Source organism: Pristis pectinata, chromosome 33 (assembly GCF_009764475.1).
Source record: "Pristis pectinata isolate sPriPec2 chromosome 33, sPriPec2.1.pri, whole genome shotgun sequence".
Taxonomy (NCBI): domain Eukaryota; kingdom Metazoa; phylum Chordata; class Chondrichthyes; order Rhinopristiformes; family Pristidae; genus Pristis; species Pristis pectinata.
In genome coordinates this window covers 11684204-11737156 of record NC_067437.1, presented here as the reverse complement: position 1 = coordinate 11737156, position 52953 = coordinate 11684204, and the positions used below count along the sequence as shown (strand labels likewise).

The 52953-nt window shown below is 46.5% G+C and overlaps 1 protein-coding gene across 1 annotated transcript; it reads right to left on the bottom strand.

Moving 5' to 3' along the window:
- Positions 1-4070: 4070 nt before the first annotated feature.
- LOC127585658 (neuronal pentraxin-2-like) lies at positions 4071-41299 on the bottom strand. The gene is made up of 5 exons (XM_052043292.1): positions 40528-41299; positions 14614-14836; positions 8811-9055; positions 7436-7615; positions 4071-6538 (listed from the first exon to the last, which is right to left on the bottom strand). The coding sequence occupies exons 1-5, from the start codon at positions 41128-41130 to the stop codon at positions 6305-6307; spliced, it is 1485 nt and encodes a 494-aa protein (XP_051899252.1). The 5' UTR covers positions 41131-41299; the 3' UTR covers positions 4071-6304.
- Between the last annotated feature and the right edge of the window lie 11654 nt (positions 41300-52953).

Sequence of the window (52953 nt, the reverse complement as noted above, 5' to 3'; positions counted from 1 at the left end):
AGCTTCTTCCCCTCCGCCATCAGATTTCTGAACAGTCCATGAACCCATGAACACTACCTCGTTATTCTTTTTTTTGCACTAGTAATTTTATGTCTTTGCATGGTACTGCTGCCACAAAAGAATAAATTTCACATCATCTAAGTCAGTGATAATAATTCTGATTCTGGTATGTGTCTAAGCCAATGGTAGCATCTTCCAACCCGTTGACTGAGTTACTGCAGAGGACTGGAGTTGTACACAGCAACACCAACCACTCCCTGGTTCTCAGGTTGGCACAGTTGCCCGCTGAGCTGGAGTAAACAGAATAGTTCCCATTCAAATTAAAGGGAGAAATCAGGTACTGGGGAAAAGATATTTAAGATAAGATATCTTTATTAGTCATATGTACATCGAAACACACAGTGAAATGCATCTTTTGTGCGTAGCGTGTTCTGGGGTCAGCCCCAAAGTGTCGCCACGCTACCGGCACCAACATAGCATGCCCACAACTTCCTAACCTGTACGTCTTTAGAATGTGGGGGGAAACCGGAGCACCCGGAGGAAACCCATGCAGACACGGGGAGAACGTACAAACTCCTTACAGAGAGCAGCCAGAATTGAACCCAAGTTTCTGGCGCTGTAATAGCGTTACACTAACAGCTACACTACAGTATGGAGATAGGCCCTTCGGCCCACTGTGTCCGTGCTAACCATCAGGCACCCATTTATACTAATCCTACACTGTTCCCATCTTATTCTCCCATTTTACCATCAACTCCCCCCAGATTCTACCACACACCTACACACTAAGAGCAATTTACAGCAGCCAATTAATCTACCAACCTGCACGTCTTTGGAACATGGCAGGAAACCGGAGCACCCGGAGGAAACCTCGGTGATCACAGGGAGAAAGTGCAAACTCCACAGAGATAGCACCGGAGATCAGAATCAAGCACAACTCCCTGGAGCTGAGGCAGCAGCTCTACTGGTTGTATAGTAATTAAAAATTTTTTTTTTAAATTATGTAACAGTTAAAAGCAATATTTTGAAACACAAAACACTTTAAATCAATATTCAAACACTACTCAAAATTTAAATATAAAAATTAGGAACATTGAAATAATTCAAAATAATTGAAACATTAAAGCAAAGTCATTCAATTGAAAAATGTGAATTACTTCATACTTTCCCTTCCCCCTCACAGCCGCTCCTCTCCATTCAAATGAATGGGCTGGTCTAACCAAGCACACGTTCTGTGGGCAGGTTCCCCCTGGTTAATTGCAGCAATTTGTTTCCTGCCCCTAGACTCCATCAGGAATTCAGTGTTAGGGCATGGAGAGGATATGTACCAAAGAGCTTTCTAACAAGTTCACGTGAATATTTACAGAGGGCCGAGGCAATATTGGCAGTGTTTTCTATCGAGTGCCATGTTATTAGATAATGGTAAGTAGGGGGAGGGTGCTTTGTGGGATTGACCCACATCCCTGGTACAAACGTACCTCCAACTTTACCTGTACCGGTTGAAGGGAAAAGAGGTGGTAACATTAGGAATAAGGGATTGCAGAGGTACAACCACTCCTTCCCATTGAGCTGATCAGAGCCAAGAGATATTGTTTCATCCAACTCCGAGAAACATTACGATTGACTTTCTAGCTTGGACCCTCTCTCTTCCCGATTGCTTTTAATTTTTGTGGGGTGCGGAGAAGGTCCTTATTATTGCCGACTTTTAACTCCCTATGGAGGTAGTGGTGAGCTACCTCTTGAACCATTGTTCTCCATGTAGTGAAGCTCCTCCCACAATGCTGCTAGGTTGAGATTTCCAGAATTTGGAGCCAGAGGTGCTGGAGGAGTGGTGATACATCTCCATGTTAGTAACGTCTGCAACTTGGAAAGGAACCTGGAAGAGGTAGTTCACCCATGCACTTGCTGCCTTTCTTCCTGATGTAAGAGATTGCAGGTAGCTCCTGTCATAGTAGTCTAAGTGACGAACTACAGCGCAGTTTGTAAATGATCCCTAACCAATGTTGAAATCAAGCTTTCAAGACCAATTTTGTGGCTCTTTCTAAAGCTCGGGTCAGACTGCATTTCTATAGCACCTTTCGCCATGTTAGGACATTCCAAAATACTTCCCAGCCAAATGTAATACATTTGAAATGCTCTCACTGTTGCGGTTTAGGAAATGCAGCAGTCAAAGTGTAGAGCAAGCTCTCATAAACAGTAACACGACAATGATCTGCATCATTTGTTTTAGTGAAGATTGGGGAATTCTCTTCTACTACTGTCAATGGCAGTCATAAGCTCTTTTATATCTTCCTGGACAATGGCAAATGAAGATTCTCTGCCCCTCCTACAATGCAGCTGTCACCCAGTGCTTTTCATCTCAATGCACTGCTCTGTCAGTATTTCCCTCCCACTTCCAACGTACCCACACTCCCTGAGTGCTTCCCCTCTGGCATTGCAGCACTCCCTCAGTACTGCCCCTCCGACAGTGCGGCACTCCCTCAGTACTACCCCTCCGACAGTGCGGCACTCCCTCGGTACTGCCCCTCCGACAGTGTGGCACTCCCTCGGTGCTGCCCCTCCGACAGTGCGGCACTCCCTCGGTACTGCCCCTCCGACAGTGCGGCACTCCCTCGGTACTGCCCCTCCGACAGTGCGGCACTCCCTCAGTACTGCCCCCCGTCAGCATGGTCTCATGATAATAACTTTAATTTTCCTTTTAGGGGAATGAAGATTGCCGTCTCTGCATTTCCAGCCACATCTGAAGGGTAGTAAACACAGCTTTATGCTTCCCTGACAGCCTCTCTCAAATCAGTGACCTCCACCAGCAAGGCAGACAAGGCAGCAGGTACATGGGAGCATCACCACCTACCAGTTGCCCTGTCACAAACCATCTCACTGTTCCTCCACTGATACTGGGTCTTAGTCTGAGAACTCTCCAACAAGCAGCACTGTGAGAACACCTTCACATGAAGCAGTTCAAAAGGCTAGCTCACTGCCACCTCAAGGACAATCAGGAAGGAACATTGGTTATCTGCAATGTTCACATCCTTTAAATGGATATTAAAGAAAAGAGTATCATCTCCCTAACCTAAAGCCATGGGGCAATGATATAGGTTGCACTACTGGAGGTGCCGTCTCACGGTGAGACATCAGACCTCTCCTCTCGGACTGGTGCTGAAGACAGTGGTATGATGGAGCTCGACACCTCAGAGAGGAACAAGAGCTGGAATGGAAACACTAAGTGCTGGAAACACCCAGCATCCAGCAGGTCAGGCAACATCTGTGGAAAGAGTTCATGTTTCAAGTTGTAGACTCTCCTTCCCCCCACTCCCACTCTAACCTATCTGTAGCCTCCTGCACTGTTCCATAAGGCTCAACGCAAGGTTGATGAACATCTCATCATCTTCTGTCTGCGCACATTACAATCTTTGGCACGTAATATAGAATTCAGCAATTTCAGGTGATTTGCTTTCTCTGTTTTTGTAGAACTGGCCAGTTCTACTGCAGGTTATCCATCTGTAATATTAACTCAGTTTTTCACTCTCCATGGAGACTACCTGATCTATCTTCTAGCATTCCTATTTTGGTTTCAGCTTTCTGCAACAGCTGTGAGCTACATTTCACAGCTTTAACCCTTTGTGTTCTCTCTCTCTCTCTCTCTCTGTCTCTCTCGCTCTCCCTCTCTCTAACAACCCTCATTAATCTACCAACCTGTGAACTTCATAATTAGTATATCATCACGTCAACACTGGTCACACCCTATCAGGAATATTCCCTTTATTTTATCCATTCCTTCCCCACACTCTCCAAACCTTAACACTAATCTGTTTTCTCACTTTTCCAGTTCTGATGAAGGGTCTTCAACCTGAAACATTAACTCTGTATCTCTCTCCATGGATGCTTCCTGACCTGCTGCGTGGTCCCTGCATTTTTTTTGTTTTTATTTCAAATTTCCAGCATTTTTTGAGTCAAATCAGGAGTCAGTTGGAAATTTCAGAACATAGGAGGGTTCTCCTACACAAGGGATTTTTGTTGAATGTTTCACCCACTTCAGGATTTTGTAATGAACATGCACGATTGCAGAGCACTTGTGTAACTGTAGCCCGTTTAATGGTTCCGATGTAACAGAATCTGTATTAAAGCACCACAAATACCACACGGTATCGAAAGATATTAACTAGTCATCATTTAGAAAGAGATTGACAGACCATCAATATTCAGCCATTGAAGGAAACAGACAACTGAAGCGTTACTCACACATGGAGCAGAGGATAGACTTAGTATCCTTTATAGTCATCAGGTCACATTTAACAACTAACAGGTTAACACATGCTATGGACACATGTCAAAATTCAATGTTCATGTACATGAAAGAAGAAACTAAAATATCATTTAGTAAGTGTTCCCAGTGACATTTGTAAACAGATGGTCACTTCACCATTATGAGGCAAGCCTCATTGGCCCACCTCTTATAAATTAGAGTAGCAACACTCTGAGGTCTGTCCGTTCTTCTAAATTGCCCCTGGAATCTCCATGAATTGAAGGCTAAGTTCCCGGGCACTAATGGTTACAGAACAATCAAGGAGAACAATCAGAGGGAAAGTCAATAAAAATAGCATGTCTTTGAAAACTCTACTGTTGATTAGTTACTAAAGGTTGGTGATGAAGGGAAGGTGGCGCTGGTTAAAAAAATTGGGTGGGATGGGGTTTATGGCACAGAAAGAGGCCATATGGACATCATGTCCATACTGGAGAAAGTGACGGCCAAATAAGGATGCAGGAGGTGATATAAACCCTTCCTGAGGTGATCCAGACTTGGTGACCGTCCATTGTATGCATCTATTGACAGCACCAACGTTGGTGCTGACGTCCCAAAGTTTATACTGAGGGTTGTGCATGGACAATACTTAATCCCAGGTGTAGCTCTGAGCAATGTGGGTGTGCATTTACACCTCAGCCTGGTGGAGGGACCATCTGCCTGGTGTTTACATCTCTGTATAAACCCTTGCCTAGGCTGGTCAGAGTTAGTTGAACAATATCCATGGGGCCAGAGCAACTGACTGCAAATGTCTCTGCCATACCTGCACTCTTTCACATCAAATTTATCCAAGAAACTTGCAACCACTTAGCTTTGACAATACTGAGATTAATAAATGTTAATTAAAATTCAGATGGAAAGAAGCCAGTTATATTTCCTCTGATAGTGACCACCCTGGTTCTGTGTTGATAGTCTCAGTACTGGGTTGTTGCCTGAGAGGTTTCTATGATACCTGGGCTGCCCTTGGAGCCAATGTTATGGGGTTAGGCTGCAATGTTGTTCTCTAATGTTCCAAACAACTTGCATTTAACATCAAATTCCGCTTTAAAAACTATCACAATACCCCACTGAAAAATTAAAGGTACAAACCAAAGAGAATTGGTTAATTTTACAAGATTTTATACCTTTGGACATCTAACTGGTTAGCACAGGATGAAACCTTCTGCTTAAGCACTCACTGGGACAGGCAATCGAAGAATCAATTGTCAACTGGTCAAGGTTAAGGGACAACTGGAGATCAGAGGACTGCGACCCAAGTGAGGGAATCATTGGGGACTTGACGATCCTTCGAGGCATAGAGATTCAACTCCAGGGTTAAGTGAGGCCTAGATGAGGGATCATTGGAGAAATGTGGGTTAATTAGAGAACGGAGGGTCAATCAGAGACCCAGGTGTCAATCTGACGCTCGAGGACCTTGTGCACCTCAGAAGGGCAAAAAGCAGAAAGCAAGCCCCTGGAGATTACAAATACCTTCCTGTTGAACGGGAAGCAGTGAGAATATTGATCTGGGCTCTGTGAGTTAGTGACGTCAGAAACACAAACAGAAAGATTCATTCAAATATCATAAATATCAGAACGAACATATTTACAGCCTCACTGGACACATAACCACACATCGACCAGAGAAAGCCTCGTGACCCCTGCCCCTTTGCCCAAGCACATTGGTCCACATATGAACAGCTATGTACACTGGAATGGTACATGGTACGTGGCCAGTGCCTGCAGGGGTACATTTTCCAATCCAACACTCCAAGCGATTGCCTCATCTGCTGGGAACAGGTAATGGGAACCGCGGTCAGATAACGGGCAGGTCTGGACTGGTGAGCGAGGCTTCCAGTGGGAGTGTTGGCCTTGGAGAAATCTGACTCTCATTCACCTGCGCTCATTGTAGGTCACACACCCCTGGAGGCACCCCAACCACACTGGAGACATAGTGAAGAGTGCAGAAGCTGGCTTGGCCGTATCCAGCCCAGTAAAGGGCAGGCAGAGCCAAGCGACGAAGGATTAGTCCTCCCTGGAGACAGTACTTTGGCTGCACCTCTGGAAAGGCCACTTTGTTGCCCCCCCGAACAGATCGAGCCCACTGCCCTCCCATGACAGGACGTTGCCCACTGGAGCGGAGGAGCAGTTGACGATGCTCTGGATCTCGGCCGCTGTCAGAATCCGGTCCCAGACGTTGAACTCTGCCAGCTCCCCGACAAAAGCTTGCGCCGCGTCATATCTTCCCCCAGCTGTATCCTGCACAAGCAAAGAACAGATGGACCCGGGTCACAAGCCGTTACCTGATGAGTGAGAAACCAGAGAGGGATGATACAGGGGAGAGTATCCTACAAGAAGGGTTGGAAGTGTCTTCTCCCAACTGGACTCAGATTCCTGATTCTGACTGTTTCATCCCAGCCAGAGACACAGGAGACTGCAGACGCTGGAGCAACAAGCAATCTGCTGGAGGAACTCAGTGGGTCGAGCAGCATCAGTGGGGGAGGAAGGAATTGTCGACGTTTCAGGACTTCTGATGCAGAGTTTCGACCCAAGACGTCAACAATTCCTTTCTTCCCACGGATGGCAGGCACGGTAGTGTAGCAGTTAGCGTAACGCTATTACAGCGCCAGCAACCCGGGTTCAATTCCAGCCGCTGCCTGTAAGGAGTTTGTACATTCTCCCCGTGTCTGCATGGGTTTCCTCCGGGTGCTCCGGTTTCCTCCCACATTCCAAAGACGTACGGGTTAGGAAGTTGTGGGCATGCTATGTTAGCACCGGAAGAGTGGTGACACTTGTTGGCTGCCCCCAGAACACCCTACGCAAAAGATGCATTTCACTGTGTGTTTTGATGTACATGCGACTAATAAAGAAATCTTACCTTCTCTTATCCTATGCTGCTCGACCCGCTGAGTTCTTCCAGCAGATTGTTGTCTCATCCCAGGGAATGGCCAGAGTGTAGTTTTCCCAGCAGTAGGAACAGGAGCGGCAGTGCAGCCTGTGCCCCATTCAGTAAGGCTTGACCAACACTAGGGTTATTGCCCAAACCCTTAACATCTATATAAGTCACTTAGCCATGGACCAAGAGAAGGGATAGAGGAGACAGAAAGTACGACGGGAGCGGAGAGGGAAGGGATGGATAACTTTCTGAGTACATACCTGCTCCTGCCCAAGGACCAGAGTCCCTCCTGGTTTGATCGGGTGCCAAGGTGCCAGGTTATCTCCTGATCCCCGCCTTGTACCATCCTGGTAAGCCTCCCACTCGCCATCCCTGGTCGTCCAGGTGATGCACACATGATGCCATTCTCCATCATTAAGCTTCAATGGCAACCGAGCCACCTGAAAACATCAGTTCATCTAAATGTCACCTCTGTTCCTCTGTGTTCAGCGCAAAGATCATGAAACCAGCAATGTCCGAACACTCACCAATCTGGGCAAGTGGAACGGATGAATTAAGATGGCAGGGCACCTTTGTCACACATGATACTTTGTACTTTCTTATAGAAGGAGGCCGTTCAGCCCATTGAGTCTATGCCAGCTGTCAGAGCATTCCCATCAGTCGCAGTTACTCATGTCCCCATCGACTCACCCATGATTCTCTTGCCATCCGTCCACACTCATAGAACATAGAACACTACAGCACAGGAACAGACTCTTCAGCCCACGCTGTCTGTGCCAAACATGGTGCCAAATTAAACTAATCCCTTCTGCCTGCACATGATCCATACCCTCCATTCCCTGCATAGTCACGACCCTGTCTAAAAGCCTCTTAACCACAACTATCGTATCTGCCTCCACCACTACCCCTGGCAAGTCCGTTCCATGCACCCACCAGTCTCTGTGTAAAAAGCTTGCCCCGCACAAATCCTTTCCGATCTCGCCCTCTAGTTTTTGACATTTCTACCCTGGGAAAAAAGATTCTGACTGTCTACCCTAACTATGCCTCTCATAATTTTATAAACATTATCTCATCTCCCCTCAGTCTCCAATGCTCCAGAGAAATCAATCCAAGCTTGTTCAACCTCATACCCTCTAATCCCAGCAGCATCCTGGAAAACCTCTGCTGCACCCTCTCCAAAGCCTCTACATCCTTCCTGTAACGGGGCAACCAGAACTGCACACAATACTCCAAGTGCGGCCAAACCAAAGTTTTATACAGCTGCGTCGTGACTTCCTGGCTATGCTCCTAGCGATAAGACAAGCATGCCATACGCCTTCTTTACCACTCTATCTGTAGACAGTGGAAGGAAACCAGTGCACGCAGGGCACACATGTGTAGCCACAGGAGAAACATGCAAACTCCACACAGGCAGCACCCAAGGTCAGCACTGAACCTGGGCGTTGGAGTTGTGCGACAACACCACTACCTTCTGCCCATTGCGCCATCCTGCTTCTAACCACCTGAAGAGTCATTCTCTGAGGCAAGGTACAATGCCCTGGCCGGGAGCATCCAATCCGATTGACAGTGGAATGGGGAGGGGGGGGCTTCCGCCATTAACTACTCACCTCAGTTATTCAGGAAATCAGCACTTACTTTGTCATTGATCAGCAGTTCAATGGGTTTCTTCCCCCACTCAAGTAAGACGATCTCATTCGCTTGTCCGGGGACGGCATAGGAGAAAGGGGTTCCGATCCCCACAGTGGCCTTAGACTTCAGCCACACACAGATGGTCAGGGTATACAGTTCTGGCAGGCTCCTCTTCATCCGAGCGAACATATAGTTTGTCCGCGCCGGCAATGAGATTTTATAACTTTCCTGCAATTTATAGGTAGCAGTTTCTGTAGGAAAAAAATAAAAATACTGATTTTAGCCTTTATGATCATTCACCACCGTCAAAAGTCCCATTTAATGCCCTGATATAGTACTGAGGGAGTGCCGCACTGTCAGAAGGGCAGTACTAAGGGAGTGCCATACTGTCGAAGAGGCACTACTGAGGGAGTGCCGCACTGTCGGAGGGGCAGTACTGAGGGAGTGCTGCACTGTCGGAGGGGCAGTACTGAGGGAGTGCCGCACTATCGGAGGGGCAATACTGAGGGAGTGCCCCACTGTCAGATGGGCAGTACTGAGGGAGTGCTGCACTATCGGAGGGCCAATACTAAGGGAGTGCCGCACTGTCGGAGGGGCAGTACTGAGGGAGTGCCGCACTATCGGAGGGGCAATACTGAGGGAGTGCCCCACTGTCAGATGGGCAGTACTGAGGGAGTGCTGCACTGTCAGAATAGTGGTAATAATGGAGTACCACACTCTGGAAGACACAGTACTGAGGCAGTACTGAATAGTTAGTCTCATCAGTTGAGACATTAAAACAAGGCTCCACCTTCTCTCTCGTACAATTATGAAAGATCCCATTGCACTGTTGTGAAGCGAAGGAGACTTCTCCCCAGCATCCTGGTCCCATGTTTATTCCTCAACAAACATCATACCAGAAAATCCTGCATTCATTATCATCTTGCATTTTGTGGGAGCTTGCTGTGCATAAACTGGCTCCTGAACTTCTGTATCTCCTGTGTCAATAGGAATTGCTATAAAAACGTATCTTTCCTGACATGGTCTGCCTCAGGATGAGGGATATTGCATTCCTGCAGTTCAATAAATCTTGGGCAATCAGTACAGTCAGTATGTTGGGAGACAAGAACCAAGCCTTAACAATGCTCACTAATCGTGTCGGGATGGACATGTCTGGTACTAGACGAGGATTATTCACAGGGCACCAAATATTTCTGCACATATTAGTCTCCATACCCTTGTCCAGCCATATAACCACCCTTCCCACCCCATTATCTGCAACACCTACAATCTTTCCATTCATTATAACACGCCCCCACCTGCCTCCATTATTACCTCCAGAATCTCATCTAGAACATAAGCACTAGATGTAGGAGTAGTCCATTGGGCCCATCATGCCTGTTCTATCCTTCAATGCGATAGTGGCTGATCTGTTACCTCAACACCACTTTCTTGCACTCACCCCGTATCTCTGGATTCTCTTAATATTCAAAAATCTATTGATCTTTGTCTTTAATACAAATAACAAGTGAGACTCCACAGCTCTCTTAGTTAATGAAATCCAAATTTCAACACACTTTGAGTGAAGAATTGTCTTTTAATCTCTGTTTTATGACAACCCCTTATTTTGAGACTATGACCCCTGGTTTTAGACACCAACTCTACATCTCCCCTGTCAAGCCCCAGAAGAAATGTGTAGTGCGATCATCTCCCATCCTTCTCCACTCAGGAGAGTGCAGACCTAGTTTGTGTAATCTCTCCTCATGTTACAAACCTTGAATCCCAGGAATCAATGTGGGGAACCTTCACTGAACTCTCACAGATGCAAGTGTACCCTTCCTTAGGCACGGAGACCAGACCCGTGCAAAATATTCTGGATGTAACATCTAAAGGTCTCTGCATAATTAGACCAAGATGTCTCAATTCTTGTCCTCAAATCCTCTTGTAATAAAGACAACATATTGTTTGCCTTCCAAATTGGCTGCCAAACCTAATTATTAATTTTGTGTACAAGGACACCCACATCCCTCTGAACACCATGTTTCAACCTCTCACCATTTAAAAAAATCTCCCTTTCTATTTTTTTCCAACCATCTGTTATGACCTCACATTTTCCACATTATATTCCATCTGCCATGTCCCCGACTTTTACTTAGCTTGTCTATATTTTCCTGGTGCCTCTCTGCATCCACCTCACATCCCACACTGTCACCCAGCTTTGTATCGTCCGTAAACTTGTATAGCTTACACGAGGCAAACATTGTGAATAGCTGGGGTTCCAACATCGATTTCTGAGGAGCCTTCCAACCCCAAAGTGACACATGAATTCGTTGGGTCCGTTAACCAATCCTTAATCCATGCCAGTATATTGCCCCGTAACTGTGCACTTTAATTTTGTTTAATAACCTCTTGTCTGGCACCTTATCTAAGGCCTTCTGAAAGTCCAGACACATCACAGCAGCTGTTTCACCCTTGTCTATACTATGAGTTACAATCTCAAAGAATTCCAACACATCTGTCAACAATTTCCTTTTCCTTAAATTATGTTGACTCTGCCCAATCCTATTACTATTTTCACTGCCTTGCTACCACTTCCTTAGTAATAAATTCCAGCACTTTCCCCACCAATCTAACAGGTCAAGTGTTGTGTTTTCTCTCTTCTTAAATAGTGGGGTTACATTTGCTACTTTCCAGTCCGTGGAAATCCTTCCGGAAAGTAAGGCATTCTGGAAGGTGACAATCAGTGCATCCACTATCTCCATGGTCACCACCTTCAAATCCCTAAGATACAGATCATCAGGTCCTGAGGATTTATTGTCTTTCAGTCTTGTTACTTCCTCCAATATTAATATTTTACTAATGCTAATTCCTTTCAGCTCCTCGTTTACTCTAATCCTATAGTTCTCCACAATTACCAGGAGATATTCTGTGTCCTTTCATGAAGGCAGAAACAAATTAATCATTTAATTTCCATGTTATTTGCTTGGACCTTAATTCTCCTGTCTCTTTAAGGGACCCACATTAACTTTTGTTAATCTTTTCCCTTTTTACATATCTCTGGAAGGTCTTACAATCAGTTTTTATGTTTCTCATCAGCCTACTCTCATCTTCTGCTTTCTCTTTCCTAATCCAATTCCAACAATTCCAACACACAGGAACACAAGAGTCTACAGGGAGTAGTGGATACAGCCCTCCCCACCATTCACAGCATCTATAGGAGTCGCTGCCTCAAGAAGGCGGCATTTATCACCAAGGATCCCCATCTTCCGGGACATGCCCTCTTCTCACTGCTACCATCGGGCAGGAGGTACAGAAGCCTGAAGTCCCACACCACCAGGTTCAGGAACAGCTACTTTCCTACAACCATCAGGTTCTTGAACTGACCTGCACAACCCTAACCCTACCTCAGTGACAGAACACTTCAGACCACCTCTTTCACTCCCATGGACTTCTCTCTGATTGTGGTTGTTTTTGCACAGTCTTTTTTCTCTCTTGTATAACTTATGTATAATTTCTGTTTTGTGTGTTGTCTGAACCTACCTGTCTGCGATGCTGCTGCAAGTTTTTCGTTGTACCTGTACCTCACCGTATTTGTGCACATGACAATAAACTCGACTTGATTTGATTTGGTCTTCCTCTGCTGAATTCTGAAATGCTCCCAATCCTCAAGTTTACTGCTCTTTATGGAAACAGCAAAAGCCTTGATCTAGAACATATCATCTGTGAATTCGTCCTGCACTCTACGACTGCTACTGTGGCTTGACCTGGCTTACATAAACCACACTGTGTAAATACACACGGTAGTGCTGGTCCCATCAACATAATGGTGTTATTTCAGGAAACAAGTGGTGGGTTTAAGAACCTCTTGGAGTCCCACTGTTGTGCACTCACTGCAGTATAACTTCAGGAATAAGGACGTGATCTGACCCCAGTAAATTAACAAACAACAGCAATATTACATTTATTGTAGTGTTTTAACAGAAGTGCTCGACAGGATCAATATCAGACAAAGTTGATACCAAGCCACAGTTAGGATATGTATCAAATGCTGAGTCAGATAGATACATTTTAAGGAGAGTCTTGAAGGAAGGGAGAGTGGTGGAGAAACTGAGAGTTTATTGGTAAATTTAAATTGGTAAATTGGTTTATTATTGTCACTTGTACCGAGGTACAGTGAAAAACTTGTCTTGCATACTGTTCATATAGATCATTTCATTACAACAGTGCATTGAGGTAGTACAAGGGAAAACAATAACAGAACGCAGATTAAAGTGTTACAGTTACAGAGAAAGTGCAGTGCAGGCAGACTATAAGATGCAAGGCCATGACGAGGTAGATTGTGAAGTCAAGAGTCCATCTTATCGTAGTAGGGGACCGTTCAGTAGTCTTATAACAGCGGGATAGAAGCTGTCCTTGAGCCTGGTGGTACGTGCTCTTTGTGTCTTCTGCCCGATGGGAGAGGGGAGAAGGGAGAATGTCCGGGGTGGGTGGGGTCTTTGATTATGCTGGCTGCTTTACCGAGGCAGCGAGAAGTGCAGACGGAGTCCACGAAGGGGAGGCTGGTTTCTGTGATGTGCTGAGCTGTGTCCACAACTCTCTGCAGTTTCTATGAGAATTGAAGAGTTTAGGGCCCAGGTATGAGAATCAGGGCAGATTAAGGGGACAGAGTGCAGATATCACAAGGGTTGAAGGAAGTTACAGAGGTGGAGGGGTTGGGGAGGGGGAAAGGTTACAGAGGAAATTGAGAACAAATATGAATATTAAAACTGACACATTGCCAGTGTGGGTGAACAAGCACAGGGTGGGATGATTGAGTGGAACCTGGAACCTGTTTCAACATGGGCAGCAGAGTTTGAGGTGTCTTGGAGGATGGGAGGACAACCAACGAAGGACTGGAAGAGTCAACTCCAGAAGACATGGGAAACCTAGTGGACGGTGCACACTCAGTGTGATGATATTGAGTGTACCGTCCGAGAGCTCTGAACTTAAGCCAAGACTTTAAGCTCTATCTGGCATAAGTATCCACGCGTACCCTCACTATAGGGAGATTATACCGTATCAACCTACACTTCAAGGACTAGTTTACTTCACTACTTTAGTCTCTACGGAAAGGTCTAGCTGTCAATAATCACAATTTCGAGCAGTGGGTCCCTCCTCCCAACCAAGGAGAAGATACTTCCAGCTAACAAAGCAATTTAAACACAGTTTATTTTATTTTAAGTGAGACACATATAATTCTAATAAGTAATTCTTAACAATGACTTGCAACTTACAAAGGATTTCCAACCACAAGTACAATTCTTACAAGCTAAAATGTTATACCAACAAGTTGCAGACGAACAAGTCGTCCGTCGCAAAAACCAAAGGCTGAGGAATGAATTCTAGGTCTTCTTTCTGTAACCCCTTCTCTCTGTCATTCCCCCCCCCCCCCACCCCGAACCACATGTTCAGGCCAGGTGACTGGAGGGTTTAATTAAGTAAACATGGACCCCATTGTTCTCCTGTTTATGTTAGGAGGCTGAGCAGGGAATATTGGTCAGAAGTTTAACTTAGAAAACAACAAACATCTGGAGCCTTGGACAATTCCTGCTGTTTTTGCAGAAGGGATTTTAGCTTAATGAGCAACCACTTCTTGACCTTTGGACAGGTCGTGCTGCTGTGCTAAAGAGCTGAGATTCGCAATAAGCCCTTTTTGGGGTCTGGATAGTGAATATCCATCACATCAGCTCTCTTTTCACTACCCGTTGTACGACAAAGCTTTGTGCCAGTATTGTACAATGGAAATCGAACTCTGTTACCACCTCCATCCCAGGCCTGTGGCCGTCCCTACCTTTCTCCAGATTGTCGATGCGCTGGTGAAGAGCTTGGAGCTGTTCCTCCAGTCGATGTCTCTGCCGGTCACTCTTGTTCTGCAGAAAGGAACGCTCTTTCTCAAGTTCAGAGAGTTTTGAAAGCAGTTGGCCTTCCAGCTCCTGGATCTTCAGATAGAAGTGGCCCTGTGGCCCGCCAGAGACCATTGTTGAGGAGGCATTGCCCCGAGACAGCAACTCCCCCTGGAACCCAGGCAAGAGAGGACAAAACAAGAATCACAGCACATCGTAAACGTTGCCTGTACATCATGTATTACCATCAGTTGGGGCAAATACTCATGGCCAGGGAAAGGGGTGTGTATCTGACAGTGAAGTGCACAGCTGAGTGGGGTGTGTGTCTGACAGTAAGGTGCATGTCAGACTGTAGGGAATGTGAAGCGCAATGGGTTATGTGTCTGGAAGTGAGATATCTGCCCAATAATGAGGTACATAGTGAGGTGGCAGGGAGTAATGTGTCTGACAGTGGGGTGTATGTCTGACAGTGGTGGGGGTGTCTGACAGTGGGGTGTGTGTCTGACAGTGGTGGGAGTGTCTGACAGTGGGGTGTGTGTTTGACAGTGGGGTGTGTGAGTGTACAACAGTGGGGAACATTGGCCAGATGCTGCTGCTATTTTACTGGTCGTTAACCCACTCCATTACATTCCTCTGTGCTACATTCTGAATCATTACGGCAAAGGCTGTTTGGAGTGTTGTGTTGGAACATGATCAGCACTGTCCTCTTGGTTAAGCCGGTCTGGCACAGAGTGTCAGTAAGATCAGCACCAGCCGCATTCTAGGCAGCAGCTCAATTCACAAACAGGCACAGCAGATGGGCTCTCTGGCACTCTCAGAGCAGAGTCATCATCTCGCTCACTGAGACTCCATCTGCCTTCAGCTTCACTGTTACCGCAGGACTGCAGCATGTCACAGGAGTAAAAGGTGAAGCTGTTCCCTAACAGCCTCAGTTTGTCCCGAAGAATTTTACACCCAATCAAGTTTCGCTTGAAATGTTGTCGCTGCTGTACTGGGGGAAATGAAGGAGAATGTAAGAAATAGAAGCAGGCTATTTGGTCCATCGTACCTTCTCCACCGTTCAATGAGATTTTTGCTGATATTTTACCTTCGTACTAACCCTTGATTCTCTGAATATTAAATGTCAATCAGCCTCTGTCATGGATATATTCAGGGTCTGGACCTCTACAGCCCTTTCGGGTTGAGAATTCCAAAGATTTCCTGCACTCCAGGAATTTCTTCTCATCTCTGATTTGGATGGTTGACCCCTTACTTTGAAACTGTTATCCCCAGTTCTAGAAAAACCAGGGAAATAATAACTCAGCATTTCCTGAGTCATGCAGCATAGAATTTTGTACAAAGAAAACAAGCCCCTACAGGCAGCAATGACATAAATATACTGCTACTGTTGATTTAAAGATAAATAGAGCTGTAGGATGCGTGGTAAACATCTGAGAGGGCACACAGAATCTCAGATTTGCATTATAATTGAAACACAATACCTCCAAGCAATGCAGTGGTCCCACAGTACTGCATTGGAGCATCAGCCTAGAACTTTGGGCTAAATTCTGTGGGATTGGATTTGATAGGATCACAGAGGGGTGTCAGCAGGCAAGGAAGTTGTTCAGCACATCAGTGTTAAACCAGCTCTACGCAAAAGCAATTCAGTTAGTCCCACTCCCCCACTCTCTCCCCACAGCCTAACAGATTCTTTGCTTCAGATACCCATCCAGTTCCTCTTTGAACGCTGCCTCCATTACCGCTCCTGGCAAGTCCATTCCACACACTAACCACTCGCTGGGTAAAAAGAAGCTTTCCCTGTCTCCCTCTGGTGCTTTTGTTATAGAACATTACAGCACAGTACAGGCCCTTTGGCCCACAATGTTGTGCCAACATTGTATCCTGCTCTAATATCTATCTAACCCTTCCCTCCCACATAGCCCTCCATTTCTCTATCATTCATGTGTCTATCTAAGAGTCTCTTAAATGTCTCTAAAGTATCTGCCTCCACAACCTCTGCCGTCAGTGCGTTCCACACACCCACCACTCTCTGTGTAAAAAAACTTACCCCTTATGCCTTCCTCCAATCACCTTAAAATTATGTCCCCTTATGTTAGCCATTTTCACCCTGGGAAAAAGTCTGACTGTCCACTCGATCTATGCCTCTTATCATCTTGTACACCTCTATCAAGTCACCTCTCATCCTCCTTTTCTCCAAAGAGAAAAGACCTAGCTCACTCAACTTATCCTCATAAGACATGCTCTCCAATTCTGCATCTCTCCTCCTGTTTGCTCGTTTCCTTGTGTTTGTGTTCTTGGTTCTTGACCTAGCTGCCAATGGGAACAGTTCCTCTCCGTCTACTCTGTCCATACCTTGCGTGACCTTAAACACCTTCTGATCTCCTCGCAACCTTCCCCGGTCCGAGGGAAATAACACCGGCTTCTTCCCACAACCACAGTTCCTCATGCCTGCAATCACGTTAGAACATTGAACTTAGTACAGCCTTCAGCCCACGATGTTACGCCAAACTAGTTAAGCTAATGACATCCAATCCCTTCCACTTGCACATGACCCATATCCCTCTATTCTCTGCACATTCGAGAGCCTCTTTAACACCACTATCGTACCTGACTCCACCACCACCCCTGGCAGCGCATTCCAGGCACCCACCACTCTCCGTGTAAAAACTTGCCCCGCACGTCTCCTTTGAACTTTCCCCCTTCACCTTAAATGCATGCCCTCTAGTATTAGACATTTTGACCCTGGGAAAAAGACACCAACTGTCTATCCATACCTCTCATAATTTTATAAATTTCTATCAGGTCTCCCCTCAGCCTCCGCCGCTCCACAGAGAAAACAACCCAAGTTTGTCCAACCTCTTCTTACGGCACATTGATAAATTTCTTCTGCACTCGCTCCCCGCTGCCTTCACATCTGTCCTAACGTGTGTTGCGCAGTTGTGGCTGAGTTAGTGCTTTATGAAGATTTATGATGGTTTTCTTGCTCTCTATTTATATAAAGTCCAGGATCTCATATGCTTTTATAACCTGGAGACCCGGGAGACTGCAGATGCTGGAATCTCAGCAGGAACTCAGCAGGTCGAGCAGCATCTGTGGGGGGAAAACAATTGTGGACGTTTCGGGTTGAAACCCTGCTCGACCCGCTGAGTTCTTCCAGCGGATGGTTTGTTGCGTTTTTAACCTGCCTTGCCACTTTCAACGAACGACACACATACTTCTCGGTTCTTGTACCCGTTTGGAAATGTTTATATGGCTTTTCATCCTTCCTACCAACTCTTCTCAGTGTTAAATTTCATCTGCCACCTCTCCGCCCATTTCCACCGGCCTCTCCTCCTCAAAGTCTATTATTATCCTCCTCACAATTCAGTCTGCCTGCTAGTTTTGTGTCATTTGCAAATTTCAGATTTGTTTTCATTGAATTACATGATGTGAAAATTATTGTTTTGGAGCAGCCATACAGTGAAAAGGCATAAAATTACAATAAATAAATAAATTGTGCAAATTAAAAAGGAATAATGAAGTAATGTTCATGGGTTCACGGACCATTCAGAAATCTGATGGCAGAGGGGAAGAAGCTGTTCCTGAATCATTGAGTGTGGGTCTTCAGGCTCCTGTACCTCCTCCCCGATAGGAGTAACGAGAAGAGGGCATAATCTGGAAATCATGCCCTGTGCACCAGATCCAAATCATCAATATACGTGATGTAGTGGTCTTAGCATCAACCCCTGGGGAACCACACTCTACTCTTCCCTCCAGTCCAAGAAACAGCCTCGTACAGGAATTTTCTGCTTCCTGTAACTGAGCCAATTTTCTATCCACATTGCTCCATCCCCTTTTATGACCAACCTATTATGTAGCACCCTTTTGGAGCTCCATATATATCACATCAGCCATATTTCATACAGATGGATGAGGAGCAGGGGTGACTATTCAGCCTCCCGATCCTGCTCTGCCACTTCATCAAGGCTGAGTAACGGCAACTCTCCATTTCCATCTACCCTTTGTACCCTAACCCTTACTTCTTGAGCATCTATTAAAAATATTTGAAGTTTTTGCTTCCATTGCTGTTTGAGGAAGAGGGGTCCAAAGACTTGAAATCCTCTGAGGGAAAGAATTTTACCTCATCTCTGTTAAATGGTGACCCCTTAAGGAGTGACTTCTTATTCTAGATTTTCCCACAGGATGAAGCATCCTCTCCATACCCATCCTGTCATAGGCCTCTCCAGACCTTATGAAGTCCCCTCTCACGCTTATAAGCAACAGGTACAAGGCTGTGCCTGTGCATCCTTGTTCGCAAGACAACCCACCATTTCCAGGTATTTGTGCAGTATTTGTGCATTTCCTAAAAGAAAGGGTCGCTCTTCTACACCATCAAAAATCTCTGTCAAGCCATTTAGGCAGATTTGCCTTTAATAATTCTTTTCTGACTTTCTCTTATCCACCCTAACTTGTCCAAGTGACTGCTAATGCTGTCCCTGGTTATCGTTTAAGAGACATTTAGACAGGCACGTGAACAGGCAGGGAACGGAGGGACGTGCAGGTAGACATGCAGTTTAATAGGCATCGTGGTCAGCATAGACAGAGTGGGCTGAAGGGCCTGTTCCTGTGCTGTACTGTTCTATGTTTGAGAATGTTCCTCACTCTCAAACATGGAACAGTACAGCACAGGAACAGTTAAAGGTTAAACTGATTGGTTTGTCGTTGCTGGAATTACTGAACAAAGGAGTTCCTCACAAACCATCCCTGAAACTTCAGGTTATGGTAAGCGTCTCTGGAATTCCCTATCCTAACTCCATCTGCAACCTCGGAAGCATTCCACCTGGACCAATTGATTTCTCCCCCTTAGGTACAGTTGGCCTGTTCCCTCCACTGGCCATTTTCAGCCCATCCAGAACATTAACATCTTCTTTTGCCGAGTTCCTTGGTGAAGCCTGATGCAAGGACCTCACTCAGTACCTCAGCCAAACCCCTCTCTCTCCCCCCCCCGATCAGCCCCACCCCTCGTTCTACCATCCTCTTCCTGCTCACAAGCCTATAGAATTCACTCGATATTTGCTCTCGCTGGTTCCATAGTTCCTTTCTCGTTTCCGCTTTGAACTTCCTGTGATCAGCCTGGCTCTCATGAGTAATAGCGGCGTGGTGTTTCCAATCTGTTCCTTTCTCCTGCTGTAGTTTAAGCTTTTGATCATCTGCTCTGGTTTTAACTGACTACCCTTTTTCCTCATAAAAATGTTACCAGACTGTAGCTGAAAGATCGCCACTTTAAAGGCCTCCCACTGTTCGTTCACTTTTGTCTGCCAAGTTTTGGTTCCACTACCTGGGCCAAATCTGTTGTCATCCCATCAAAACTGGGCCTCCTCCAATTGCCTACTTTAACTTGGAGCAGTCTGTGTCCATTTCCATTGCAATCCTAAACCTTATGATTGCTATTTCCAAGATGCCCCCCACCCCTGCACCCCTCTAATTGCCCCACTTGGCCTGGATCACTGCCCAGCAATGCCACCCTTCCTGTTGGGCCAGAAATGCACTGATTAAGAAGGTTCTGCTAAACTTGCTTCTCTTTGCCTCTATGTTATTGCAAACCCTGTCCATACTTTCACCTGTCCCAGTGTGTACCTGTCCCGGTGTGCACCTGTCGCAGTGTGTACCTGTCCCATTGTGTACCTGTCCCGGTGTGCACCTGTCCCAGTGTGTACCTGTCCCGGTGTGTACCTGTCGCAGTGTGTACCTGTCCCAGTGTGTACCTGTCCCGGTGTGTACCTGTCCTGGTGTGCACCTGTCCCAGTGTGCACCTGTCCCAGTGTGTACCTGTCCCGGTGTGCACCTGTCCCAGTGTGTACCTGTCCCGGTGTGCACCTGTCGCAGTGTGTACCTTTCCCAGTGTGTACCTGTCCCAGTGTGTATCTGTCCCGGTGTACACCTGTCCCAGTGTGTACCTGTCCTGGTGTGCACCTGTCCCGGTGTGTACCTGTCCCGGTGTGCACCTGTCCCAGTGTGTACCTGTCCTGGTGTGTACCTGTCCCAGTGTGTACCTGTCCCGGTGTGTACCTGTCCTGGTGTGCACCTGTCCCAGTGTGTACCTGTCCTGGTGTGCACCTATCCCAGTGTGTACCTGTCCCAGTCTGCACCTATCCCGATGTGCAACTAACCCGGTGTGTACCTGTCCCAATGTGTACCTGTCCAGGTGTGTACCTGTCCCGGTGTGTACCCATCCTGGTGTGCACCTGTCCCAGTGTGTAACTGTCCCGGTGTGTACCTGTCCCGGTGTGTACCTGTCCTGGTGTGCACCTGTCCCAGTGTGTACCTGTCCCAGTGTGTACCTGTCCCGGTGTGTACCTGTCCCGGTGTGTACCTGTACTGGTGTGCACCATAAATGATGGTGCCAGATGTTTGTTTTTCACTCTCCAGCCTGCGTGCAGGGTTGCTGCACTGAGTGTTTCCCTGGAGTGATGATATAATCCGTCGTTACATCAACAAACAGATTCAACAGTGAGAGAGGAAGATCTGAAGTGAAATAGAGACTGGGATAAGAGACGGCTGAGAGAGAGAGTGGGGGGAGGGTGGAGAGACGGGGTAAGGGAGAGGAATAGAGAGGGGTGAGGGTGAGAGGGGGGCAGGGAGAGGAGAAGGGATAGAGAAAGAGAGAGAGATGTTGGAGAGGGAGAGGTGGGAGAGGGAGCAAAAGGGAGAGGGAGAGGAGAGAGAGAGACAGACATGTTGAGGGGGGAGGGATAAGGAAAGAGAAGGGCAGGGGGAGAAGGAGTGTGAGAGAGAGAGAGAGAGAGAGAGAGAGAGAGAGAGAGAGAGAGAGAGAGAGAGATGGAGCACCTGGTCTAAGTGAGAGAGGAGATGGGTCAAAGTGGAGGGGCGAGGGAGGGACGGTGGAGGTGGTGAACAGAGGCTGTGGAGTTGAGGGGAGCTGGGAGGGTGGAGCTGGCCTCACCCTCCTCGGCCCATTTCTCAGGTGGTTTAATCCGAGCCAGGAAAACTCTTCAACCCCTTCGTCCACCCTTCAACCAGTCCCCAATGCACCCTGGCCGCCCCCTCTCCCCCCACCGACCCCAAGCCCAACCCCTCCTCCACTCCCCACCACTCCTCACACCCACCAACGACCAACCAACATCACCTGATACCACCCTCCAACTCTTAGAGCCAATCATTGTCCCGGTCCCACACTCCACCTCGACCCTCGACCCTACCGCACCCCACACTTCCCCTCCTCCACCCACCTCCCTACCACACCTCAGACCCCGAACCATCCCATTCCAGACTCCACTTCACCCTCACTTCCCGCATTCCTCACCCCAGCCCATCCCCCACTCGTTCACCCACTCCATCCCCACCCCAATCCCTGTTCTATCACATTTCAGATTCCCACTCCACACCCACCCTGGATTTATCCCATCCCCCATTCATTCCCCCATCCATCCTCTTCCCAGCCCCCGATCTCAGTTCCACACTCCTATCCCCACCCAAGCCTATTTTTGACCTCCTATTTAACCATTTCTGTGCAGATGTCTCTAGATATTGAAGAGTAAAATGACCCCACTGTTGGATCTCCCTGGAACTGTCCCTGGGTCCTCCTTATCTAGCAACAGGTCACTTTATCAGTCAGAATTGATCAATATGTTGCCCAAGATATGGTAAAACTTTGCACAAATTTGTGGCTTAAATTCAGAGCACACAGGTCTAACAGATGGTTTAAAAATAGCATCTGTCTGATGTGGACAAGGTGTTCAATACAGAGTTGAAAACAATCAGTGTTGATCTGTAGCCAAGTCTCAAGAGAAGTCCATTACAGGATGACTAATCCATGCGTTCAAATCCCATCAATGCAGCTGGGAAATGCAAACCGAGTTTTAGAAAACCTATCTACAGAAAGAGCTGGCTTCAGTAAAATGGACTTGGGGATCAGTAGACTCTTGTTGAAAAAAAAAGTTCTTTTTAAAGAAACGACTTGTATTTTCGAACCGCTCCCTCTCACACCACCAACCCAGACATACCAAAGCTCCTTACAGCCAACCAAATGCTTTTGGAATGTAGTCCCTGTTGGAACATTGGAAACTCAGCATCCAATCTGTGCATAGTAAGATCTTATAAACTGCAATATAATCCTGACCAGACTGTTTTAAGTGTCACAGCATCATAAGCATCGATCTCAAAGAACAGCCAGGACCTTGGTGTGATGTACTATTCCAAAGGCAGTGTCTCAGACAGTGTAGCACTACCCCAGTACTGACCAAGGCAACTGACTGTGTTGAGTCATTGAATCATACAGCACAGAAACGCCGTATCATTGCTGACCACCAAGCACCCATTTCTACCAATCCATCATTAATCCCATTTTATTCTCCCCATATTCCTATCAACTTTCCCCAGATTCTACCATCCACCTACATAATGGGTGGAGTTTTCAGTGGCCTACACTCTGCGTGTCCTTGGGATGTGGCAGGGAACTGTGCACCCAGGGAAAACCCACAAGGTCACAGGGATGAACGTGCAAACTCCACACAAGCAGCACACAAGGTCAGGACTGGATACGGGTCACTGGAGCTGTAAGGAAGCAGCTCGACTACCTGCTCCACTGTGGCACTCATAGATCCTTGGTGAGTAGTGTCCGTACCTGACGGAACACAGCCCTCCTCATTCTGCCTACACTGGATGTGACTCCAATCCGATGCCAACCTACTGACCCATTACGGAACTGGTTTTATTCAGGCAGCCAGAGTTCAGAAGGCCAGTTCACTGGCAACTTCACCAGGCAGCTGGGGAATGGACAGTGAACTCAGGCCCTGCCAGCAGTGCTGAGACCTGAGGAGAATAAAACATCCTTCGTATTTACGACTAAGTGAATACTTATTGATTGTCTGGCATCAGACAGAAGCAGTCGGATGGAGCGCTGAGAGACAGACAATGAACCAACAAGAAAGATAGTGTGACAGACAGGGAGATAGCGAGGTCGTGTGAACGGCGGAAGATGAGCAGAGTCGCTGGGGGTGAACAGTGGGGTGAGGAGGGTGTATGGTCAGTGTATGGTCTGAGGGGTGTAGGGATAGTGTGCGGTCTGAGGGGTGTAGGGATCGTGTACAGTGTGAGGGGTGTAGGGGCAGTGTACAGTCTGAGGGTGTAGAGTCAGTGTACGGTCTGAGGGGGTGTAGGGACAGTGTACAGTCTGAGGGGTGTAGGGACAGTGTAGAGTCTGAGGGGGTGTAGGGACAGTGTACAGTCTGAGGGGGTGTAGGGACAGTGTACAGTCTGAGGGCTGTAGGGACAGTGTACAGTCTGAAGGGGTGCAGGGACAGTGTACAGTCTGAGGGGTGTAGGGTCAGTGTACAGACTGAGGGGTGTAGGGTCAGTGTACAGTCTGAGGGGTGTAGGGGGCGTGTACAGTCTGAAGGGTGTAGGGAGAGTGTATAGTCTGAGGGGTGTAGGGTCAGTGTACAGTCTGAGGGGTGTAGGGTCAGTGTACAGTCTGAAGGGGTGCAGGGACAGTGTATAGTCTGAGGGGTGTAGGGTCAGTGTACAGACTGAGGGGTGTAGGGTCAGTGTACAGTCTGAGGGGTGTAGGGACAGTGTACAGTCTGAGGGGTGTAGGGACAGTGTACAGACTGAGGGGTGTAGGGACAGTGTAGAGTCTGAGGGGGTGTAGGGACAGTGTACAGACTGAGGGGGTGTAGGGACAGTGTACAGACTTCAATCTGTCATCATTTCATGTTGAGATTATGTATGTATTAGTTGTTCCACTCACAGTTTATAAAGAGTCAATTACTACTCTCTACTGGACTATCTGCCTAAACATTAGAAATATCGAGTAAAATATAAGTAACTCTGAAACCGTTGCAGCTCGATATTCCATCATGGTGACAACAGATGTAGAATTACAAATGCGCAAACATTTGCTGGTGAGGGAGCAACGTGTGTCGTGCACTGAGCAACTAACATCAACTTATACTCAGAACTAGGCCTCTGCTGTGCGTCTGATTGGCAAATGGATCCACTGGAGTTCAGCACATATTGGATTGAATCTGATGGGATAGATCTGCTGCAGGAAAATTCAGTGCGTATCAAAGCTTGTTAGGTCTAAACTGCGTTTCTAACATTTGTAAAGCTCTCTGAGGCATCCCAAGGTCGCGAGAGGCATGCCATATAAATGCCAATCTAAAGCGTATTGTAGGAATAGTAGCTAATCCTTCGGATCCTACTAATTGGCAATGTATGGGGAAGATTGATCCATTCAATTCTGTGTCAGTAATGAATGGGGAGAATTATTGGATTGTATAAATTGGAAGTGAATGGGGTAGATTCTAGAAATTGGCAATGTATGAGGAAGTTTGACCCATTGGGTTCTAAATCGGCGCAAATGAGGAATGATATCTCTGGGATTCTATAAGTTGATAATCAGTGGGGAAAGATGACTCACTGGTACCTATAAAGGCTGAAGCTCGCTGTTGCACTGATATATATTTCCTGAGTCTCTATTTACTATTTATCAACATGTTTGATGAGACCAGTTTCTTTCTGCTGCAATATATCTTACCCTTTCCTTTGACCTGCACCACTCCTTCCTGGTGACAAAGCCTTTTAAGAGACTCATAGGATTCAGAATGTTATTAACCAAAGTCCAAGGATATAAATTTATAATGTTGCATTTTTCTTGTGCAGGAAGGTATTCAATTCACTGGATACGATTATTGAGTATTGGAGGAAATGATGAAGTAATTACTTATGCATCCACTCCATCTAAATCTGACAAGCTTCTCTTCCGTCTCTCCTTTCCTCCTTTCCTTACCTGGATCCCTGCCCAATTCCCTTTTGGCCAAAGTGTATTGACAGGCTGTTTTCCATTGCGGGGGCATCACAGGTTCTCACTGGGCATGATCCATGCGGATGGTCAGGTGGGAGCCCCTGAAAGTGGGGTTACTGGCCAGTTTTCCCACAGTATAGGCTCCGATTAATGGAACAGGATCATGGCAAGTGTCCTTCAACCACTTCAGTGGTCCTGACCCTGCCTGACTGGTCTATGCTACTAGTGGAGAGTGACTGGTCTCAGGATCATTCTGCACGTAGAATATCTTAGCTTGTTAATACTCCAATATAACAGTCAAAGACAGAAAAAAAAATCTGCTTTTCCCATAAGGGCTATAAGGATGCAGCTCATGTATTAATAATTATCTAAATAAATAGAGGCAGAGGGTACAAGAGCAAGAAAGTTATCATAAATCTTCATAAAGCACTAACTCAGCCACAACTAGACAGGCCCCACTATTAACAGCTCACATGTTAGGAGAGATGTGAAGGCAGGGGGAGCGAGTGCAGAAGAAATTTATCAATGTGCCATAACGAGAGGTTGGACAAACTTGGGTTGTTTTCTCCGCAGCAGCGGAGGCTGAAGGGAGACCTGATAGAAGTTTATAAAATTATGAGAGGCACAGATAGACAGTCGGTGTCTTTTTCCCAGGGTCGGAATGTCTAATACTAGAGGACGTGCATTTAAGCTGGGGGGGGGGGGGGGTGGGGGGGAGTTCAAAGGAGATGTACGGGGCAGATTTTTTACATAGAGAGCGGTGGGTGCCTGGAATGCGCTGCCAGGAGTGGTGGTGGAGACAGATACAAAAGAGGCATATAAGAGGCTCTTAGATAGGCACATGGATATGCAGGGAATGGAGGGATATGAACCACATGCAGGCAGAAGGGATTAGATGCCATTAACAATTAGTTCGGCTGAAGGTCCTATTCCTGGGCTATACTGTTCTATGTTCTATATTCCCTTACAACATGGAAGGAGGCCACTTCAGCCCCTCGAGTCTATGCTAACTCAACCTCCATTCACTCCACAGTTGCTCCTCTGGCTTGACAATAAGGTGAGGATCATGCTGGGCAATGCTGTGATTCAGTCTCTGAATCATTATCTGTTTCTCTTTCCACAGATGCCGCTTGACCTGCTGAGTGTTTCCAGCGTTTTCCATTTCCTGTTTTTATAACAGGCTGTCTCAGTTTTTTTATCCTACTTGTATAGTCTCTCCTGCTAGACATGCCCCACTATTAACAGCTCATTACAACAGACCAAGAAGCTAAATGTACTGGTAACTGCTGCCATTAAGTCATTTCAACTCATCCTATCACGGACATTCCCTTTGTTCTACCCCAATGTAAGAAGGATAAGATTTTAGGACATAGATTGAGGAAAAATAAGGCAGAAGAGTTCCCTGCTCAGGTTTAAAGTGGAGAATGATAACTGTAGGGTGTCAGGTGATCCCTGACTTACAGCTGAAAAGGCAAACAGGGTCTCAGTTTTAACCAAAGATGTCGCCTCTTGCCTCCAATACTGCAATCATCCAGGCAGTGGGAGGATCATCCTTGTGCTCAGGTCCGGAGCAGCCAGGTAAGGCTTACACTTGACTCTACACAACGCACACACTTTAAAATGAGAAGCAGGATGTGTTCGCCCAGTTCCAACAGCCAACGCACACTGCGTGATTCATGGAGCTGTGATCAGCACTGACACTCCAGCGGCTGATTGTATTCTTTTGGCTGCGATCCCATTCAATTAGCAGTTTCAACCATTAGATACCTAGAGTGGGTTGAAAGGCCCAAGCAGCAGCTCCCAGAGCAACCTAATTGCACCAAGGCACACCAGTGGCTGCTTTACTGAATGAGTTTGTTTTGTGCCTGGATTGCGTGACAGTCTCCGTCCAAGTCAACAACAATCTCTCTATTTAGTTCTACTGTGTTGTTTATGGATTCTGTGACACTTCCTATTGTAAGGCTGTCCTTATACATTTGATTTCAGGAGCGAGTTCCCTCTTTAAGTACTTTCAGGTTCAAACCTCTGCTTAAATAACACATGTCAGGATGCCAAATAGATGCATTAAATCACCTGTGGAGGTTAGCTCCACTTTAAACCTACAAGCCTTGGGTTGGAGTTGTTCTGTGCTTGAATAACCCTACCCACATTCACTGTCTGGACATGTGTGATTCTGAGTCACCAAAGCCTTTCCCCCACTGATGAGGCACAGATCAGGGGTACAATGGAATACTCTCCACCTCCTTGTATGCATGCAGCTCCAACAAGAAACTGAACCCAAACAGGACAAATAGTCCACCTGGTTGGCACCCATTCACCATCCCGAACATTCATTCCCTCCACCCCTGCTGCACTGTGTGTATCACCTGCAGCGTGCATTGCAATTATTGCGTGCAGTTCCGGCCACTGCATTTCAGGAAGGATGTGGAGGCTTTGGAGAGGGTGCAAAAGAGGTTCACCAGGATGTTGCCTGGAGTGATTAGCTATAAGGTGAGGCTGGAGCGTCAAAGTCCGAGGGGATGCCTGATAGAAGCATATGACATTACGAGAGGCACAGATAGTGAAAGTCTTTTTCCCAGAGTGGAAATGTCAAATACTAGAGGGCACAGCTTTGTGAGAGGGGGGAAGTTTAAAGGAGATTTATAAGGCAAGTTTTTTACACAGTGACTGGAATAACAGGTGGGAGCAGATACAATAAGATAAGATATATATGATTTCTTTATTAGTCACATGTACCTCAAAACACACAGTGAAATGTATCTTTTGTGTAGAGTGTTCTGGGGGCAGCCTGCAAGCGTCGCCACGCTTCCAGCGCCAATATAGCACGCCCACAACTTCCTATCCCATACATCTTTGGGATGTGGGAGGAAACCGGAGCACCCGGAGGAAACCCACGCAGACACGGGGAGAACGTACAAACTCCTCACAGACAGCGGCCAGAATTGAATCCAGGTCACTGGCGCTGTAATAGTGTTACGCTAACCGCTACACTACCATGCTGCCCACTTTAACATGACGTTTAAGAAGCATTTGGACAAACACATGAACAGGCAGGGAATGGAGGACATGGATCATGTGCATGTAGATGTGCAGTTTAAATTGGAATCGTGGTTGGTACAGACATCGTGGGCCGAAGGGCCTGTTCCTGTGCTGTATTGTATGTTCTATGTTCTGTGTACTCCCTAAGACTTCTTCAACAGTAATTTTGTCACCTGAAAAGGCATAAGCAGCAGTAAAAATGGAACACCATATGCTGCCCGTTCCCCTCTAGGTCACACACCATCCTAACCTCAAGGGCAGTGTCACGGTGCATATGGTAGAGCTGCTGCCTCACAGCTCCAGCTGCCTGAGTTCAATCCTGACCTCCGCCACTCCCTGTGTGGAATTTGCCTGTTCTCCACGAGGGTTTGCCCCTGGGTCGTAGAGTCATAGGGTCAAACAGCACAGAAACAGGCCCTTCAGCCCACAAAATCCATGCCGACCATTGGACCCATCTACACTTACCAGCGCTGGGTCCATAGCCTTCTCTGCCTCAGTGATTCAAGAGCTCATCTAGCTACTTGTTAAATGTTGTGAGGGTCTCTTCCCCCACCGTCCTCTTGAGCAGTGTATACCTATTGTTAACCACCTTCTGAGTGAAAGAATTCTTCTTATATCCCCTCTATACCTCTTACCTTAAACCTATGCCCTCTGGCTATAGACACCCCTTCCATGGGGCAAGGTTTATTACTGTCTACCCTACCTGTGCCACTCATTATTCTGTACATCTCCGTCAGTTTCTCTCCAGTTTCTCCTCATAGCTGAGACCCTTTACCCCAGGCAATATGTTGGAAGGGGCAACGTGCCCACAGAAGCCAGAATAAAAAGGTGAGGGGAGGGGGAGGAGCACCATTCTGGCTTCTGCCCTCTTCCTCTCCAGTCCTGAGGAAGGGTCTCAACCCGAAACGTCAACTAGTTATTTCCCTCCACAGATGCTGCCCGACCTGTTGAGTTCCTCCAGCATTTTGTGTGTGTTGTTCCAGATTCCAGCATCTGCAGAATCTCTTGTGAAGGTCACACGAATGCCTGGCAGGCGATTGTGTTAAATTCTTCTGATGGTGTTGGAATCATATCATAGCCACAAGGAACTCACCGCGGACAATGAGAGCTTGTTGCAATGTTCCCAAGCAGGGTCCTTGACACTCCACTGAGTGAGCATGCAGGCCTAGAGTCCATTCAGTTCAATACACCCAGCACAACTTCAAAGGGTTTCTGTTACAAAGTTAGGTTGGGGATATTTGAAGGAGGAATTATTCCAATGCATCGTCCTTTGTTCTGTTTTAGTGGGTATGTCACACTCATCCAGAAGACAGGACTCCTGATGGTACAGCATTCCCTCACTATTGTCATGGGATCATTGTGTAATTTGTGACTCACTACATATTCAGATCCAAATGTGCACACACTCTGATCACACGTAGATAATAGCGCGCGCGTGCACACACACACGCACGCACGCACACACACACAGAGTGGTGCAAAAGGTAATACTGTTGCCTCTTAACTCCAGCAACCTGGTTCGATCCTAACCTCCGGTGCCGTCCATGTGGAGTTTGGAGTTTCCCTGTTTCTGCACAAGTTTCCTCCATCCAGGTGCTCCAAGTTTCCTTCTACACCCCAAAGCTGGGGTAGGTTAATTGATTGCTGTAATTTACCCCAAGTGTGTAGGAAAATTGGGAGAGGGTTAGTTAATGGGCATATACAAGGAAATAAGTGGAGCAATGGGATTGCTCTGAGGACTAGCATAGACTTGATGGCCTGAATGGCCTCCTTCTATTACATAAGAAATCTGAATATGAAACAAACATGAAACAAATTCACATGTGCATAATTGCATATATGTATGTGATACGCACTTGCTAATCAAATTGTTGGAAATGGTGGCATGGTAGTGTAGCTGTTAGCGTAACATTATTACAGCACCGTGACCTGGGTTCAATTCCGGTCGCTGTCTGTAAGGAGTTTGTACATTCTCCCCGTGTGTCTGTGTGGGTTTCCTCCGGGTGCTCCAGTTTCCTCCCACATTCCAAAGATTCCAAGGGTTAGGAAGTTGTGGGCATGCTATGTTGGCGCCAGAAGCGTGGCGACACTTGCGGGCTGCCCCCAGAACAGTCTACGCGAAGATGCATTTCACTGTGTGTTTCGACGTACATGTGACTTTACCTTGTTAGTTTCTTTCAATAACTTTCTCCATTGCAAACTTGAGGATCATAATAAAAGGTTCCCTTTCAAACCTGTGTTCTCAAAATCTCACGGGATGGCAGAGAGTAAATAAAATTTGTGGTCCCAGTGTGGGCCCTACATTCAGCGAATCATGAACCCAGGAATCTTCTCAAGTGCTGCAGCAGGCTTTTGGATTTTCAAAAATATATTCTTCTCCCTGACCCTTTCTGCTAGGTGCTGTGAATTTGTTGATCAGAGACCCAGCAGAAATCACCGTTCTTAATCGCCACCATGGAATCTCACCTATTCTCCGCTTTCACAGCTCAACGCCCTTCTACACTGTGATATTGTAATATCCAGAGGCATCCAATGTGAGCCATCTTTGTCAAGTTTCAGTCTGTTGAATCCCTAGTGTGACACTGACAGAATGAATATGTGTGGAAGAAAGTTTGACAAAAACATGATAGACTGGAAGAGACAAGGTGGAACGGTACAAAAAAAGTTGGAAGTTTGGCCCCTCGTTCATGCTTTACTATTTAACATGACTTTGCTAGACCTAATCACGGTAGTGTAGCGGTTAGCGTAATGCTTTACAGCACCAGCGACCTGGGTTCAATTCCCGCCGCTGTCTGTAAGGTTTTTGTACGTTCTCCCCGTGTCTGCATGGGTTCCCTCTGGGTGCTCCGGTTTCCTCCCACATTCCAAAGACATACAGGATAGGAGGTTTTGGGCATGCTATGTTGGCACCGGAAGTGTGGCGACACTTGCGGGCTGCCCCCCCAGGAACACTACGCAAAAGATGCATTTCACTGTGTGTTTTGATGTACATGTGACTAATAAAGACATCTTATCTTGGTCCCACCTCCACTTGCCTGCCCGTTCCCCATAACCCTTGATGCCCCAGTATATTGGGGGTATTTAAAGAGCAACGCTAAATTTGTGGACAATCAAGCAATGAGGAACTGACACAGAAGAAGCGATGAGGCCTGAGGCAGATCAGGTATGAGATGGAATGGCAGGAACATGCTTGAGGGACTGAGAATCCCACTCCGGCTCCTATTTTCTTATGTTCTTACATTCCCTCTCAACCTCGAACAGATTCAATGGTTCAGCCTTGGGGTAAAAATATGAAGGATTCATATCCCTCTGAGAGAAGAAATTCTTCCCCATCCCTTCTGAAACTGTGCCCTGTAATTATAGATTCTTTCTTGAGAGGAAACAGATTCTCAGAATGTATTTTATCTAGTCCCATCAATCGCTTTTTATTCTTCTAAACTTCTGAAGTTTAAATTACTAAAGAAGTGGATAACTTCTCTACAATTATTCCAATCTTCTCAATCATTCCTCATAAGTCAACTCTTCACCTCAGGGATCAACCCACCAAGTCTCACTGAACTTCAATGCAAGTACTTCTTTCCTTAGATAAGTCCTCCTGTGGCCTCTCTGCAATTAAACTATATTTTGCTTTTTCTATTCTTCCTACCAGTGTGGATTACTTCAGTTTCCCAATATTATTCTTCATTTGCCCAATTGCTTAACCTGTATCTCTCCCTTTGCAGCCTTTAACTTGAATACAGATACAAGCCCAACCTTAGCCAGGTGAAATAACAGTCTCCTCTGTGTCTAACTACAGCTGTCTTCTGAGAAGCACGTCTGAGTAGTTTAATCCTATTCCCTAATGGCATGGGACAGAGTGAGTGCTCCCTCCATCACCACCATCCCCATCACCCTTCTATCCCCTGCCTCCCTCACCCCACCCGCTAGCCAGCTTTTAAATTCACACTCACATTCAGAAACACAACAGGAGTGTGGACATCCTGTGCTAACAGAAACACTTCAGCCACCTAAAAGTAATAGTGTTGTGATTTTAAGTAGAATTCTTCAAACTTGTACTGGAAAATGCAAAATCAGTAAACACACTTGTAGACACACGCACACACACACACGCACACGTATACACACACACACACACACACACTCACTTTCAGACACAATTATTTAAGCATATCGCACACACACATGTACATTTATATGCAAGGCTGCAAATATATGATGGCACAGTGATGGAGCAGTTTGACTCACGGCTTTTGGGACTCAGATTCAATCATGACCACAGGTGCTGTCCGTGTGAATTTGACATGTTCTCCTTGTGGGTTTCTCCCAGGTGCTCTGGTTTCTTCCCACATCCCAAAGACATGCTGCTGGGTTAACTAAGGTCAGGTCGCATGGGATTCGGGGGGAGCTAGCGAGGTGGATTCAGAATTGGCTCGATAATAGGAAGCAGAGGGTGATGGTTGAAGGTCGATTCTCCGACTGGAGGCCTGGGACTAGTGGGGTGCCCCAGGGGTCAGCGTTGGACCTCAGTTATTCATTGTGTATGTAAATGATTTGGATATGAATGTACATGGCACGATCAGCAAGTTTGCTGATGATACTAAATTAAGGGGACTTGTTGATAGTGAAGCAGGTTACAATGAATTGCAAAGAGATCTTGATCAAATGATCAATTAGGGAAATGGGCTGAGGAATGGCAAATGGATTTCAACTCAGATAAGTGTGACATGATGCATTTTGGACATTTTGGACATTCAAACCAGGGTAGGACTTATACAGTGAATGGCAGGGTACTGATGAGTTATGGAACAGAGGGACTTGGGAGTACAAGTGCACAGTTTGCTGAAAGTGGCCACGCAAGTAGGCAGGGTGGTGAAGAAGGTGTTTAGCACGCTGGGCTTCATCAGTCAGGGCATCGAGTTTAGGAATAGTGACATTATGTTGCAGTTTTATAAGTCATTGGTGAGGCCACACTTGGAGTATTGTGTACAGTTTTGGTCTCCCTGTTATAGGAAGGACATTGTCAAGCTGGAGAGGGTGCAGAAGAGATTTACAAGGATGCTGCCTGGACTAAAAGGGCCTGAGTTATAGGGAGAGGTTGGCCACACTGGAACTTTATTCCTTGGAGCATAGGAGAATGAGGGGTGACCTCATAGAAGTTTATAAAATCATGAGGGGTATGGATAAGGTGGACGGTCATAGTCTTTTCCCCAGGTTTGGGGAGTCCAAAACTAGAGGGCACAGAGACAAGGCAAGAGCGGAGAGATTTAAAAGAGACCTGAGAGGTAACTTCTTTACATGGAGGGCGGTGAGTACCTGGAATGAGCTGCCAGAGGAAGTGGTCAAAGCAGGTACAACTGCAACATTTAAGAGGCATTTGGATAGGTACGTGGAGGGGAGGGGTTTGGAGGGTTATGGACTGAATGCAGGCAACTGAGACTAGCAGGGAGGATGCTGTGGTTGGCATAGAAGGCTGAAGGGGCTGTTCACGTGCTGTATGACTCTTTATGACTAACTGGTTGCTGTAAATTACCACTTAGCGTTGGTAAGTGACAAATGAATCGAAGGACAATTGATGAGCATGTGAGAGAGAACAAGTTGCAGGGATACAGGGAAATAAGGAGGGGGGAAATGAGACTGATGGGATTGGCTCTGCTGGGTGCTAGTATAGCCAATGGACTGAAAGGCCATCATCTGCATCAATATATGTAAATACACGCACACAGGTACACCAACATGTAAACATGCACACACATACACATCAGGCATCTTTGGAGACTGTGCTGATTAGTTCCAATGCTAATCGAGAACTTAATGCAAAGTGTATTCTGTTAATTGACAAAATCTCAGTGAAGTATAAAATCACACAGTCATCATTTCACATTGCAGAAACAACTGTTGATTCACTTTTGATTGTCTTCTGCTTCTGAAGGGGCTTTGTGTGTGAGCAGTACCTTATTGTTTTTAGAAGAGGGTGAGACTGGTTTTTGATGGGAACAGCAATAGAGCAACCCGCCTGCTTCAAGTAACTGTGGTACTGTGGTTACGTTACCAACAACGCAGATCCCAATCCCAGTTCAGTGGTTGAGGACATTAAATATTGAACAAAATGCTGGAAGCAGTAATGGTGACCATGAAATTACTGGGTCTGAAGCATAATCCCTGCAGGCTCCTCATCACCCTTGAAATAGCCCTTCACTTTCAACCTTTCATAACTTGTTATGATCAAAATCTTCCTCCCTCCCTTCCTCCCCAAGAGCAGAAGGACTGAGTGGCACAGTGGCTCAGCTAGTACAGTCACTGCCTCACAGAGCAAGAGACCTGGGCTCAGTCCTGACCTGCGGTTCTGTCTGTGTGAAGCTTGCACCATTCACCCTGTGACTGTGTAGGTTTCCTCCGGGTGCTCCAGTTTCCTCCCACGTCCCAAAGACGTGGCAGGTTGGTCGGTTAATTGGCCGCTCTAAATTGCCCCTTCTGTGTAGGTGAGTGGTACAATCTGAGAGTAGTTGATGAAAATGTGGTGAAAATAAAAAATGGTATTAATGTAGGATTAATGTAAATGGGTGTGCCTCTTTATTACTGGATCTCTCTATGTCTCTATGACTGCGGCAATTCAAGAAGGCAGCTTATCACCACCTTCTCAAGGCCAGTTAGGGACAGGTAATAAAGAGATGACCTAGCAAGAGGCTCCCACATCTGTCTGGATGAGGGGGAAAAAAACACTGTGCCATAAGGTTTAGGACAGATGTTCTGGGATCTTTCATAACAGCTGGAATTGGGTTAACAGGAAAGCTGTTTTGGGACTGGGCTCTGGTCTCAGCTAGCTCGTTGCTGCTTGTGGAGTCTTGCTGTAGGGAAAATGGCTGATTTATGTAATACATTATTCCAATAACAATACCTCATTGGCTGGGGATTGCTCTAGGGCCGTCGAAATGCAACAGTAGTTTTCTCACTGGTGGCACAGAATACAGGATTAGAGGAACAGAGTCAATGGCCATTGTAAATCAATAGCATTCTGCAGGCAAATTAATTCCACAGTGTCTAGAGATCTGAATTTTCTGCAACTTTAAAGCATAAGACAAATGTTTCCGTGTGCCACAGACTCTGCAAATTACTTTCTCGGTTAATATATCTTGATTTAAATGTTACACACTGACACTATCATAAATTTTACCAGCGTGTTGATGTGCTTCCTGAACAATGCCTTGATTTCCATGCCTGTCTCTGCTGTAGCCTGAACTTACCAGGTGCCAAAACACTCAGGCCATCTCCTCTTAGCTCCAGGCTCATCTCTTCCAATGGTCTCACGGCCAGCGCTCCATTCTACAGCCTCCAAAACCTCCACTTCATTCAAATTGATCTACGTTGGCAAACAATAGCTTGATTATCACCCTCATATTCATGTCTTCCGGCTCCACCTCTCATGTGCTTCTAGTAAGATGTCCATTGCTCTGACTGCCTTCCCATTGAGCGCCTGGGATCTAAGTATGACGTCCATTCCTTTGACTGCCTTGCCAATGAGGGCCTACGTTCTGGAATTCTCCCCCTTCCAAGGCTCTCTGACTCTTGACCTCTCTCTCCCTTTTAGACATTGGCTGCAAAAACTCTCCTACTCTGACAAAAGATTTAGTCCCCTCTCTTAATTGAGATGTTGAGAACTGTAATGCCAGAACCCTGAGATTCTCTATTAAAGATCTGGGGATGTAACTTCAAATCCTTCCATGACAGCAGGTGTATTATTTATACTAAACTTCCTTATTACTACACACAAGAAGACCATTCAGCCCATTAGGTCTATGCTAGCTTCCAACAGAGAATCCTGTCAATCCCGTTCCTCCCCTTCCCTCCCTGCAGCCTTGCAACTCATTCTCCCTCACATTCCTATCAACTCGCCTTTCATTCTTTTGCCACTTACTTAGATTGAGGAACAATTTACAGCGGCCAATTAACCTACCAGCGCACCTTTGGGATGTGGGAGGAATCCAGAGTATCTGAAGGAAACCCACGAGGTCATGGGGAGAATGTGCAAACTTCATACCGGCAGCACCTGAGTTTAGGATCAAATCCCGGTTCTGGGAGCAGCATTAACCAGCATTAATTGGTTAATTAGTTAATTGAACAAATGTGATTTTAAAAGCTAGTACCGATGACATAAAACCATTGAACTCTCATGAAATCAAACTGATTCCTTCAGAGAAGAAAATGTGCCAGCATAACCCAATCTATGTATTTGACTCCAAACCCAGAGGAATGGGGTTAACTCTTAATTGCCTCTGATATTAACCAACAAGCTATTTTGTAGGTAAACCAAATTATTAAAGCCATAAGAAGAAAGATTGTATAGGTCACTTTGTATTGACCTCAGCACAGGCTCAGACACCGCAAACTTATTCCCAGCTGGCACTATCTCTCTCTCCTTCTCACAAACATCTGGGGATTGGTCTCTAAATTCAAAGAACCCTCCTACAGACTAGTCAAGCCTTAGCCCTAACGCAGTCATACTCACAGAATCACACCTTCCATCAAGGACCCAGACTTCTTTAACACAGTCCCAGGGGATGTCCTGTCCCACTGATAGATCTTGGCTTGATTGTATTGGTAGTATGAAGGATGTCTCAGGCCATGAGTATTGTGGTATTGCAGATGGTAAACTGCCTCATGGATGCCCGGTTTTCAGGCATAGTTGCAAATAATTGAAAGAAATGGCCTGGACTCCTAATGTTGACTCCAGACCCCATGGATCAGAAACAGAAACAAAGAAATCTGCTGGTCACCATTTACCATTCACCGTCATTACTTCAACGTGTTGGGTAACACATGGAGAAGTTGTATGGGCACTGCTTACACAGGGACTGATATTCATCAGCAAAGCTGGTTTTGGTAACTTTACCATGGACCAGTCACCCAAGTCTCAAAGGATGTAGCTACCATAGTGGGTGTGCAGCAGGAGGTAAGAGACCCAATGCAAAGAATAAACCCAATTGACTTCATCTTCATCAATCTACCGGCTACAGATACATCTGCCATGACCATGTTGGTTGGAGTCACTCCATTTTTTCCTAATGAAAAGTCCCAGTTCAAATTGAGGACAATCTCCATGTTATATGGTAGCACTATCACATTAATTAGAATGGATTCAGCAGCTCAAAACCGGACATTCATGAGGCAGTTTACCATCTGCAATACCACAACACTCATGGCCTGAGACATCCTTCATACTACCAATACAATCAAGCCAAGATTCCAACTCTGGCTCAGTGAAGAATGTAGAAGACCATGCAGGGAGCAAAACCAGGCGTACCTAATAATGAGGTACCTACCTAGTGAGGTTAGAACACAGGGGCTACTTAAAAATTAAACAGAAAAGTAAACATGCAATAGACAGAACGAAGAGATCCCACAACCAACAGATCAGAAAAAAGCTCTGCAGTCCTGCCACACTTACACATAAACGCAACAGAAAGGAGACAATGTCAATGACAGTCCTATCAAGGTGTACAATTACCAATAACCTGTTCACTAGTACCCAAAGTCAGGACCACAGTTCTGCACTTCATGGAACCCTCAACCCAATCATGGGTAAAAGTATTGAATTCTAGAGGTGATGTCAGGAGAGCAACAAAGAGCCCAGCAGAATTGAAGTCCACGATAATCAACTCTCCAGTGGGTGGGATCATACAAAGATTGACAGAAGATGATTGCAGTTTTTGGAGATCAATAGTCTCAGGTCATCATTGCTAGAGTTCCTCGGTGCAGTGAACTGTCTAACTGTCTTCAGCTGCTTTATCAATGACTTTCTGTCCTTCTTAAAGTCAGAAAATAAATGCATTTTTAGCCAGCAGCTGTCTCCACCTTCTCCCTCCCCTCTACCCAACTGGCTCCATCTGCCTTTTTTCTCTGCCCCCATCTATCATCCTCCTGCCTCTTGTCTCCCAGATCCACCCCTCCCCCTCCCCTACCTGGCTCCACCTGCCCATCATCTTTCACCCCCCCCCCCTCAGTCTCTGCCCCCTGTCTCACCACTGCCCCATTCCTCTCCGCTCTTAGTTCTGATGCAGGGTTTCAACCCAAAATGTCAACAATTCCTCCCCCCCCCCCACCCCCACGCAGATGCTGCTCAACCGGTTGAGTTCTTCCAGCAGATTGTTGTTCCAAGTAAATAAAGTGTCTTCTTCTTTGACCCAGTGTCAGTTTATTTTTCTACGGAGTGTCTTGGGGTGCATTAATACACTGATAGTTTTATTATTCTAGCTGTCAAAGGATGTCCAGCTGACCAACAAAATGTTGCTTTCACTGCGTCATATAACTATTTCCAACTCCCCAACACCAGAGGACAAACAAAATGCTCAGTCTCACACTTCTTGTTTGTGCAGGTTGTCAGGAGTTCCAATAAGCAATAAATGGATAAATAACGTGGTATTATAACTGGAAATTTAAAAAAACGTGCTTTGCCCTTAACATTCTGTTTAATATGCTGCCAGTGTTTTTGATCTTTAGAAAATATTTCCTTCTTGAAAAAGGAATCTCCCTTTTGTTCTGAAAGCAGTGATCAAAGCAAAGCATTCAGACCCGAGCACCGACTGACTTACTGAGGATCTGCTGCTATGTGTTACACTTCCTAATAATTGTCAGGGGGTCATTCCAATCCTAAGGGATTGTCCTTTCCTGACACCCTTCCTCCAGCACTCGCCCGTTGTCCACTTACCGACATATCAAGCAGGGAATCATTGAGACCTGGTTGAATGTATGGAAACGAGCAGAGAACTGGGACTGAGAGGTTGCGAAATTTTCACAGAGCTTACACAGGAACCGTGGGCCGAATGGCCTTCTGCAGTTCTCTTTCAGTTCCAGGTTGGAGACTATAACCCTGGATGGCTCCCGTTGTCTAATTCAGGGTAACTGAGATGGATGCCTTCAAGACTACTAACTGACCAGTGATCAGCTTACCGGTCACTGACCCAAGATTCAACCCTGTGATCTCTATGCGCAGCTCGTTAATTACATTGAACTGCTAGGGGAGGGCGGGGGTCGATTCTAATCGTGAGCTTTCAGCTGCCAGACCTCAGGGGTTGGGAATGGAGCAGGTGACCAGGAGAAGGAGGCAGACTCAGACCAAACGTTGAAGTGTGACAGTGATAGATTTCAAGGGATGCTGTCGCTTCCGCCCTGTTACCATGGGAGTGCCTCTGGTCGTTTTTTTTTAATGTAACTGAATGATATCCGTTAACACTGAAAGAACTGGGACCCCATCTCCTCTCAGCCCCGGCTTGCCATAGGTTCAACAGGTCCCTGATGAACTGCACGCAGTCCGGAGGAGAGGGGTGTCTCGCGAACAATCTAGAATATAGGACTGTGGACTCTTTATTCTGGTCGTATTGCAATGCATTGGCATCTGTTGAGTTTGCAACGCGTATAAATATGTATTGCAGGCCAGTCCAACGACAAACTGTTGCTGCGTGCTCCTCTGTGTGTGTGTGTGTGTGTGTGTGTGTGTGTGTGTGTGTGTGTGTGTGTGTGTGTGTGTGTGCATGCGTCTGCGTCTTTGTATTTGGTTTGTGTGTGTGTGTGTGTGTGTGTGTGTGTGTGTGTGTGCTTGTGTGTGTCTGTGTGTATGCATCTGCGTGTGTGTGTTTATGTGTGAGAGTGTAAGTGTCCGAGAGAGTGGGTGTCTATGTGAGAGAGATTGTACGTGTGTGTAAGAGAGTGTGTGTATGTGTGTGTGTGTGTGTGTGAGAGAGAGAGAGAGAGTATACGTGTATGTCAGAGTGTGCGTGTGTGTATGTGAAAGATTGTACGTGTGTGTGAAAGTGTGTATGTTTACGTTTGTGTGAGAGAGAGTGCAGGATTGAGTGTGTGTCTATGTGTTTGTGCGTGTGTGTTCTGGTGTGAGAGAGATTGTACGTGTGTGAGAGAGTGTGTTTATGTGTGTATGTGAGAAGAGCGAGGAGAGGGAGTGCATGTTTGAGCGTGTGTGTGTCTGTGTTTGAATGTGTGTATGTGTCTAGACAGAAACATCACTTACCTCCAGATTTTCAATGGTGTCTTTCAGGGAGTGGATGGTCTGCTCTAGATCTAACACTGCCCGGTCAGCTTCCTCAGTCCCATCTTCCAAGCTGTTTTTCCCAAGGTCCCACGCGTATTCCTCGGGATTATTTTGAAAGAAGCTCAGTTCCTGGCCATTCTCACACTGGTTGAGTTTTCCGGTCAGTTCCCTGATGGTTTGTTGGTCGCTGGCGATCTGCTTCTCCTGCTGGGTGACCATCTGCCGCAGATGGTCCGCCGTACTCCTCAGCAGTAGCAGATCCTCTCGGATCGACGGGGAAGGACAATCCTGAGCCAAAGGCAGGCAGAGGAAGCGGCTGGCAGTGCCAATGAGTGAATCCGAGCCATATCCAAGCCCAGAGCTCACAGAGGCTTTGCCAACGCCAGGATCAATGGCAGTGGCTTGGCTTGGGGTAGGTGCGGGAATGCCGGCTCTACCTGTGTCAGCACCGTGGACAGCTCCGGTACCGCCCTGGGTTGCCAGCAACGCTCCGGCTTCATTTTCAGCACCAGGGACAGCTCCCGGAGAACCCGGGGCGATGCTTGCAATGATGCAGATCACTGCACCCAGAAATGCAAGCATCCCTGCCCCTAGCAGGATGGTTAGATACTTCAGGGTGACGGAGTTTGTGCTACAACAACCGGAGAAAGAATCAAGTTAAAATTAAAAAAACAACAGAAATCCGCAGCTTCGGAGACCGAGGTGGGATTCTGCCAGATAACAAGTGCAGTGGCAATCCCTTGCAATCATCTGTCAATCACAGCCTCTCGAATACGTCATTGACTCCCAGAGGAGCGACCCACATTCTTAAAAGGGATTTCTTTTTTCTCAACAATAATCCTTAAAAGGGCAACACACCCCGGGTCGAATTGTCTGGAGAATGCATGCGCATAATGCTTTTCAGCAACACGTTTCAAAATGGAATTCGCAATGGAAACAGCCTCCAGGAGGGTTGCAAATGGCTTTAAGGGATAACGCCCTGCGGCATAAAGGGTGGGGTAACAAGAAGAGAGGTGGCAGGAAGCTCATCAAGGGCATAAACAACCGGCACCCAGTAGTCGTGCCTCATGACCGGACACCGTGTTACAAACTCTCCATAGTTCTATGAACGATAACCTCTCTGTTTCTCCTGTTTACTGGATAACTCCCGGAGTTACGATTTGTGTCTGCAGGGAAATCATGAACAGGGCCGTATGCAATTTACTTCCAAGTAATCATTAGAACCTCCAATATACACCACCTCAGGGATATTTTGTAACAATATACAGTATGTTTTTATTTCTAAAACGGAATATAAATTCTCCGGAATATCATTCCGTTCGTTGCAGTGTTACTAATTATGACGGAGCCATTTTACTGTGGGGATTAACTTTTTTTATATGCTATTATTAAAAAGCAGAAAATACAGGTTAAGCAGCAACAAGGAGACAGAAACAGAGTTATTGGTTCATGTCAATCAGCACAGATCAAAGGTCATTGACCTGAAATGTTCATTCTGTTTCTCTCTCCACAGATGCTGCCTGACCTGGTGAGTATCGCCGGCATTTTCTGTTTTATTTCAGATTTCCAATACCTGTGGCGTGCAGTTTCTGATCCAATCAGGAAATAAACAAGAGAGTAAGGTGAAGCTCCGTCCGGTTCCCTATCTGAGGTATGTAGGACGAGGGATGTCACTCACAATGAGTGAGGTAAGGACACGCCCATGTCCCGAGCAAAGCCAATCGCCACTACAGGAGGAATTGAACCAACAAATTCCAATTCTATCTGCTTTGATGACGTGGGGTAGAGGGGAGGTGCTGTTCAGGGCATCTGCAGAAGTCTTTGAACAATTCCTTGGGGATTTTCTGATTGCTGCTTCCACCGGGAAGGTGATCGGCTCCGGTGTTCTAGTCCCTCTCTGGAGGTTTAAACACAGAATCCAGTGCAGTATTGCCGTGTTTTAGATGAGGTGACTAACTGAGGTGCAGTCCTATTTCAGAAAAGCAAAGGGCAGCTCTCCACACAGCCCCAGGACTCATGCTCAATGCTCAACAAACATCTGAACCCCCACCCCATGCCCCCAGAATACCTTGTGCTACATTGCTGTTTGTAGGAGAGAGACATGGGCACATTTGTCCTGACGTCTCCTACACATGGTGAGCTCCCAAAAGAAACCTCGAGGTCACGAAGGGACTACAGAAATGCAGGTTTTCTTTCTTCTGTAGCTTGTGGAGTCTCACTGTGCACGAACTGACCTCTGCATTTGCCTGCACATCAACAGTCTTTGGTGCAGAGGTGATTAATTGGGTGGACCATCCTGACATTCTTTGTAAGTATGACCATTTACTTTCTACAGTAAAACTGATAATTCGGCACCCTTTGGCACTTTGGTGATGCCAGACTGGCAGATTTCCTAGACCATTGGATGTTACTCCTATTAATACACTACGGCACATTTATTTCACTTTATTTTTACACTTTACACAATAGTTCAATGAATTTTCTGGTGAATCTGGTGAGTTTAAAGGGAGGCAGAAATATACACGTATTCCGGATACCAGCACCAACACAAACCTACCCACATTCCTGACCTCTGGTGTTCTGAGCCCAACCCCAGCTCCAGACACACACCCAGCCCACAGCCCAGACCCAGAACCAAGCCCAGCTGTAGTTCAGACCCCTGGCATTGATGAATGTCCCACTTGCTTTCTGGACCCCTGGTTCACATCCCAGACCAATGAGTGAGCCAGAGAAATAAAGGACTGCAGATGCTGGAATCTAGATGAAAAACACGATGATGCTGGAGAAAGTCAGCAGGCCAGGCAGCATCCGTGGAGAAAATCAGGTGGTCAACGTTTCGGGTCAGGATCCTTCCTCAGCACTGAAAATAGGAAAAGGGGAAGCCCGATATATAGGAGGGAAAAGCAGAGCAGGGATAGGTGGACAAAAGAGGGGAGACGGGGTGTGCACAAGGTAGATGCAGGTAAGAGAAAGTGATAGACAGGTGCGGGGAGGAGGGGAGAGCAGATCCACTGGGGGATGGGTCAAAGGTAAGAAGGAGAAAAGGGAGGTAGGAAAAAGAGAGATAGGCTGGGAAAGGGAACAAATGAAGAGGCATATTTGGATGTGGGGGGGGGGGATTACTTAAAGTGGGAGAATTCAATATTCATGCAGTTAGGCTGCAAGGTTCCAAGACGGAAAATGAGGTGCTGTTCCTCCAGTTTGCGCTTGGAATTCTCCTGGCAGTGGAGGAGGCCGAGGACTGACAGATCAGTGATAGTGTGGGAGGGGGAGTTGAAGTGACTGGCAACAGGGGGACGCAGATCGCAGTTACGGATGGAGCGCAGGTGCTCTGCGAGGCGGTCACCTAGTCTGCGTTTGGTCTCACCGATGTAGAGGAGGCCACACTTGGAGTCCCTAGTTCAGTCCTCCCTCCCCCCTCGCACCCATCCTACTGCCGCCCCATGAACTTTCCACTGCCCCCGCCATAGGTGCAACACCTGCCCCTACACCACCTCCATCACCTCCATCCAGGGACCCAAACAGTCCTTTCAGGTGAAACAGAGATTCACCTGCACCTCCCTTAATCTCATCTACTGCATTCGGTGCTCCAAGTGTGGCCTCCTCTACATCGGTGAGACCAAACGCAGACTAGGTGACCGTTCCACAGACTGGAGGAACAGCACCTCATTTTTCCCTCTTGGAACCTTGCAGCCTAACGGCATGAACATTGAATTCTCCCACTTTAACTAACCCTCTCCCCCTTCCCCACACCCACCCCCCCACCATATTTCTTCCCTTTCCCAGCTTTTCTCTTTTTTCTACCCCCCCTTTTTCCCTCCTTACCTTTGACCCGTCCCCCGGTGGATCTGCTCTCCCCTCCTCCCCCACACCTGCCCATCACTATCTCTTACCTGCATCTCCCTATCACCACCCTGTGCCCACCCCACCTCCCCTCTTTTGTCCACCTATCACTGCTCTGCTTTTCCCCTCCTACATATTGGGCTTCCCCTTTTCCTATCTTCAGTCCTGAAGAAGGGTCCTGACCCAAAACGTTGACCGCCTGCTTTTCTCCACGGATGCTGCCTGGCCTGCTGAGTTCCTCCAGCATCATCGTGTTCTTCATAATGAGTGAGCCGGATGTCAGACCACTGGGATTTCTCAACAATCAAATGCCTGATTGATGGAGTTTTACTACTGGGATAAAGATAGGCTTCCCATCCCAAGGCCCAGGAGAGCAGCACCACAACCTGATGACTGATATTATGTTCTGTCAGATAAAAGGAATAAAATCAGCCCTCTCCTGATTAAAGCTTCACTTCGTGCTGAATGCTTCTACAGATGGGCTGCATAATAGTGCGTGTGAGAACAGTTCTGATTCATTGGCTGTGACTGTACTCATTACGTGGGCATCACTGGTAAAGCTTATTGCAGTGCCCTTTAATCATTACCTTGAGAAGGTGGTGGTGAGCCAGTAATGTTCAAGGCAGAGTGATATACTGTGTGACTCACGGTGAGGTGTGTTCCCATACATCTGCTACCCTTGACATACCAGAGGGTTGCAGAATTGGAAGAAATTACTTACAGCGCAGAAAGAGATCTTTTTTGTCCATGTCTTCCACTAGCAGAACAAAAATTGAAAGGCCTGGATAGTGTTGACGTGGAGAGGATGTTTCCAGTAGTGGGAGAGTCTAGGACCAGACGGCACAGCCTCAGAATAGTAGGGCATCCCTTTAGAACAGAGATGAGGAGGGATTTCTTTAGCCAGAAGGTGCAGAATCTGGAATTTGTCGCCACAGACGGCTGTGGAGGCCAAGTCATCGGGTATATTTAAAGCAGAAGTTGATAGGTTCTTGATTAGTAAGGGTGTCAACAGTTATGAGGAGAAGGTAGCAGAATGGGGTCGAAAGGGAAAAATAAATCAGCCATGATTGAATGGCGGAGCAGACTCGATGGGCTGAATGGCCTAATTCTGCTCCTATGTCTTATGGCTTTATCCCATCAGTCCCGTAATCACGTGATTTCCCTGGAGCTCATTCTCTTTCACCCACGCAGCTAGAAGAGCCACTGCTTCACAGCTCCAGTGACCCAGGTTCGATCCTGACTTAGATGCTGTCTGTGTGTGGAGTCTGCACGTTCTCGCTGTGATTGCATGGGTTTCCTCTGGATGCTTCAGTTTCCTCCCACATCCCAAAGACATTCAGGTTGGTAGGTTAATTGGCCACAGTAAATTTTCCCTAGTGTGTAGGTGAATCTGGGGGAGAGAGGATATGACTGTGGGGAGGATAAAGAAAGTTGGATTAATATAGGAACAGTGTAAATGGGTGGTTGATGGTTAGCACGGATTCAGTGGGCCGAAGGGCCTGTTTCTGTGCTGCATTTCTCTATTGTTCTTCCATCTGTCTCCAAATTAAAATAGTAACCATAGCAATGTGAGGCGAATTAAGCAGATCATTCACTGTGAAGAACTGTTATCCTTTGTTGATTAATCCTGTGTATTTCTGCTGTGAGATGGATATTTGCTACCCTTAAAGCACCAGGTTATATCGCTGTAAGTAAACATCTCCCTAAGATCAGTAGCAGCTACTTCCTGAAATTAACAATGAAAGAATTATTTCTATCTCTCATTTTTAACAGCTCCTAATTTCGTGAAAGAAATTTGTATAGCACCTTTCACAACTTCAGGAAACAGCCGAAAGCAATTCACACCCAGAGGAGTTCTTTTTGAAACAGCTACTTTGCACAAATCAAGCTTCCATAAACTGCAATGGCTAAATAATGGGAATTAGTGGTGCCAACTGTAAAAGTCGAGGAAATTGTGACTCGTTCAGGACTAGGTGTCAGGCAGAGGCAGCGAAGGGATCTCAAGGTGGTAGTGAGGTAGTACTCGGCACTTTTGAGGGAACTGAAGTCACTTTACCACCGAGGCAACACATGAGGAGAAATGGGAATGATAAATCCTTGAGGATCTCCAGAGACAGTGGTCCAGGGATGAGAAGAAAATGCATTGCAGCAAGTTCTATGGTACTAACCAGAGAGTTATTGAGACACAGCCACTCAGAGAGAAACTAAGGGGAGAAAGATTGGTTAGTTCGACTCAAAGGTTGTACAAAAGAAGGATGGGTGTAGAGATAAGGCAAACAAAGAGTATCACTTGTGACTTTGCTAAGGGCCCACTTTCAAATAGTTATTAATAATTTTCCAGCAGTAACAACCTTCCTTTAAGATCTCCACATATTTGTTAAACAGTTCTCTTCTGAGCTCATTTATCACTTAAAGAGTCTGAATTTCAATATTCCCTTGATACTAGTAATGACATTGTGCAGCTGAGAACCTGTCAACTTCTTCTGTGCAGCGGAGATGACGGAAAGGAAAGGAATAATCAATAGTTCATCGTCTCCTGGACCAAAATGTTCCTTCCCCGTATAATCTGTACACAGAAGGCATCATCAGACCTGGGACAGTTACTGATCTATTAAATATAATGATATTGGTCACAACTTTAATGAGTTCTTAAATCATTTGGAGAATATTTGCTTAACTGAATCAACATCACACAACAGAACATCAATCAGCTGGATACCTCATTTCAAAAGGGAATTGGATAAAGGCAAATAATACTCCAGGGCTGTCAGGAAAGAGCAGGAAATTTAGAGACCTCTTTCAAAGAGGTATTATTGGTCATATGTTCTATTGCATTGTAACCATTTAAAATTCTATGATCCCAAGTCCCATTATAGCACTGCATTGGGGATGTCAACCTGGATTAGTGTCTCACTGTAGTGGTGAGCTCAATAATCCAGGCTGACACCTCCAATGCAGTACTGAGGGAGTGCTGCACTGTCAAAAGTTGTTGGTTGGAGAAATTAAAGTGAGACCCGACTTTCTGATGAGGTATAAAATATCCTCAGTTCTGGTCCTGGCCAACATTTATCCCTGAGCCAATATTGAAAGATTATTTTCTTGCATTTGGCAAGATGTTGCTGTATTAGTTAGACGGTGGAAAGATAAGTTGTGACTCCTTTCATCTACTTAGCGGTCACGGGTTCCAGATAAGATAAGATTTCTTTATTAGTCACAAGTATATCGAAACACATACACATCTTTTGCGTAGAGTGTTCTGGGGGCAGCTCACAAGTGTCGCCACTCTTCCAGTGCCAACATAGCATGCCCACAACTTCCTAACCCATACGTCTTTGGAATGTGGGAGGAAACCGGAGCACCCGGAGGAAAAATCACGACAATCCAGCAAGATGAAGTGCAAATGTACATGAACTCTCTTTCTTAGGGGAGATAATGATGATTGAAACCTGGCGTAATAAGTGAAGCAGAGATACAGTGAAACTATCTGACTATTCAGAAATCCTTGCGGCACCTAGCTCACCAGGATGATATTTGCTGCACTTCCTTCTGATTCACTGGGGCCCCAGTCCCTGTGCATTTATTCGACTCACCAGGTTCCCAGAGAAATTATTATAATACTCTAAAAATAAAGTGAACTAAAAAGTGTGTTGGCTGTTAATAGGAACAACATCCAATAGTTCAGAAAGTCTGTCAGTCCGGCACTACCAAAGTCCTAAATGTGCTGGATTATTGGAGTTGGTTTGTAGAAGCTGGGCTTGCCTTGTGAGGCAACTATGAGCATCAATGAAGAGCCTGAACTGCAGGTGAAGCTGGACACGTTGTGATGCCCAGGATGACACTGCCTCACAATGTATCAAGGACACTTCAATACTTCAACAAAATAAACGAGAGCTAATTAACAATAAAAGGTGAAGTGACCGACACATATTAAAGCCTCTTGGACTAAACAAAGATTTGCATTTCTGTAATGTACTTCATAAGTTTGGGAAGACCTAAAACGCTTCACAGCCAAGGACGTCAATTTGAAATGTGGTCACTATTGTTACATAATGAAATTCGGCAGCCAATGAAAGCATTTCAAGCTCCCAAAAATGAAATAAAAACCCAAAAATATATATGAAATGGGAATACTCAGTAGGTCAGGCAGCAACTGTGGAGGGAGAAAGGGAGGTAATGCTTAAGGTTGATGATCTTCCTTCACAACTGGAAAAAGTGTCTTCCTTGTTTCCTTAGCCACAGTTTTGTCCCACAACCGCAGTCGACAGGGCACCCAACCATATCTCATCTATTCCCAGCCCTCTCCTCCCACCCAGAGCAAGGTTAGTGACCCACCTTGTTCTCCTCCCTCCTCACCAACCTCCACATGCAGTGGATTATCCTCTATGTTTCCTGCCGTCTTCAATACGACACCCCCCAGACACATCTTCCCCTCCCATGCCATCCCCTTCCAGCATTCCAAAGGAACCTTCCCTCCACAGCTCCCTGGTTCACCCTTCCATTAAACCATGAGAAATAGGAACAGGAGTTGCCCGTTCAAACCCTCAAGCCTGTTCCACCATCCAAAAAGACCATGGCTGATCCACTTTGCCCCCCCCCCCCCTTCTCCCTTGATCCCCTTAACTGATTAAAACTCTATCCATCTCAGCTTTGGATCTCCTGCTCACGGCACCTTGCTGTCCAACCACAGGAGACGCAACACCTGCCCTTTTACCTCATCTTCCCTTCCATTCATCCAAGGACCCAAACGTTCCTTCCAGATGAAGCAGTGATTCACTTGCACTTATTCCAAACTAGATTCCTACTCTGGGTGATCGTGATGTAGTCCTCTCTACCTTGGACAAATAAAACCCAGCCTGGGTGACCACTTTGCAGAGCACCTCCATTCAGTCCGCAAGGGGGACCTTGAACATCCCACTGCCTGTCCATCACCCTCCCACTCCAACCATTCTGCCTTGGGCTTCTCACACCTTTCAAAATATCCCAATGCAAGGTTAAGGAATGGCACACCTGCCCTCTGGTTTCAACAGTGAATTCAACGATTTTATTGATATTGGTATTGGTATTGGTATTGGTTTATTATTTTCACTTGTACCGAGGTACAGTGAAAAACCTGTCTTGCATACAGATCGTACAGGTCAATTCATTACACAGTGCAGTTACATTGAGTTAGTACAGAGTGCATTGAGGTAGTACAGGTAAAAACAATAACAGTACAGAGTAAAGTGTCACAGCTACAGAGAAAGTGCAGTGCAATAAGGTGCAAGGTCACAACAAGGTAGATCTTGAGGTCAGAGTCCACCTCAACGTATAAGGGAACCGTTCAATAGTCTTATCACGGTGGGGTAGAAGCTGTCCTTAGGTCTGGTGGTACGTGCCCTCAGGCTCCTGTATCTTCTACCTGATGGAAGAGGAGAGAAGAGAGAATGACCCAGGTGGGTGGGGTCTTTGAGTTTGCTGGCTGCTTCGCCAAGACAGCGAGAGAACTGACTGACCATTTCAGATCAAAGGCCATCAACCTCTAACATCAGTTCCCTTTTATCATCTTATGCAGATGCTGCCTGACTTGCTGAGCATTTCAGACCATCCCTTTTACATTAGATTTCCAGCAGCCGCTGTGATCTGTATCTCACAGCTTCAGCACTTTTTGCCTTTCTCTGTTCTCACTCATCTCCTACTCCGTCAGACAGATCAGCTGCAATTAACAGGCCTCCAGCCCCTCTCTCAGCAGACACCACCAACACTTGTGTCATTCAGTCTTACCTGCATTCCATTCTATCGTCAGTTCTCTCCATTCCAACCCGCCCCCCTTATCTCCAACTTAAAACATATTCGATTTCTAAATTTTCCTAATTCTGATGAAAAGTCATCGATTTGAAGCCTTAATTCTAATGCCCTCTCCACAGATGCTGCCTGACCTCCTGAGTATTGGCAGCATTTTCTGTTTTTATTTCAGATTTCCCGCATCTGCGGTTTTTGTGCTTTTGAGTTAAAGACAGAGCTAGTGAAGCTGATGAAGGGATAAGCAGAGTCCTTAACTCCAGAACAAACTGTCCTGGTTTAACTTGAAATATACACAGGGATATGTTACATCAGGTTTAGGGGAAAGGCACAGCTTTGCCGTAATAGCTCATCTGAAAGGCACCACCTCTGACAGTGCAGATCTATCTCAGTACTCCACTCAGTACTCAGGAGGTCAGGCAGCATCTGTGGAGAGGGCATTAGAACTAGAATTAAGGCTTCAGATCGATGACTCTTCATCAGAATTAGGAAAAGTTAGAAAACTGTGTACAATTTTGTTTACCCTGTTAGAGGAAAGATGTAGCTGAGCTGGAAAGAGTGTAAAGAAGATTTACGAGAATGTGTCAGGACTCCAGGGCCTCAGTTATAAGGAGAGGTTGGGCAGCCTAGGACTTTATTCATTGGAGCAGAGGAAACTAATGGGGTGCGGGTGACATGATAGTGTTGTATAAAATCATGAGGGGCATAGATAGGGTGGATGCACACAGTCTTTTTCCCAGAGAAAGGGAATCAAAAACTCGAGGGGGTAGGTTTAAGGTGAGAGGGGAAAGATTTAAAAGGGGCCTGAGGGGCAACTTCTTCACATAGAGGTTGGTGCATATATGGAACAGGCCAGCAGAGGGAGCGGTTGAGGCAAGTACAACAACAACAATTCAACACTGAGGTACATGGATAGGAAAGGTTTCGAGGGCAAACGCAGGCAATGGGCATCTTGGTCGGTGTGGACGAGTTAGGCTGAAGGGCCCGTTTCCGTGCTGTATGACTATGTGTTGTCGTGTCTCTAGAGTGGGGGGTTCAAACCCCTGATCGAAGGCCAGAGTGTTGCACTCTACCCGTAGAAGCAACAGCCGGCAGCTTGCAAGGGGACAGATGGAGGAAGTGCTGCTGGCTGACTGTTCCCTGTGCAGCCGGCACCTCTCTCTCTCTCTCTCTCTCTCTTTCTCTCTCTTTCTCTCTCTCTCTCTTTCTCTCTCTCTCTTTCTCTCTCTCTCTCTTTCTCTCTCTCTCTCTCTCTCTCTCTTTCTCTCTCTCTTCTCTCTCTCTCTCTTTCTCCTCTCTCTCTCTCTCTCTTTCTCTCTCTCTCTCTTTTCTCTCTCTCTCTCTCTCTCTCTCTTTCTCTCTCTCTCTCTCTCTCTCTCTCTTTCTCTCTCTTTCTCTCTCTCTCTTTCTCTCTCTCTCTCTCTCTCTCTTTCTCTCTCTCTCTCTCTCTCTCTCTTTCTCTCTCTCTCTCTGTCTCTCTCTCTCTCTGTCTCTCTCTCTCTCTCTCTCTGTGCTTTTGACCTGGCAATCTGCCAACACTTGCTGTCTCATTAATGAGAAACCTGGGCTGCAAATGAGGGCCCTCAGACCCGGGGCAGGGTCGGCTGCCTCCGCACGAGCCCCGACTGCAAACAGGTGGGTGCCAGTCAGCACCGGAAGAGCTGGAGCACGTTCCGTAACCTCTGCAGAGCTGCTGGAAAACCGCGCGTCAAAGGAGAACGGGATGAGGCGGTGAGTCCACTCCACATCTGCCCCCTCCCCTCCCACAATGAGTTGCAGAGCCCGCAGCACTCGGTGGAGGGCGCATATCCGCCCCCAAACACTAGAAGAGATTCCCTTCACCACGCAGTGCAGCTGACATAATGCAGGAGGAATATCGCTGAATCACATCGGAAAATATTCCGGCAGCTCCCCAAAGGGAGGAAGCAAGAACTTTAGGGGAAAAGGTTAAAGGGGTTTAAGAGGTAAGTTTTTTTCGCACAGAGAGTGGTGGGTGCCTGGAACGTGCTGCCAGAGCAAGTAGTGGAAGCAGATACAACAGCAACGTTTATGAGGCATTTAGACAGGGGCACGAACAGGCAGCAGAGGAGGGATATGGACCATGTGCAGGCAGAGGTGATTAGTTAAAGTTGGCACAATAATCGACAAAGACATTGTGGGCCTAAGGGCCTATTACTATGCTGTACTGTTCTATGCTCTATGTAGGGGTAGAATTCTCTCTCAGGGAGAGAATTTCAGAAACTAGGCATTAATTTTTTCTTGCTACTATGCCCAGAATTTCTGAGATCCCAAGTGCTCTATCCAGGATTAGATTTGGCCTCTGATAATGTCCATCAGCTTGAAATCTTTGCCGGTACCTGATGGTGGGACAGCTCAGTGGCGCAGCGGGTAGAGCCGCTGCCTCACAGCTCCAGTGACCCGGGTTTGATCCTGACCTCAGGTGGGTGCCTGCGTGGAATTTGCGCGCTCTCCCTGTGACCGCGTGGGCTTCCTCTGAGGCATGCGGGTCAGTGGGTTAATAGGTCGTTGTAAATTGCCCCCAGTGTGTGGGTGAGTGGCAGCATCTGGGAGGGGGTTAATGGGAACGTGGGGAGAATAAATGTGTAAATGGGTGCTGAATGGTTAGCACAGGCAGAATGGGCCGAAGTGCCTGTTTCTGTGTTGTATGGCTCTCTGGCCCCCTTTTAGCACATAGTTGTTGCTGGTTGTACTTAAAAATAGAACATAAAAACATGGAAACAGTACAGCACAGGAACAGGCCCTTCAGCCCACGATGTCTGTGCC

Coding starts and splice junctions, on each gene's coding strand:
- LOC127585658 (XM_052043292.1), bottom strand. CDS start 41,130: ATGCTTGCATTTCTGGGTGCAGTGATCTGCATCATTGCAAGCATCGCC. Junction 9,056..14,613: donor CATCGACAATCTGGAGAAAG/GTAGGGACGGCC, acceptor TTTTTCCTACAG/AAACTGCTACCTATAAATTG. Junction 7,616..8,810: donor AACTGCTGATCAATGACAAA/GTAAGTGCTGAT, acceptor TGATGTTTTCAG/GTGGCTCGGTTGCCATTGAA.